Source organism: Quercus lobata, chromosome 5, assembly GCF_001633185.2.
Source record: "Quercus lobata isolate SW786 chromosome 5, ValleyOak3.0 Primary Assembly, whole genome shotgun sequence".
NCBI lineage: Eukaryota > Viridiplantae > Streptophyta > Magnoliopsida > Fagales > Fagaceae > Quercus > Quercus lobata.
Window position 1 is genome coordinate 18,205,278 of NC_044908.1, and position 72,089 is coordinate 18,277,366.

At 38.8% G+C, this 72,089-nt stretch overlaps 2 protein-coding genes across 2 annotated transcripts; both read left to right on the top strand.

The window, feature by feature from the left end:
- The first annotated feature begins 2,709 nt into the window (after nucleotides 1-2,709).
- Nucleotides 2,710-17,610, top strand: LOC115990106 (receptor-like protein kinase At3g21340). The gene is made up of 9 exons (XM_031113968.1): nucleotides 2,710-2,775; nucleotides 4,306-4,432; nucleotides 7,551-7,613; nucleotides 7,710-7,899; nucleotides 8,857-9,288; nucleotides 12,605-12,678; nucleotides 14,987-15,075; nucleotides 15,419-15,469; nucleotides 17,401-17,610. Exons 1-9 carry the CDS (start codon nucleotides 2,710-2,712, stop codon nucleotides 17,608-17,610), a joined length of 1,302 nt encoding a protein of 433 aa, XP_030969828.1.
- A 29,850-nt stretch (nucleotides 17,611-47,460) lies between these two features.
- Nucleotides 47,461-49,163, top strand: LOC115992273 (inositol oxygenase 1). Its single transcript, XM_031116424.1, has 8 exons — nucleotides 47,461-47,665; nucleotides 47,870-47,929; nucleotides 48,031-48,083; nucleotides 48,218-48,340; nucleotides 48,454-48,523; nucleotides 48,630-48,708; nucleotides 48,803-48,884; nucleotides 48,968-49,163. The coding sequence occupies exons 1-8, from the start codon at nucleotides 47,470-47,472 to the stop codon at nucleotides 48,992-48,994; spliced, it is 690 nt and encodes a 229-aa protein (XP_030972284.1). The 5' UTR covers nucleotides 47,461-47,469; the 3' UTR covers nucleotides 48,995-49,163.
- Nucleotides 49,164-72,089: the final 22,926 nt, after the last annotated feature.

Below are 72,089 nucleotides of genomic sequence, written 5' to 3' on the forward strand. Positions count from 1 at the left end.
TAATAACCTTCTCCAACTCTTCACACATCAATCCTTCACCTATGGTGTCCAAGGATTCTGCTGCCCCTGTTAATTACTACAAGGCCCTTCCTGGGATGGCCGAGGCTTCACCCTTGGATTGGTGTCTGATAGCAGCAACTAGGCATTGCCTTATCATAGCCTGACTTCCAACCAGCTCCCCAACTTGGTCTCCAAAGGGAATACTTCACCTTCAAATGTAAAGTTGAAGAAATAGCTCCCATGGCATGAAGCCGTGGCCTTGCTAAAACAGCAGTATAAGGTGAATAAGCATCCACCAAAATAAAGTTTACTTTAACCACTTTTGACCCTACTTGGACAGGCAACTTGATCAAGCCCTTTGGGATGACGGTCTCCTCGTCAAACCCCAATAAAGGAGAATCATAGATAACTAAATCCTCGGGCTTCAATTTAAGTCCACTATACAGGTCGGGATATATAATCTCTGCACTACCCTAATCCACCAAAACCCTTTTTACAATGTAGCCTCTTATTCGAAGGGTAACCACTGAGGCTTCGTTACGTGGTTGATATGTTCCAACCTTGTCTTCATTAGAAAAGTTCAAAGCTAGTCGGACTTCCAATCTCCCTCATTAAGACTCAGGGACTGAGCCTTCGGTTTATGGTCTTGCTATGGACATAACCTTGGATGGACATGCTCCAATCTGACCTGGGGCTGTAAGAATAACACTAATTGTTTCAAGGGACGGTCTCGAGGAAGACTCCCTTTGATACGTCGACCTAATCTGACCCTACTGTCTAGAAGGCTGATGCAGAAATTGTCTCAACTTCTTGATCTTGACTAGCTACTCCAAATAGTCACATAAAGTTCTACAATATTCTGTAGTGTGTCCACGGTCTTGATGATATTGGCAATAAAGACCTTGATTATGCCTCGTGGGGTCACCCCCCATTTTATTTAGCCACTTGAAGTATGGTTCAACCTTTATCTTCTCAAGAATCTAATGCACATGCTCCTTGAATACTATGTTGACCACTTGGGCAGTAGAAAGCCCAGTATGTCTAGTAAAAATCTCTTCGGCCAGGGGGAGCCACTTTTGCCTTCCCTTTCCCCTACTATTGATCATCCTCGACTCGTTTATGTTTATCAATCTGATCCATGAGCTGACACTTGCTTTGCACTGGTTTCTTTGTCAAGGACTTCCTTAAGTCATGCTCAGTAGGATGGCCAACCTTAAACGTCCTTATTGCCACGTCTTTAAGATCTCCATATTTCTCACTAAATGTCTCCTAGTACCTATCCGAGTAAGTTTTCAGTGTCTTACCCTCATTCATCACCATAGACAATAGGGAATCTTGGTGATGAGGAACCTTGCTACATGTAAAAAATCGGGCCCTGAAAGCCCTGGTGATCTCCTGCAAAGAGCTAATTGAACCTTTAACCAGCCTATCAAACCACCTCAGCCCTAAGCTAGAGGGAAATACTTTGCACATTAAAGCCTCACTCCGTGAATGAATAGCCATCCTCTTATTTAAATGACTGACGTGTTTCACTGGATCAGTCCTCCCATTGTAAATGGTGAAAGTGGGTTGCGTAAATCGATGAGGAAGTTTAGCCCTATCAATCTTGTGTGTAAATGATGATTTTGAAATTTGACACAAAGCCTTACTCATTGCATCATTCTCCAGGCTCTTATGGGTCAAACTTTTATCCCTTTGCCTATGATACCGCTCCTCTTTATACGATTGTGAAGGTGCAAAGAAGGATTCACTAGGAGGGGTTCTTGACCTTAGTCTATAACTACCATCTTCACCTGAATATATTCTAGAGCTAACAGGGGATTGTTCTCGCTGTTTACAACGTAACTTCCTGCGTAGGTGATCAATTTTCAGCTTAAGGTTATGAGTTTCTTCCCCATGTGAGAGATGGCTTCCAGTTCTAGAATGGCACTTACTAGTATGACTTGTATGCACACTTGGAGGGTGATTAACCTCACAATCTCTCCTCCTTTCAAGATTAACAAATTGATCTTCACGTTGTGATCCTACTGATTCTTCTCTATGTGGTCCCGAACCCACCATGGCTAATCAAGATTATAAGTGCTTCTCTGTTCCCACAGACGACACCGATTGTAAGGACTAGATATGGATCCTCAGCCCACCAGCAATGGATAATGGCCCAACAAGCCCAAAACAATATATTTATTAGAGAGTGGATTTTACAGGGAAAAGACTCTATAAATCGAGTGTGGGCTTTAATTGATTGGATTCGTGCTAAGAAAGTAAGAAGACACAATTTAGTAGAAATAGTGCTCCTCGGACAAATCTAAGGATGAAGTGTTCTTGTATTGATTCAAGTTTACCTAAGTACAAAATGGTCTTTTTGTTTTCTCTTTCTCTTCTCTCATTCCATGCTTCACTTTTCACGGAGGCCTTTCTCTTATATAGTCCCTCCATATTCTATTGTAGCCTTCCACTTGTTGATGATGTAGGTGATCCCCTAGATACTTGTCCTATTAGAAACCTCCTGGAAGCTTTGTGAATAGCTGTGAACTAAGATATCACTGTTCAGGTGTCACTGCCACATAAATGCAGCCAGTTGGTTAGGTGCAAAGCATTTAATGTGATGGGAGTAGTCTTCTTCCCATACATTTCTTCCTTTGCTGTTGGTTATCTTCCTTGAAACTTATCCATAAAAGGAATGATTACCTTTTGTATAGCATTCCCGGGATGGCTGGGTTCCAACCTTCCACAATGCTTTCCCGAGGAAGCTCTGCTCCTCAGGAACTACCACTAGTTTGTTGTTATACTTTATTGTCCTCGGCTCGTCGATCCCAGAACTTAGTAAACTTTATGACCATCCTCGGGTTCCTAGGTGTCCTTAGGCACGGCCCACGGCCCAACTTATTTACTCGGTCTACTTACCCTCTCACACACACACACACACATATATAGGGTTAGGTTCAAGTTACACTTGGTATAACTCTAAGTAATGTTACACCACCCAATATTTTTTAATTGGATGTGAATTTTGACAAATCGACCATTGGATTACATTTATCTTTCTATATTCTCCATGTTTACATAATTTCAAAGTGATCAATAGTCGCGTCATCTATCAATTGTATAAATTCGAGTTTATGTAGTTTAAAATAATGCACAAGAGATAAGTTTATAGATCGAATAGTAAATAACATCCGATTGGTATGAAAATTGGCATGCATGATAAGTTTTTTTTACAATTTTTTTTTTCGAGGTGAGTTAATGAGGTACAAAAAACGAAGAGTCTCATGTAAATAAATTACCAAAACCCAATAAATAAATAAAAAAGAGTAAACTCATGTGTATATCCAAAAGAAATTAAAAATAAAATAAAAAAGAGAGTATAATTTGAATCTGTATACATGTGTAATTGTAATTTTTTTTAATTGTACCATGCATATGCATGACTTATACACTAGCAACCGAAGCTGCATGTCAGGTGCAGGCAGGGGCGGAGCCAGAGGGGGGCGAGGGGGGGCACCTGCCCCCTCTGACTCCTAAAACATCCTTGCATATGTAGTCTACTCTAGTTAGTCCCTGAGACATTGAGAAAAAAGGAAAAAGAAAAAAAAAGGACACCCACTTGAAAGTGACCCAGGAAAAAGAAAGAAGAAAAAGTTATTCTCAAAGGCCAAACCATGTAACCTTTTCACCATTTCACTATTCTCATAAGCAGTTTTTGTCTGTCTTGCACCTATTTCACTACTTTTTCTTTTTTATTTAGTATCTTTATTTTCACCATTTTCACTGTGATACATTTCACAGCATTTTATTATTAAGTGATGCTAGAGATATTACAAATTTTACTACTTATGTCTTACAAATTAGCATCTCACCAATCACAAAAAATAATTTCAAACATATATTCATTATATTGTTTAAGTAACACTACTCACATTTTTACCACATCAATTTGTAAAATTTGTTGTAGCTATGACTATGAATTGGTTATTTTTGTTTATTTATTTTAATACTATGAAATATATTCATATTTTCTTACCATTGTTTTGTTATTATTATTGATTAATATATTTTAGATTAATTTTACTTTTAATATTGTTTTTTTTTTTTTAATTTTGCCCCCTCTAGACTAAAATCCTAGCTCCGCCACTGAAAGTGGTACTATGACTTTCCTAAAATGGTCAATTAACAAATACCCTAAGGGTACCCATTAACCAGACCTTTTAAAATTTTAATCTTGTATTGAAACTATGATAGTATATATGAGACATGCATATAGAAGATTTTCATTAAGCTAAACTAGATTACTGTCCATAAATGCAGGCAGAAATCTTAGTGAGAGTTCATCATAGAAACTTGGTCTCTCTCATTGGGTATTGTGATGAGGGTAAAAACAAAGCACTCATCTATGAGTACATGGCTAATGGCAACCTACACCAATATTTATCAGGTATAACCATATAAACAATAATTTATTCCATGTGTTTCATTTATGGTTCAGCCCATTGTAATCAAAATGTGAATCGTATCGTTAATCGATTTTTTATTTTTCTATATTGTGTATCGTAAGATACACAAATACTTAATAAATTTATAGAAGTTTATAGATATACATATATAAATGGTATCTTCATTATAAATTTGGAATATATTCAACTAAATAAATCAAATTAGCATGTGATAAACATTACAAATGACTAAAAGTAATAATTTTTTTTTTTTTTTTTTTTAACATTCATCATTTTGCCTAATGAACTTCATCTAAGTCAATGTTATAATCATGCTCATCATTTTACAAATTTATTTCTTCATTGATTTTTTTCATCATCATCAACATTTACTCTCTCCTTGTTCTTTTATTTTATTTTATGTTTCTTAATTCTTCTTGACATTTTAGCTTCTTAGACTTATAACAATAATGACAAAAATAAAACATCATATCTTGTTAGTTAATACCTTATTCATAGTATAGAAAAGAAAATTGTAAATATGAAAGTGAAGTGTAAGTGTGTAACCCAAATTTTATAGGATAAAGAGGAGGAAAAAAAAAATCCTTATGGACATGTTACTTTATCAGGCTAAATTAAGTAACCTAATAATTGTGTTAAAAACAAGTCTAACAACTTGTTGAATTCAAATAAAAGCACAAATTTTAACAAAAGAACTCATTTAAAAGCATATGTTTGTGTATCATGAGCACTTTTGATGTGCCCTTACAGCATGAAACTTTTTGTACACGATATGATACGTGTATCATACGGTACTGACAAATATGGTTTTGCCTTTGTTAACTTATTAAATTAAATAAAAGCATGATTATCCTAGGACAAGATTTTGATACAGTACCATAACTGCAGTCTGTTGGTATAGTGTTCACCGAGAAAGTAAATTTAGCCAATTCATGTACTCGGTGTGCACATTGTAGAAAGTAAATTTAGCCAATTCATGTACTCAGTGTGCACATTGTTTGCTCTTAACATGAAACACAACGACTGCCACCTATAAAAATGTAACCAAGTATTGCCTTTGGTGGGCAAGAGCCTTGTGGGCACCACTAGATTCTTCCATGATGAAGAATTTGTTTTCGAATGCCTCCTGTTATAAGTAATAAAAAGCCCAAAACCAAACAAAATGGTTTGATTTACCTTGAAAATCCAAGAATGGGGAGATGTTTCCATGATACACTGATTTGAGAGACTAGATAAGAGATAAAAGGAGGAAAGGGAGGGAGGTGAGATGAACAAAAGAATAAAAAAGAGGAAAGGGTGGGAGGAATAAACTAGGCAATTTAAGCCTTGGGTAAACATTTTTTGGGGGGAAATTATACTTTACTCCCCTAAATTGTACCCCTTTTTACACTTACTCCTTCAATTATAAGAATGCACAATTAACCCCTCTTTACTATTACTTGTGTAACACTTTCTCCCCTAAACTATAAAAATGCACACTTACCCCCCTTAAACTATTACTCGTATAATACTTTGCACCCCTTCTCATGGGTAATTTTTTATGGAACTGTGTCTTCTTATAATTTAGGAGAGTAGGTGTAAAAAAAATGTATAGTTTAGGGGGGGTAAATGTAAAAAAATGTATAGTTTAAGGGGATAAGTGTTCATTCGGATGGTTTTTTGGTGTAAGTGTAAAAAGAGGTTTAGTTTAGGGTGTAGGAGGTAAAGTATAATTGCTCCCCTTTTCTTGTCTATTCAAAATAAAGATAAAGATATATGTTTGTTGTGTTAGATATTTATATATCCAAGTAATGGCAGAACAAGAGTTTTGATTCAGGGGAGGATAATATTAGAATAATACTTTTTTTTTGCAAAATATTTTCCTAGAGTCCACTTCATATTTAAAACGTTTGTAATGTTTGGACATTATTTCCAACTATTTTCTAATAGTTAAAAAACTTTATTTGTGACTTTTCGTAATCTATATATTATAATTTAAACTCTCATTATTCCCTATAATGAAAAAAAAATTCAAAAATATTAGAAATCCTATTGTTATATATTCTCCAAAATCACTATTTGTAGAATCCAATATGCTTTGTTTTATCTCACACAAATTTGTAGTAAGCCTATAGCAAGTCAGGGTAATAATTGTTTAAGGAAAGTGATTTTATCGTGCCTCCAAATTGTTGCATTTTGTCTCAAATTCTTAGACATTTGATTAATTTAGGTTTTCTTAGTATGGAAAAAAAATTTCCTTATCTATCAAGAAAAGTATTCATTATCTACCAAGAAAGGTATCCCTTTATCTAGCAAGGAAGAAGTATTGTCGTTTTATAAATAAACAATAGCACAAAGTGTTTGGTGCCTTTTACCCAAAGGTCCTCTCACATAAGGAAAGACTTTAAATTAATTCGATAGTGCCCTAAAAAGATTTAATTATATGAGTAAATGGCTATTTTATTGTTTTGGGGGGGGGGGGGGGGTGATTGTTTTTATATAGTCTTGGTATTTTGAGCTTCTACTATTACGCCAAATTGGTATCAGAGGCTAGTTGGTCTCACCAAGTAGAATGTGGAGGGCTTCCATATTAGCTCCACCCATACATGGTTTAGTAAAAGGGTTTTACTAGGTGCATGTTGGAAATTCCAATGGTTGTGCAAGGAAGACTCGTGTGTTCACTCCTATGGTTGAGTAAAGGGCACTCTATTGGTGAGTGTAATGCATGATAATTGGATTGTTAAGGAAATTGCTTATGCTTAAGGGGGAGACTAATTGAAGTGCCACAATTGGCTCGGTAGTAGGTTCACACATGAAGAGGAAGATTTGTTGGAATATTTACATGTGGTAGTAGGCTCACACATTGAATTAGTAGAGTTACATATTAGATACTAATAAAAAGAATGACTGGTTAATGTTATATAAATTTGACTCAAAACCCATAGGCGTAACCTTTGGGTTGCTTGGTCATTATTTCTTCCATTCCATTGTTACCCCTTTATTTCCAACATGTTGAGCATGTCACAAGTATTATTTATTTTCTGGTCTAACTACAAAGTGAAGGTTGACTTCCATAAAAACTCCAACTAAAATAGAGAAATTAAAAAATTTTGGCTGCAGTTACCAATATGAATGTCCTGAACTGGAATCAGAGAATTCAAATTGCGGTGGATACAGCACAAGGTTTGGAAACATATTAATCACATGATTATTCCACTCCAATATCTATTTCTTTGTTTACATGACTAAATTACAAATGGCTTACTGGTGGAGTTGTAGGGTTGGAGTATCTACATAATGGTTGCAAGCCAACTATCGTTCACAGAGATTTAAAGACTACCAATATCTTATTAAATGAAAATATGGAAGGAAAGATAGCTGATTTTGGGTTGTCAAGGACTTTCGCAGCAGAAAGTGATTCTCATGTGTCAACTCGTCCTGCTGGAACACTTGGATACCTTGATCCTGAGTAAGTGTACATAATTTCAAATAGAATTATTTACCCTACCATGTTAAAATTTTGCACTACATAAATATCTCCATTTTGCACAAAAGAGAAAAAAATTTATATTGGGTACCCTTAAAATCTTATTTGAAGAGGAAATGTTAGTGATATTATGTGATTTTTACAAAAATTTCTTTATTTTATAATTCCAACTCACACCTCACTTTTTTCACTAGTTGGAGTTTTTTAAAGGCTGTCATTCCACTACATCAAAAATAAATCTATTACATCTAATTCTAACTTAATGAAATTGGTATAGTGGTATTAAAATGAAGAAATAGAGGGTTTAATACATTACTACACTAGAAAATTTTTTTGCAATAATTTAAAATGAAGAAATCATTACAATAATTTGATACCAATTATTTTTGCAATTTATTGCAATGAAAAATATTAAGATATCGTTGCAATAATCTAATATCAATTATTTTACAATCTATTACGATGACAAATATGAAATACTTATCTATTACAGCAAAAAATATCGTTGCAATAATTTGAATTGATTTATTTTTTTCGATTATTTGCAATTTATTGCAATGAAATTTATGAAGTAATAACCTATTATTACAAGATATTAGAAAAAATAAATTATTTATTGCAAGAATATATATATATATATATATATATTATTTATCAAAATTGTCATTAAAATATTTGGAGTTTATGCTACGAAACTTTTTGTTGCACAAATCTATTACTTCAAATTTTATTACAACAACTTATATCAACTATTGCAGTGAGACAAATGTTATTGCAATGGATTTTTTCGTTATAATAAGCATTTTTCTTGCAGTAATCATATAATTATATAATGTAGCTAACTAGTAGACTGGAAAAAAAAAAAAAAAAAAAAAAAGTATCCATAGTTTTGGGATTGTTAAACAAATCTAATAACATGTGTTTTACTTTTACATACAGGTTTCAAGCATCTGGAAACTTTAACAAGAAAAGTGATGTTTATAGCTATGGTATTGTCCTCTTTGAGCTAATAACAGGCCGCCCAGCAATAATAAAAGGACCTGAAGAAAACACTCACATACTTGACTGGGTTTATCCTATAATTGAAAGTGGGGATATTCAAAACATTATTGATGCAAGGTTACATGGAGAATTCCACAAAAATTCTGCCTGGAAAGCTGTGGAGATAGCCATGTCCTGTGTACCACCCGTGGCAATCCAAAGGCCGGACATGAGTCAAGTATTGGTAGAAATAAAGGAATGTTTGACTCTGGAGATGGCTCATGAAAGAGTCCAAAATAAGACAACTTCAAACAGTCAACTCGTAGCGGCCTCTTTAGAGCTTGAATCAGATATTGCTGCCCATGCAATGTGTTCTTGGCCAAATATCTAGTATTCATTACATTAGTTTTAAAAAAATTTCTTAATACTTATTTCATGTTTGGATCACTTTTTCAATTAGGTACGAGTGGGACGTACTTCTATAGCTTTTAATACACAATTTTTATTGTGAATGAATTTATTTTTGATTATGGATTGATGGGTGAGTACCATCTACCATGAAATATGTATGCAAAATGCATTAGAGTGATTATTACTTAGGCTCTATTTGTTCCAATTTTGAAATTTTGGATTTAGACCCAAACTGATTAAGCAGCGATTAAATAATGTAACAAAAAATGGATAATCCAAACATTGTTTTCAATTTTCAAATCTAAAAATAACAATAATAAAAGCTATAAATTCAACTTAGAGATTTGGGTGACGAAGTGAAAATTGAAAAATCGATGAAGCGCCTTTTGAAATTTAAAACAACTATAGATGATCCAAATTCGTTAAAAATCCACTAGAGAAGAAACAATTATAATCAATTATACATACAAAACATTTCCCGTCATAGACTCTATGTAACCTCAACAAATGCCCCACTTGTCTTACCAACGCAGTGACCTTAGAACAATCGAATTCGTGTACATGAACTTCCTCCATGAACAAACCTCATTCCAACAATCCCAGAACTTTGATACACACTGTAGACATCAAAATTTTATGATGTATTTACAGCCATTTGATTAATCGTGATCAAATACTTATGGTCAAATTGGTTTGCATTTAATGACGTGTCAACAAGGACAATCAGCAAATAAAATCAAGTCACATGTCAAGTTTTTGAGTTACTATGACTTACATATAAATGACATGTGTCTAAGCCACGTGGCAACATTAAATAAAGAAAGTCATGTGGCAACGTCAGAAGAAAAGACTCACATAGAAAGTTCTTATTAAATGAAAGAAGAAATTAAATTCAAATCTAAATTTTTAATTAACTCTCAATAAATGTTTAGAGAATATTTCAAATCAAATGCTATTGAGTTGCCTATAAATAAAGGTTTTTTGATGGTCCGTTTGGATTGAGGAGGAAGAAAGGAGAGTAGAGTAGAGTAGAGTAGAGTAGAGTAAATTTAGCCCAAAATTAGCCTATTTTCAACCAATTCTACTCTACTCTCCTCTACTCCTCTCCTTCTCCCCTCCATCCAAACTACTCTATGCCATATTTTAATCACAACTCAGCAATAATTAAAAGCAAAGAGTAATAGATAGAGAGAAGCAAACACAAAATAACACCGGCACGTGTTATCGAAGAGGAAACTAAAGAATTCGGCGAAAAACCTCTTCGCCACCCTCTAAGCGGTAAAATGATCCACTAGAAAATTAGTTAGGATACATGAATAACAATAGACCCTCCAAGCCTAATCTACCCAATGCATCTTAGCCCTCCAAGCTTCTTGCTCCAATAGGGTCAAGCCTAACCTTATCTTCTTTTGCTTACCGGATCCTACAATAAGTCCATTGCATCAACTAAAATGAATTGATTCTCTCTTGAACTGCTTCCCAAACACCAATAGCCTTCTCACTGTTCTGAATGTGGTGAGGTAAGAATTTGGCTTAAGATCCTCTCAAGGGTATGACAATGGAGAGGGTGAGAGTAGAAGGATTTGGAGAATCAAATGTATAAGATTGTGGATGAACCAATTTTGTTGTTCTCTAGGGTTTTTCTCTCAAAATTCTCTTTGGAAGCTCTCTACATTTCGTGGGTATAAGGGTATTTATAGTAGGGTATGAGAAGGAATGTGAAAAGTCATTTTCCTGCAAAACAGGGTGCACTAGCGAGTAACTCGTGAATGGGATGAGTTGCGAGTTCTAGTCACCAGATAATAGAATGCCTAGACTGTACTTTTTGTCCTGTAGTGATCCAACTGTCTTAATCCTTCAACTTCCAGCATGCTTCACACGTGTGCTAGATTCTGGCGTGTCACCACTCGCGAGTCAGTTGCGAGGTCCAGTCGCAAGAAGCCTTTTGATGCACACACTTGATCAATTCTTCACACTCTCTCATACACAACCCTTACATTATTCCCACCTAAATACAGGGTTTCTAAATGCTGAATTACAAGCAAATTTGGCATAGAATAAAACCAACACATGGTTGAATAAGTTCAACCTTACAGAGATCAAGCCAACGGCCCTCAACTTCAAATCAAAGCTCAAATACATCCAATCACACATCCAACTTAGAGACATCAAAGTACGATTCAAGATTAAGCTTCATAGCCTTTCGGGTCGTAAAGTTCTTTGGAGATCGAATTAGAGGAGTTTTATTGTATTCTTTCATTGTAAAGAGTCATACAGAGAATTGTACTTACATATATACAAATCAATATAAATTGATAATTTGTTACACTATTTCGTGATCGTGTGATTTATCTTTAACGAATTTTGTGTGTACACACACCAAATAACTCTCTAAAGGTTTTCTATCCTTGGACTTTGTAACAAAGGTTTAGAGTTTGAGTGGTTTGGATGAATACTTACATTTTTTAATATCATAGTTAAAGATCAAGGCATGAAATTCTCAACGAGGAATTCAAAAAGATATCTCACAAGGAGAAAAACTGAAAGGGGTGGAATTGAGAGATCTTTTTGGCTTAAGGAAATTTTGGCTCTTAGATCTACTCTTGTATGGCGGCCTCTTACCATCGCTCTGTAGCAAGGATTTGTATATATAGAGAAAAGTATGTCAAATAGCTAGTATTGCAAGTTGGTTTACTATTTATCTGATTTCAGTTGAGCAAATTAAGTTTTAATCGATTGAAATTTCGGAGACTACAAAGTTATGCCAACATCAAATTGACACATTTCACTCATTTCAATTAATTCCAAATTGGGTTAAATTTCTCTTTATTTTGAAAGCGCAAATATCTATTTTTCAACAAAACAAGTTCATTTAGAAATTCAATATGGTCTAGAACATATAAAAAAAAATGATTATCAACTCATTATCTTTGAGTTAGCTCATAACCTTAGCCGCTTTGAGTAGCTTTTGACCCAAACCCGGCTCTAACATAATTTTTTTTAATATAGCCCAATTTTGACATATTTTGGTACTAGGATTTTCCTATAAAACCATAACACAACCAAGGCCTTTTCAAACAAATTAACCCCTAGTTTTAATGTATCACCTCATTAAGCTATTTTTTGAATTGAAGCTAATTATTACTGGTTCCACTAGAATAATAATGTGATGATGAATGTCTGATAAATTTTCTATGGAATTCTTCTAAAAAGAAATAGCTAATTTCTTATTGAACACATTTTTTTATTATTATAAAATATACTCCTTGAGCACTTTCTTTGGTTCATTTTGCAGTTTTCGCTATAAAGATGCACCAATTGCAAAGCCCTGTACAACTGATGAGTTTGCGGGCTGGGCATTCTATACTGGTACGTGGGCATTGATGATATGCTAAAATGTTAGTGAGTTGTAGGCTCCAAATCACTCCAATGGGTACCTATAGAATAAGAATAATAGGACCAAACAGGTGGCACCGATGTGGTACCGGCCAAAAACCTTCCAAAGGTTAACTCAGTAAATGAGAAACTTCTAAGAACTCTATAGTGAGAGAGCTAGGGATTTTCTGCGTACCTTAGAAAAGAAAGGGTTTGGTGCTTATATAGTGGTGAGAAGTGAGCAAAGATCCCTTGAGAGTAGGGATTTTTCCTTATGGAGAAGATCTGGTATTAGGGTTTCTAAGATTATAGGGTGTCTTTCTATATGAGGGAGATATGAATCAATAGTGGGTTTATTTTGCGTGACATGTAAGATGTTTCCTTATATGAACATTTGTGTGGGCCAAGCAAAGCCACGCTGGACCCGTCAGCTTTTTGTTTGGCCCACTGGCTACTCACCCTGTCGGGTTTTTGGTGTGGCTTTGTCGCCTTTTATTCCATCGATGTTGTTTTTATCCTCCATTTGCTTTTGTGAAACTAACGGATCCATAGACGTCGTTAGTTTCATTCCATGGCTTACTCAGGAGTATTGAATCCTTAGTCAAAATACCCTTATCAGCTGCCCCCTACTCCATGGGTCCGTTGATTTTAACTGAAGGGCTGTGGAGTAACATGGATATTTATGATCATTAATTAGGGCTTTGTTGAAGAAGGTGTCAATAAATGGCTTAAGCAGCCTCGAGTTTAAATGCCACGTGACACGTGGCATGGGCAAGTTGGCGTTGCTTCGTATGCCATGCTCCCTTTCTCTATAAATAGTTCTCCCCTGCTCTAATTTTCTTTACTTTACTTCTTTTTTAGAGCTTTTTTGAGACCAGAGTTGTCACACTCTTGTTTGCATCATCTGTCGCTTGTGACCCCATTGCTTCTGAGGAATATGTCATCCCGATCCACCATTCGTTTCTTCTCGTAAGTTTCTTTTTTTGTCATTTTTATCTTTTACTTTTTGGGGTAGCCGTCATTTGTTTTTAGAGACTCGTCGAATAGGCTCTTAGAAAACCTTTGTCGCTTGTAGGTGAATAGATATCAGATAGAGAAGCGATAAGTGAACTGTCGTTGTCAATTTGTGAAGGTGCGGGCTACGACGAGGTTTATCCATCAGGGCGTGAGCCAGAGAAAGATGTCCCTTAGTCCCCAGAAAGGGAACCATCTGCCTATTCCCCAACTGAGGAAGAGAAGGAGGACAAGGAAGATGAGGAAGGGGAGTAGGATGAGGAAAATGATGAGGAAGGAGAAAACAAATATAATGAGGGAGATGAGGAAGACAAGGGAGAGAGGGTTGACGAGGGAGATCAGCCTAAGGTAGTTGAGGCAGTATGCCAAGTGGACGGGGGTTCCCGACCTTTTATTCTCCCTCTAATATGGACGGTTAACAATTTTAACCCAACGATGTCTGACAAAGTTTTCAACACCCTTCTAGACGATTACCAAATCCCTGAGAACATCCCCATCTGTCTGCCAAGGAAGTTTGAAAAGTGCTACTTCGAGAGGACTACAAACGTCAGCATGTACGATACCATATTTATTGCAAGGCTGAAGTTGCCATTGACAGAGCTACACCATTAGCTCGCCAACTACTTAGGCTTGTCTGTCAGTCAAATCGCTCCCATTGCGTGGAGAATATTCATTGGTGCGGAGCTGATATGGGGTTAACTTAATGGTGGCAACCGTCGTTTATCCCTCAACGAGTTCTTTTATTGTTATAAGTCTCAGGAAATCTCCTTGTCGAAGGGGATTTACCATTTCTTGGTGAGGAAGATGTCATTTAGGTTGGTGTCAGATATGCCTGACTCCAATAGAAACTGGAAGAATCATTATTTCTTCGTCCAAGTGACGGATTGGGTTTGTAGGCCCGAGGAATGGGATAGTATGCCTAATGGTTTTGATAACACTTGGGGGATTGTAAAGGAGTCAGGTGGGTCGTCGGTGTCTATTTTTGCTTTAGCTCTCTGTCTTGATGAAGCTCCTAACATATTTCTTTATTGTCTTCAACTTAAATCTGTCCGCAGATTAGCGACGAGCAAGAGAGCTTCCTTTGGTGAGTTTGGGCCATACCCTTTAAGCAAAGGAAGTGGAAGGATCTGGTTACCCTTGACACACTTCATGCATTCTGTGGTGGCCTTGAACCAACGCTTTTGGCTTAATGGTTGCACGCTTTTTCCCGTTGACGTAAGTTATAGCTTTGGTACTGTATTTGGTCCATCTGCCCTCTTTTCTCATGCTCTTCATTGCCCTTTTGCAGAGATGGATGCAAGCAAACAGAGGGCAATGGAGAGGAAGTCGGTGGCTACCTGCAAGCAGCTGATTGGGTCTTTACTGTCGGCCTCCAAGGTGGGAGCTAAAGTGGTCCTTAACAGAAAGAGCGACACCAAGGATAAGTAGTGGAAGTCTTCTTTGCCCCTTCCCCCTCCTCGTCATAGAGTAGGGAAGGGCCTGATGATGAGAAAGGGTCTCGTTGCCCCTGATCCTGTCTAGAGGCTGGTTACACACAAAGACTATACTGTCAAGATGGTCAATTCGATCATTAAGGAGACAGATCTAAATCCTTGTGGCTAGCACTCCTCGGAAGATTTGGGGGTGTCTGATCTCTATAACTTGTTCAGAGTACGTTTCCATCACTTATGGTACTTTGTAATTTTTACATTCTTGTTCTAATCGTTATTCCTTATTCCAGGCGTTGGTGCATATAAAGGCCTTGCAGGATAGGTGTGTTGCCAACGAAGGGGTGATCTGACGGTTCTGCAAGCATCAAGAGATCGAGAACAAGGAGAGGGAGCAGTACAAGGAGGTTGTCCATACCCTTAACAAGAAGCTAACGGCCATGCTGACTAAGCTGAAGGAGGAGTCCTGTCTTAAGGAGGAGGTAGAGAAGGCGAAGACCAATCTGACGATGGAACTGGCTGTTCTCCATGAGTAGATGGACAAGGCCAAGGCTGACACTGTGGCGGAGTTCCGTGTCTCTTAGCCCTTCTTTGATGCATGCGACATTTACTATGGTGACAGGTTCGACGATTGCTTGAAGCAGGTGGGAGCTGCTTACCTCGATCTGGACTTGTCCTAGATTATAATAGACAACATCATCCCGCCGACACCCGGAGGAGATGACACCATCAGTGAAGAGACCAGTGACTCCATCCACACTATTGAGCAGGGGGCGAAGGATGCCAACACTAAGACTATCATTCAATTTGCTCCAGACGGTTTGGAGACTCCAGCTGCCCAACTGGCCGTTGATCCATCTACCGCGGATGGCCCATCTCCTGTGGATCCGACCGCTTCTCAAGCTCCCTCATCTTGAATCCTTTTCTCTAGGAGTTATACTTAATTTTCTTTTATTTTATGAGTTCTTTTTGTAAGAAAATGCTATTTGCCCCTTTCGTCAGGCTTTTTGTAAAGACATCTATCTTTATATTGTGTAAAAACATTTCCCCTTCTGGGTGTTTGTCTACTACTTTATGCTTTCTTATTTCTACCATTACAATTGCATATGCCCCTATCTACATTCTATTTTATCCATCCGTTTCACAACAATTTTTTTCTTTAATCAACGATTTTCCTTAGACTAGATACTCGTTGGTATCATTGGTCGTATGTTTATCCCCTAGGTAGGACTTATCAGAATTTTTGAGAACAAATACTCGTCAGTAGCCTAGGTCATTCGCCCACCCTTTAGGTTGGACTTAGTTCAATTTTTGAGACCAGGTACCCGTCGGTATCTTTGGTCATCCGTCCACCCTGTAGCTAGGACTTAGTTCAATTTTTGAGGCTAGGTACCCGTTGGTATCCTTGGTCATCCGTCCACCCCATAGGTAGGACTTAGTAGAATTCTTGAGACCAGGTACCCATTGGTATCCTTAGTCATCCGTCCACCCATAGTTAGGACTTAGTAAAATTCTTGAGACTAAGTACCTATTAATATCCTTAGTCCTTCGTCCACCCCGTAGGTAAGACTTAGTAGAATTTAGATGTTTCATTGAAAGGTAAAAAGTAGAACAACATTTCTGATAATTTGTCCAAGTCTTATTAATAATGAAAAGCTAAAAAGAAACTTAACATCTTTCAATCTTTCTCGATACTTAATTCATAAAAACAAAAGAAAGCGATAAAATAAGCTGCATTTGTCTGCTGCTAGTAGTACTTCCTTAAGTGCTCGATGTTCCACTGGTGATGAAGCCTTTGTCCGTCGAGGGTTTCCAGGTAGTAGGTCCCCCTTCTATAGCAATCGACAATCTTGTAGGGCTTTTCCCAATTGAGGCCTAGCTTACCCTATGAAGGATCTCTAGTAGTCATTGTTACCTTCCTTAGGACCAAGTCCCCAACCTGAAAATGACGAGGCCTGACCTTGGTGTTGTAGTGTTTTGCCATCAGATCCTGATAATAAGCCATCCTCTATTTTGCCACTACTTTGACTTCGTCAAGAAGATCTAACTATAGACGCATCCCTTATTCATTCTTTTCTTCATCATGGTAGGATACTCGATAGTTGGTCAGTCCAACTTCCACTGGGATGATGACTTCGCTCCCATATGCGAGGCGAAATGGTGTCTCCCTTGTAGGTGTGCGAGTTGTCATCCTATATGCCCACAGGACGCCGGGTAGCTCATTCAGTCATATACTCTTTGCCCCCTCAAGTTGAGTCTTAATCATCTTGAGCAGGGATCGGTTTGTGACTTCAACTTGTCCGTTGGCCTGGGGGTGAGCAAGAGAGGAGTAGTGGTTCATGATTCCCAATTGTTGGTAAAAGTCCCTGAACGCATCGTTGTCGAATTGCTTTCCATTGTTAGAGACAAAGACCTGAGGGATTCCAAAGCGGCAAATAATGCTTTTCCATATGAAGTTTCGGACATTCCAATCCCTATTGGGTGAACGGCTAGGGGGCGCTCATTGGTGTAAGCTCCTTCGACGGCTGTCGAATGATGCTACTGAAGTATTGGCATTTGTCACATGCCTTCATGTAGGACTGGGCGTCCTTTTGCATAGTGGGCCAGTAGTATCCGGTCCGTATCAGCTTGTGAACCAGTGAATGTGCCCCTGAATGGTTCCCGCATACTCCTTCGTGTATCTCTCTCATGACATAGTCTGCTTCGTTGGGGGATAGGAACCTCAGATACGGACGGGAGAAACCCCTTTTTTAAAGGACATCCCCAATCATTACGAAATGTGATGACTGTACCTTCAGTCTACAGGAAGCGTTGCGGTCTTCTAGCAATGTCCCTTTATTGAGATAGGGTACGATTGGCATCATCCAATCGGTTCTTGTGGGGATGACTTGTACTTCTAGTTTGTCAATGGCAAGGGCATATTGAATAAAGGATAGTACCTGATTAGTGGCATTCGTATATTCTGCGGAAGCAGCTTTGGCCAGGTGGTCTACCCGCTCGTTCTCTTCCCTTGGGATCTACATAAACTTAGTTGAGAACCCTTTGCTCATCTTGCTTTTAACCACACTCAAGTAGTCTTTCATCCGTTCCCCTTTTGCCTTGTAGTCACCGTTGATGTGCGTGACTATAACTTGTGAATCGCAGTGTATGACTGCTGACATGGCCCCTGCTACTTTAACCAAGTCGAGGCCTAAGAGAACTACTTCATATTCTGCTTCATTGTTGGTTGTTGAGATTTGGAGATGTCTTGCACACTCTAGTGTGTCTCTTTTAGGAAATTATAACAGGACCCTAGCTCCTTCAGCTTGTTGATTAGTCGATCCGTCCGTCCATATCATCCACACCATCAGCACCACCTCCTCGTCCTCTTTTGTTGTAAACTTGGCAATGAAATCAGCCAAAGCCTGTGCCTTGATCGTAGTTCTAGGCCAATATTGGATGTTGAACTCGTCAAGTTCTATTGCCTATAGAACTAGTCGTCCTACTGCTTTCGAGTTGTCCATTGCCTTCCTTAGTGGCGTGTCTGTTTGGATCACTATGGTGTGTACTTAGAAGTATGGCCTGAGTTTTTAGGCAATTGTGATCAGTGCGAAGGCTAGGTTTTCTATTGGGGGATATCTTCCTTCAGCTCCCCAGAATGCTCAGTTGGTGTAGTAAATGGGTAACTACACCCGGTCTTCCTCCTATATGAGAGCGGAGCTGACAGCTATTAGGGATATGGCTAAGTAGAGGGAGAGCTCTTCACTTAACTTGGATGGGCTGAGCAAAAGTGGGGATGTAAGGTATGTCTTTAGTTCCTCAAAAGCCCTCTAGCACTTGTCGGTCCACTCAAAAGCCTTCCTTAGCTCTTTGAAGAAGGGTACACTTATCCGTCGCCCTAGAGACGAACTTGTTAAGGGTTGCAACCTTACCGTTCAAGCTTTGCACTTCCTTCATGCTCTTTAGTGGAGCCATCTCTATTACTGCTTGAACTTTGTTGGGATTAGCTCCCACACCACATTGTGACACCATAAAACCCAAGAATATCCTTAACGCCACACCGAACACACACTTGTTGGGGTTAAGCTTCATGTCGTAGAGGCAAAGAGTATAGAATGTTTCCCGAAGGTCATCTAAGTGGTTAACCTCCTTTGCACTTTTCACGAGCATGTCATCTACGTATACTTCCACGTTTCACCCTATCTCACGTTTTCAGCCCAAACGGCATGACTTTGTTGTAGAAAAGTCCTTGGTTCGTGACAAATGAGGTCTTCTCTTGGTCTACTTATCCAATTTGATTTGATTGTACCCAAAGAAGGTATCCATGAAATTTAGAAGTTGGTGACCTGTTGTTAAGTCCACGAGGAGGTCGATTTGTGGGAGTGGGTAGCTATCCTTGGGGCAGCTCTGTTCAGTTCGGTGAAATCTACACACATTCTCCACTTGCCATTTGCTTTTTTGACCATTATCTCATTGGCCAACCATTCGGGGTAATAGACTTCCCGAATGAAATTTGCCTACAACAGCTTGCGTACTTCTTCGGCTATGGCCCTATCCCTTTCTTGTGCAAAGACCCTTTTCTTCTGTTGGACTAGGGGAAAGGACAAGCATACGTTAAGCTTGTGGACCGTGGTACTCAAACTGATCCTTGGCATGTCTTCGTGGCTCTAAGAGAAGACGTCCCAATCGTTTTTCAGGAAGAGAGCAAGCTCTTTGTGAATTGAAAGGTTGACCTACGTGCCGATACGAGTGACTCGGCCCGGGATGTTGTTGTCCAAGGAGATTTCATCTAAGTCTTCTATTGGCTCTACTGAAACCCTTATTTCCTCAATGTTCAGAGCTTGTAAGTGATCATCCATCTTTAACATGGTGATGTAGCACTCGCGGGCGGCCATCTGGTCCTCTCGCACTTCTCCTATCCCATACTCCGTTAGGAACTTTACTAGTAGGTAGTCTGTAGATGTGACCGCCCTCTAGGCATTAAGCATAGGTCGGCCTATGATGGCGTTGTAGGCAGAGGAACAGTTAACCACCAGAAAATTGACTTCTCTAGCAAGCTGCTGAGGATACACCCTAATGATTACTAGTAGGGTGATAGCTCCCACGAGGAAGACCTTGGTGCCATCGAATCCGACTAACAGTGTGTTCGTGGGTAGGAGAAATTCTTCGTCGATCCTCATATGCTGGAAGGCAGGATAGTAGAGGATATCTGCTGAGCTTCTGTTACCTATTAATACCCGTCGGGTATTGAAATCTGCAATAGACAAGCTAATTACCAAAGTGTTGTCATGAGGGTGGTGTAGTCGTCTAGCATCTTCTTTTGTAAAGCTGATGGTAGGGTTATCAACCCTAGCTGCTTTAGGAGGTTGTACGAAAATCTGGATACTCTGCACCATACAAAAGTATGTCTTCCTTGCCTTTTTAGATGATCCTGCCATAATATTTCCTCCTATGATTACCCTTATCTCCTTGAGTGGGGCTCTTGGCCTTTCCTCTACCTGCCAATCAGGCTCGAGGTCTCGCGACGAGTTCTCCCCATCCCTAACTAACCGCTACAACTTCCCTTACTTGATGAAGGCCTTGATTTGCTATTTGTGGTCGTAGCACTTGGAAGTATCGTGCACATGGTCCTGATGGAAGCGGCAATACTTGTTCCTGGACCTCTTGTTCAGGTCACCCTTCAGTTTGTCTAGCCAAGTCAATGCCGCTGTTGATACCATATTTTGTCCGACCTTGATTTGTGTGCTAGACACTGAAAAATCCAAAAATATCATTTTCTCTCCATGGGGTCACGAGAACATATATAATGGCATGACGCAACCCGTTCGAACAACGGAGCGCTCAAAGTTCCTTTTCAGTCAAAATGTCCAAAATGCCCCTGCTCAACCCTAGGTTGACCAAAGGTCAAAATCCTCACAAAACAATATTTTTCATGGTTTATATCAAACTCAAGCTCTTTTGATATTTTTAGCAACTTTGAGACCAATGCCACTGCGAAGATAATCAAATTCTCATTCCAACGACTATTCATGAGTCGAAATCGGAGTTAAAACAGTTGAGATATTGAGAAAACCGTGAAAAGCACGTTAGCATGCTTCCCGAGGTCATAACTTTTTATCCAACTATTGGAATTTTAATTTCTTTAGTTTTATTAAAACTAGACATCTAGAGCTTTCCAAGAACACCAAGATTGCCTCAATCTGAGTCCAGGAAGACCTCTAAATGCGCGTCCGAAGTAAACACTGAAAAAGTGCATGAGGACAAAATTGCTGACATCAGTCGAGCCTTGAAAAGTGTGCCAGGGCCTATAAAAGGCTCTTGGTAGCTCAGATTGAAGGGGGGGCATTTTGGGATCTATTTGGGCATATTTCTAGGCATTTTTTCTCTATTTTCTCACCATATTTCTCTCCCAAAAAATACAAAATACATCAAAGTTTCTTGATTCTTTTCTCTTCTCCAAAAATACAAGGTAATGTTCATACCCTCTATCTTCCTGTTCTTGGTTCTATACCTTAGATTTGAGGTATAGAGTTATGGATGTAGCTTTTTGGCTACAATCCATACCCCTTTTCCTATAAAGCTTCATCAAGCTTTTTATCATTTCTTTTTGCTTTATTAACATGATTTATTGATTTCTTTAGCATGTTTCTTGCATTATTTGTGCTTCTAGCTTAAATCTCCTTACTTTTTATGCCTTATGTCATGTTTTATGATTTGGATCTACCTTTTCCATGTGGTGCTTGTGTCTAGATCTACAAGTTTCCATGCTTTCTATGTTTATGGCTTGATTTACATGTTCTATGTTAGTCTATATGCCTATCTCCATGCTTGTGCCTAGATTTATGGGTCCCTATGCTTGCTTTTATGCTTTATGCCATGCTCACATGTCTAGACCCATGTGTTTATTCCTATGTTTATGTGTCTATATGCTTAGATCATTGTCTTCACATGTTTATGTGTTTGGATTCTTTTTTCACATGCTTAGATCTACATCCTTACATGCTTATATGTTTAGATCTACATATTTTCATGCCATATGCCGTGTTTTCATGCTTAGATCTATCTTTTCCTTGTATTGTTGGTTAGATCTACATGCTTACATGCTTGATATCACATTTTTGGCCGTGCCTTGCTTAGATCTACATGTTTACATGCATGTTTCTATGCCTATATGTCTAGATCTATGTTTTCATATGCTTGCGTGCTTCTTGCCATGTTTATGTGTTTAGGCCTAGGCTTTGTTTGTCATTCCATGTGCTATTGTACCCCTTTTGTTCCTTTTATCGCATTTTCTTGTGTTTTGGCCTAATGGTTTGGACTCGATCTAGACCCTATGGCTTTGTCATCGTCCATGTACCATGGCCCATATCAAAAGGGTTTGGATCATTCCTATTTGCATCTCTATGCTTGCTTGCTTCTATGCTTTATACTTGTGTTAGCCTTTCTTGTCCTAGGCTTTGCCATGGTTGACGCCTTCCGCGGGCCTAATCTTTTTTGGTTACATCCAATGCCCATGAGGCCTTGTTTGGGTGTAACCACTTGGGATGCATCTCTGGATGCCGAGTTGCTTGTATACCCTTCCTTTTTCCGCTCCGTGCGATGATATGCTTGCCATGCTTGTTCGTGCCATCTGTTGGCTTTCTATGCATCTTTACATGCTTGCTTACATGTTCATGCATGAGTCTTGCTTGCTAGTGTGTCATCCATACTTCAACACAATGAAGATATGGACACCCGATTCAAACCTATATTTGTCCCCCATGGACACCACCTTTTGCTGGCCCTTTTGCTTGCTTACTTTCTTGCTTGTTTGCTTTCTTGTTTGCTTGCTTTCTTATTTGTCTACTTATCTTTGCTTGTCATGTCTCCCACCACATGCTATGCTTGCCATATCTATCTTACTTGTTTGCTTTGTACCCTTTGCGCATTATCTACGCATCTCTCTCTTTCCATTGCTTGTCTGTTGGTTTCTTGTTCTTGTCTTTGCATGTACACACATGGAGCGAGGACGTATGGAGCTAGAGCACGGTCTCCCAGGCCATGTCGATATAAGCCAAGCGGCCATGTTCAGTAGATTTAGGGGTCTAGCCTCTTCCATTTGGTTATGTACTATTTTAAACCCCCTTCCTTCCTCCCTCCTTTCTCTCTTAGATGGGTTGTATTAGGTATATCATGCCATGTACCATTTGTTCTCATCTCTAAAGTATGGCGACCCCTGTTTACTTTCCTGCACCTATATTTTGGGCCATGCTCTAAGGATGTAGGCATTTACTTTCCTACTCTGTGTGCTTGCATTGTGCATAATGTATGTATATATATACCTGCCCGCCCCTTCTGGTGTGATTGTCATAGTCCATGTCACCTAAGGTAAAGCGATGCCTAATTTCCGCTGCGAAAGTAAGGTGACATGTCGACGGATTTTCGCCGTGGAAATCTAGTTCTTTGCCCGAATGCCTTAGGAAAGCATAGATTGGGCCACACCCATTCAAAAGCCAAACCTCAAAGCCCCTCATGCATGCAAAGCCCTGAAAGCCAATGCCAAAATCATGTTTTTTACTGCTAATCTCCGAAAATTAAGGTTTATCAAAACAAAGGATAGTCCTTGGACAGACGTTGGGGTGCCTAACACCTTCCCCACACGTAACCAAATTTCTGAACTCAAGAATCAAGATTTTTTGCCATCCACAATAGATTAGGAAAAATGCCCTTTTTCTTAGCCTAGGATTAGTAAAAAATGAACTAGAAATAGGTGGCTAATCACACCTTAGAAAAACCCAATGATTGGTGGCAACTTCACTTACCTTTGGTAATCACTTAAAATTTGGCCAAGATTCCTACCACACCTCCAAAGGTAGACCAACCTTCCTCTCCCAAGAGAGAGAGCACTCGAAGCTCCACGCGAACCACACAATTATCGAGAGGGGCCTCCAACAGGACCCGCATGTGTGGGAGCGTCGCCACGACGAGTAGTCGAACAAAGGCTCGATAGTTTTCTAGCCGTTTATGGCCTAGGCGTCGACAAATGCATCATCCCTTATTTGCATGAGGACTTGATGTAGCGGAGTATTCAAGGGGGTGAAATTCATTGTCCTCGTTGAGGGGGGCTTTGATCTCCTGTCGTCCCTTCGGTCATTCGTTCGAGTTGACTTTCTTCCTCTGTCCAGACGATGATTGTCCTGTCATTCCCTTTTTCTCGACGTGTCCCCCTGGGCAATCATTGCAACTTCGACATTCGTGTATTTCATGGCCTTGTATAGTGCCTCGGCCATTGTCTTTAGGTCATTCTTATAAATGAAGAAGAGAATCTCCCCCCGCTTCAATCCACTAGTGAAGGCGGTGACGAGGACTTTGTTATCAGCTTTGTCAATCAAGAAAGCCTCTTTGTTGAAACGGGTCATGTACGACCTTAGGCTTTCATCTTTCCATTGCTTAATGTATAATATGGCTGCGAAAGACCTTTTGTGTCTCTGCCCTCCAATAAAGTGTGTGATAAAGTGTCCACTCAACTCTTTGAAGGTAGAAACTATGTTTGGGGTAAGCTTATTGAACCACACCTTTGCTAGCCCCTTTAGTGTGGTAGGGAATGCCCTGCACATAATTTTATCTAGAACTCCTTGTAGGTGCATGAGGGTTGTAAATGACTCTAGGTGGTCATGCGGGTCCCTAGACCCATCATACGCCTCTACCTGCGGCATTTGGTACTTTGTTGGGAGAGGGAAGGAGGTCACCTAGGTGGTGAATGGGGAGTTTGTTTGATGTACCAACTCATCCAGATTGGTAGATACTCATCCCTTCAGGGCATTTATCATCATATCAATCTTCTCCTTCATCATCTACATGCCTTGGGCCATGTGCATAGCACTGACTTCCACCTCGGATGGGTGGCTGTTATCTTTCGGTCCATCCCTCCTGCTTGGGATGTTACTCTCTTCCTGGTCTTCCCTTCCTTGTCTATCTCCCATCGATAGGTGACTTTCATTCTATTCGTCGATCTCCCGCTCGTTGCGTTGTTGCTCGTTCCTTTGGTTTAGCTATTGCTCCAACTCTTGGTTGCGATGTGTGAGTCGTTCTATCACTGCTGTTAGGGTTTGCACCTGTCTTTCCAAGGCGTTAGAGGGATTCCTTGTTTCCTGGTTGGTGGTAGCCATTGAACATGTCTGGACCATGCAACCCTTCGTCTTAGAGTCATTGATAAGGCTAATCACTCCAATGGGTACCTGTGGAATAAGAACAATAGGACCAAACAGAAGGCACCAGTGTGGTACTGGCCAAAAACCCTCCAAAGGTCAAGTCAGTAAATAAGAAACCTCTAAGAACTCTATAGTGAGAGAGCTAGGGATTTTCTGCGTACCTTAGAAAAGAAAGGGTTTGGTGCTTATATATTGGTGAGTAGTGAGCTAAGAACCCTTAAGAGTGGGGTTTTTTCCTTAAGGAGAAGATCTGGTACTAGCATTTCCAAGATTATAGGGTGTCTTTCCATATGAGAGAGATACAAATCAATAGTGGGTTTATTTTACGTGACATGCAAGATGTTTCTTTATATTAACATTTGTGTGGGTCAAGCAAAGCCATGCTAGACCCGTTGGCTTTTTGTTTAGCCCATCGGCTACTCATCCCGTCAGGTTTTTAGTGTGGCTTCGTCGTCTTTCATTCCATTGCTGTTGTTTTTATCCTCCGTTTGCTTTTGTGAAACTGACGAATCTATAGACGTCGTTAGTTTCCTTCCATGGCTTGCTTAGGAGTATTGAATCCTTAGTCAACATACCCTCATCAGGCATCAAAAGATTTTCCATCTGGTTTCTACTAGCCCACAAGGCTGAAACATAAGTCAATGCCCTCAGCCTTAACCCTACTTAGCTCAATCCGATTGTTTTATAATTTATTAATTAAAAGTGAATAAAATAAACTTTTGGCCTCACTTTTTTCTTAGTTACATTTTTCCACCACAATTTAATTTTTTTTTCTTTTTTTGAACCAAAATAAAAAAAAGAATTGGAGTTCAATTCCCGCTTACACCAAAAACTAATTATTGTCTTTGTCTGATGCTAAAGAGCTATTATTAGGAGTGAACACAATAGGTTAAAACTCTCTCAAGAAAATTTATTAATACATAATTAACAATTAAAATAGAGCCCAAAATTCAAATGGAGATCCTTAAAAAAAAATCCCAAAAGAACTATGACAAAAATAACTTGCATTTCCTTAAATTGAGATAATACAGACCGCACCTTTTCCAAGTATTACTTTACTAAACTTCAATTTTTTAAGTACAACTTTTAAACAATCACATTTTCAAAAATTTTAAAAATAAGCTGTACTAAACAAATTTTATCTTTTGGTGTGTTCAACACTTTTCAATAATGCCACTTCTACTTAAAGTCGTAGGTATACAAAATATGAAAATACAATCCAAGACAAGCCTCTTTTTCAGTTTTTATTTTTATTTTTTTGGGAAATATTTTATCTCTATTTTCACACAATTCTTTATATGTGAAGCTTAGTCATTCTGTTAATTGCTATGGAAACGAAAGGGAGATATTCGTAAAAACTCCAAATTTATTTAGTGAGTGCAGTTATAAAAAAGAATTCAAAAATTTATAATAATCTTTAATATATAGCCTATATATATAAATTTTTAAAAAAAAAACTGTTGGTGCAGTTTTATACCCTATATTCTATATATAAGTGAATCCACCACCACAAGTTATACAGCTGTGCTTCTTCTGCTAAAAATTAAGAATGGGTCTCCATGAGCCAGACTAATTAAATTTTTAATTATTTTGAAGACGGATATAGAGAAATTGTGTGAACTTTAAACTAACATCACCTTTGGACTTTAAGATGAGTTTCTATTTGGTACTTGGGCTTTTAATTTGAACAATGAACCCTGATTCTCCTGAACATATATATATATATATATATATATATATATATATAAAGGAACAATTAATGCCTATACATTAAGTTGGTAATACATGGGTTTTAATTAGTTCAACTGGTAAAATCTCTTATGGTTGGATAAGAGATCTGAAATTCAATTCCCATCTACACCAAAAAAACTGAATGTTGTCTTGGTCTAATGATAAAAAAACTATTATCAAGAACGGTTGGTAATACTGTTGACGTGATAATAATGACATTCCGAAGTTACTAATCATATGAAAAGAATTTTGTGTGAATTGCGTGATTAAATCTATGTCCTTAATGAAAAGTACGGGCTTTTTTTTTTTTTTGATTGGGAAAAAACTAAACTTTATTAATGTAATCGTGCTAAATCAGCTTGTACAATAGGAAAAAATGTGTGATGGAACATCCTCCATCCACACTAAAAATCTGGTATGCTTAGAGCATATTTAGCCAGACTATGAGCTACAGTATTGCCATCTCTTTTAGTATGAGAATATAGCAATTCATCAAAGTTTTGGGAAAACCTTCTGACATCCTCAATCAGTAAACCTGTAGGTGTTAGGGGCTATGAATTCTCTCGCAAAGCCTATATCACTTCCATTGAATCTCCCTCCAAAATAACGCGTCGAAAACCAAGATCTATTGCAAGGGATAGTGTTGTTGCTGCTGCCAAGGATTCAATCTCCACTGCCTTGTAAGGTTGGTGTTTTATCTTTACACATAAGGCTAGCACCAAGCACGAACCACTACTCCTATACCAGCCTTCTTCTTTTTTGGACATGTCGCTCCATCAAAATTTATTTTCACCACGTCCATTGGAGAAGGAAGCCACTGGTTTTGTGCTGATTGGATTGCTCATTGCCTCTGAAACTCTAGCCCCTGTCTTGTCATATGAAACTCATCCAAATTGATTCTTGTAGCAGCAGCAATCTGATGAAGGTCAATAGCAGAAGCTTGTACTCGAGCCTTGTTTCTTTGATTCCACATTGACCATGTGGTGACTGCAAAAAGATCCAGTTGCTTACCCTCTGCTATTATCCATGAAAGCGGGTCTTTAAAGTCTGCAAAACCAACAGAGTTTCGGAACTCCCATAAAGCTTGATCTGCCCAGGCCATGTCAAGCTCAGTGTAAGTCCACAAAGCATGGAGTGGGTCTTCAACTTCAGCTTGGCAATGGTCACAGATTGAATTACCAATGATAGTGCGTCTCATAGGGCTTGTTTCGTCAACATGGCGTTTTGGCAAGCTCTCCATATAAACATCTTAACCTTCTACAGTACTTGCATCGACCAAATAGCTTTCCACACATGTTTGTCTCGAATAGGAGGAACCTGGTTAGTGGCTTCCATTTTAGCTTCTTCTTTGAGGAATCGGTAACCCGATTTACATGTATAGACACCATTGTTTGTGTACGGCCAGAATATCACATCCTCTGCTTCCACAAGACTTAACGGCATTGACTTGATTAATTCAGCATCTTCCTCCACGAATAACCCATCTACCAAATCTGCCCTTCATTGCCTTGTGGTTTGATCAATTAAGCAAGACACAATAGTGTTTTCAAAGTCTTATATGGGACATGTTGGGAGGTTTGTTGGGTGTTTTCTAGGCAGCCACCGCCGTTGCCATATATTTATATTTTCTCCATTTCCAACCCTCCATCTTGCACCGCTTTGAAAAATATCCCTTCCTCTAAGAATACTCTTCCACGCATAGGATCCCATTCTTGAGTTGGCTGCTTCCATGATTGTAGAGTTTGGGAAAAAACAAGCCTTAAACACCTTATAGAATAGAGATGTTTTGTTGTGCAAAAGGCACCATGGTTGCTTTTCTAGTAGAGAGTCATTGTATAGTGCTAAATCTCTAAAACCCATTCCACCCACTGTTTTGGATTTTGTCATGTCCTCCCACTTTATCTAATGAATCTTTCTACGGTCACCATGTTGACCCCACCAAAAGTTTTTAATTAGGGCTTCAATTCCATGGCAGAATCCAATGGGTAATTTAAAACAACCCATTGTGTAGGTAGGGATAGCTTGTATAACTGACTTTAGTAACACTTCCCTACCAGCTTGAGAGAGCAATTTACCCTCCCATCCTTGTAACTTCTTCCATATTTTCTCCTTGATGTAGTTGAAACTTGTCTTTTTCCTTTTTCCGACAAAGGAAGGAAGACCCAAGTACTTTTCATACTACATGATTTCCGGAACATCAAAAGCCACCTTTATTTCATGTTTCGTTTCTCTTGGGGTGCACTTGCTAAAGAATAATGTCGTTTTGCTTCTATTGATTTTTTACCTTGATGCTTCCTTATACATATTCAAAATCTCTAGTATCTTGCCACATTCATTTATGGTTGCCTTGCAAAAGAGAAGACTATCATTTGCAAAAATCAAATGGGTTAGTTTGGGCCCTCTCCTACGTAGTGAAAAACCATGTATTTCTCCATTATTTTCAGCTCTTTTGATTAGCCCATTTAGGCCTTTAGTACATAGCAGAAAAAAGAAAAGGTGATAATGGGTCACCTTGTCTTATCTCACGGGTAGGCTGTATCATCCCACAAGGCTCTCCATTCACCAACACTGAATACGAAATAGTTTTTACACATCCCATTATCAATTGGACCCACCTTTTATTGAAACCCATTTGCCTCATCAATTTTTCCAAGAAACCCCAATCTGCCCGATCATAAGCCTTACTCATGTCCAATTTGATAGCCATAAAAGCATGAATATTTGACTTAAAATTTTGCAAACTATGAAGGGTTTCAAAAGCTACAAGGATATTGTCAGAAATTAGTCTATCCTTTGTAAAAGCTAATTGGTGTTTAGTTATAATAGAGGGCAATAATTTTTTCAACCGGTTGGCCAAAACTTTGGAGTGGATTTTGTATAGCTCATTGCAAAGACTAATTGGGTGAAATTGATGAGCATATTTTAGGAATGAGAGTAATAAAAATGTGGTCAAGGGGGGAAGGTAAGGTACCTGAGTTCAACCATGCCAAAAAGGAGGTAGTGACATCCTTCCTTACTGTGCCCCAAAAATGCTAGTAGAAGAGTGGAGGCATTCCATCAGGCTCAGGAGCTTTGAGTGGTGCCATTTGGTGTAAAGCCTCCTCCACTTCTTTTTCATCAAATTTTTTTACTTAGAGCGGCATTCATCTCATCATCAATAATAGCAGGTACACATGATAATACATCTTGGGGAATAATGTGCTCAGTTAAGGTAAATAAGTTTTTGAAATAATTTACCAGAACTGTGGATATCTCATTCGATTAGTCCCTCTACCTACCCTTCTCATCCCTAATTCCCTCAATCATATTTTTCCTATATCTCCTTGTAGCACAACTGTGAAAATATTTGGTATTTCTATCCCCTTGCCTTGCCCATAGAACCCTTGATCTTTGAGCCCACATAATAGCTTCTCTCTCCAATAACACCTCAATCTCCCTTTTTAATTGCCTAATCCAATGATTGTTACCATTAACCATGGCTTCAATTTTAGCCTTAGCTAGATTCTTCTTCAAACGATCCAATTCCTTTCTCACGCTACCAAAAACATTTTTGTTCCACCACCTTAAATCTTTCCCACACTTGTCTACTTTGGCCAGAACAGAATCAACGAACCCGAGCACCCCAACACTAGTCCATGCTGCCTGCACCACTTCCTCACACCCCGAATGTGACAGCCACATCTCTTTAAATCGAAATAATTTTTTCCGGGTAGGAGGATCAATACCCAAAAAAACAATATGAAGAGGGCTATGGTCTGATGAATCACAACGAAGATGATACACCTTTGTTCCCCGAAACTTCAAAACCAACTGTTTGTTGCCAAACATCTATCCAATCTTTCCCATATTGAATTACCATTTTCGAAGTGTCTACTCCATGTATATTTTGGACCAAGAAAGCCCAAATCCATAAAGCCGCACTCATCAATCACATCTTTGAATTGTTGCATCTGGTTATGGGATCGAGTTGCTGAGTTGCTTCTCCCAATTTTTCATCCTGTCTAACAATTTCATTGAAATCGCCACAACACAGCCATGGCCTCTCTGAATTTGAATTTAACCTCCTAAGCTTATCCTAAGCTTCAAACGGCCTTGCTGTTTCTGACTCACCATAAAAACCGGTTAAACGCCATTCACTTTCCAAACCTTTGTCAATAACAGCATCAATAAAATTTTTATTTGATCCTTCTATAGTCAAATTGATCGTAGACCTCCAATAAAGAACCAAACCACCATTGCGCCCCACTTTAGGAACCACCAAATGATGATAAAAATTAATACTATTCTGAATGAACTCTAGCCTTGCTTCATCTGTAAGAGTTTTGGCTAAAAACACCACAGATGGATCTTTTACCCATACTAAATCCACAAGCTCTCTTCCTGTATGTAGGTTCCCAAGCCCATGACAGTTCCATGCTAAGCAACTCATTGCTGTTGACAGGGCTGACTGTCAGCCTCTGCTAATAAAGAAATTGTTTGCTCATCATTATGGAGAACCTGGATGCGTTTAGAAGGCACCTCAAGTTGATAATCTGTTTCATCTACTACTCTTTTTTTTACCCGAAATATTCCGCCTTGCACCTAATACAGTTGAGCTATGCGATTTGTTTTTGCGTGTCCAGGTTTGAGGGCTGCGTGCTTTCTCAATAGTCGGTGAAGCCTTAGGAGAAACCTGATCAACACATGAGTTGATAAGTGGCTACTTAGTGTGTTTTAATTGAGCACGTGAGGTAGAGTCCCTGGTTAATTCAACTGCTGAGTCACAAAACTTTTCCTTTCTTAACCTTTCATCAATATCTTCTTCAATATTTTCGGGTGCTGTTTGAACATCATTAGGACTCTTAAATGCTGCTTCCATATCGGGATTAGCTGGATATGATTGAGGAATTTCCATTTCAGTCGAGCTATTAACTCCAACCAGACCGTTGTGCATTAATGGTGAATTTATGTGCCCCTCGTAACGTTCATCACCGTTGTTTGACTGCTCCGGCCCTGTTTCTCTCCTTTGCTGCGGTGGCTTGCCTGAAGTTTGGCCAGCTGAGGTGATAGGACTGGTTTTCTTCTTCTCGGCATAATACCCCACAACCTTAAAAACATTCCTCTTTGAAGGGGTAAACGGTGGTGCTCTCAGTTGTGGGCCGAACTCCCTCTGATCAATGTTCAAAGTCCCTTCACTCTCAATCCAGAGATCGCAATCCCTATTGTCGTGGGTTATCCTCCCACACCAGTAACAAATATTGGGCAATCTTTCATATTTGAAAGAGACCCAAATTTGTTTTCCATCATGCAGTGATATCAGGCGACCATGACACAATGGTAGAGATGTATCAATGGACACTTGAAGACGGATGAAATTACTAGCATTAAACAATCTAGTTTCCGTTGGCTGCACCACCTCACCTACTACCCCACAAATTTTGATCCCTGCTTCCATACTCATGTATTTGATTGGGAGTCCATGCACTTGCACCCCAATGTTTGTCTTCTCAAACCTAATTTCATTCAAAGGTCTATCACCTTCATATCGCTCCATAATTACTAAGTGTCTGTCAAAACTCCATGGTTTACTGTTAAGAATTCTATCCGCATCCTCCTTGTTATCAAAAGTAAATAAAATTTTATGGTCATCAAACTTTTGGATCTTGAACCCATTCCTAACTCTCCACAATGACGTGAAAGTTTTTGCTATTACCTCCACATTGAGAGCTATTCTTGTCAAAAATTTTGCAGCAATGGAAAAATCCATAACACTATCATCATGTGTGAGATTGCACCCTGGCCCTTCTCTATCGGAAAGAGTAAGGCGAGTCCAAGAGTTTGCCAAGTCGTCCATAGTCACTAACACTCCAAACCGTTCAAATCAAAAGTTTATAAACCAAACTGACACCCACGTTAAAGTTCAAAAGTGATATTTATTATAAATATATACTAAGAAAATAATTTAAAAAAAAAAACCTCAAAAGAAGACCAGAAGGTAGCTCTCTCTGTCTATAAGACTTCTCTCTCTCTCTCTTTGGTTTTGATTGGATTACATATCAACAAATCTAGCTAACAAGTAACAAGTACAAAGACCTACGGATTTCATAACTTATTTTGTTTATACTAAGATCTATAGATTTTGAAAATAATAACTTATTGTTTTCTTTCTAAAATGAAAATAAGCGATCATTATATTTACACTCAACAAATTGGATCGTTTTTCATAAATTCAAAAAAAAAAACAGAATCGTTTGTATGCTATTATAGTAAAAAACCAGCCATTGGCTACATGGTACGTAGTTACGCACTACCTTGCCTGGATAACCATACCCATCTCAAGGCCCAAAGGGTTCATTTCAAATGCATCGTTGGATTTCATAATTGGACCCCAATCTTGTTCATAAGCCTTTTCTATCTCCAAGCAAGCATTCCTTCAATTCAATCACCACATGGCTCACGCTTTGGCCTTTGGATGGAAATTAATGGCACGCATGCTATTGCTGTCTCTATTGCCTTCCAAACCGAGTTGGTGTCGAATTTTCCATGCAGTCATGGATCAACAATGTTTCTTACAAAGACCTACGGATTTCATAACTTAATTTGTTTATACTAAGATCTATAGATTTTGAAAATAATAACTTATTGTTTTCTTTCTAAAATGAAAATAAGCGATCATTATATTTACACTCAACAAATTGGATCGTTTTTCATAAATTCAAAAAAAAAAACAGAATCGTTTGTATGCTATTATAGTAAAAAACCAGCCATTGGCTACATGGTACGTAGTTACGCACTACCTTGCCTGGGTAACCATACCCATCTCAAGGCCCAAAGGGTTCATTTCAAATGCATCGTTGGATTTCATAATTGGACCCCAATCTTGTTCATAAGCCTTTTCTATCTCCAAGCAAGCATTCCTTCAATTCAATCACCACATGGCTCACGCTTTGGCCTTTGGATGGAAATTAATGGCACGCATGCTATTGCTGTCTCTATTGCCTTCCAAACCGAGTTGGTGTCGAATTTTCCATGCAGTCATGGATCAACAATGTTTCTTATATTGCCTCTTGCAAGAAGGGACAGACCCAAACAATATTAATGAGTAGTGTAAAATGGTCATCCATAAAGTGACCGTCATTACTAAGGACGATCATCATTACTAAGGACAATCATAAGCACACATTAATGCTCAGATATAAATTCCTTGCTTAAATGGCAAAAGTGTAATGGACGTTCAGCCTTTCCAGCCACCAGCCACCAGCTCACAGCTTACAACTATCTCAAGCTGACCATTACATAGCCATTACAAGACATTAAATGGGGAAGTTAAATGGCTATTAAATGAGCCATTTAACCCTCCAGCTCAACCATAATTGATGGATAGCGATAAAATGCTCGTCCATATTGCAAACCGTCCATGTTAGTGATGAGTAAAAGTATGGACGAGCGTAAGCACATTAGTTCCACACAACATTTAATGTCCAAATGATAAATGAGCACGAAGCCGTTCCTACCGTCCAATTATATGCATTTAATGGCCGTTATAGATGTTAAAGAATTGAGGATAAACGATCATTATTAGGCCATAAATCCTCCGGCTGTGGTACAACGTTAGAGAGGCTAGTAGACTGAGCATTTACTCACACAAAAGCTATATAAAGTCAAGAGAGACAAGTACATGAGGCATGTTGAACACACACACAAATTACTCTACAGATTACGGATATCTAAAAAGTTTAAGCTAATTTAAGCATAGAAGGATCCTTGGTAGGCCCCAAACCGGTGTCATTATCTACTTAGTGCTTACTTTGGTACAAGATCTCCAAGCCGTCCATAATATTGACGAGGAACATACTGACAAGCTCCAAGTCATCCATCATACTGACGAGGAACATATGGATGAGGCAAAATCGTCCCTCATCAAATATTGTTAATGTTATCATTCTCATAGCTTTTTATTATTGCCCACTTCCCTATTATTAGCTAGGTTGCATGGACACGCCATTTTTAGCGTCGTGTCGGTGTCGGACACATGTCAAACACCGGAACGGGTACGACTCGCCGAATTCTGGTGTCAGGCAAGTGACCACTTTTTTTTTTTTTTTTTTTGTTTCTCTGACACACGCCAACGCGCTTTGACACAGCTCCGACGCATCCGACACGCCAACAGTGAAGAAAAAAGAAGAAGAAAATCACAGGTTTTGAGTTTGAGAAGTCATTTTGAGAAACCCACCTCTCAAGTTCTCAACCCACCCTCCCTCTGACCTCTGCTGCTGCCCTTTGTCCCATGTCGGAGCTAGATCGAGTCAATTGGTGAGCTCCATAGACGTCGAGTGACGCTGTGCCCTGTCCCTTCCGGCGATCTCTCTCTCTCTCGGCGTGGACAACAGGTCCGACCTCCTCTCTCTGGTTTTTTTTTTTTTTTTTTTTTTTTTTTTTTTTTTTTCGGATATTAATTTTGGTGACACCGATCTCTGCCAACTTTGTTCTTCCGGCGACACTTGATCTCCACCAGCCTTCTGCCTCTCTCTCTCTATGCTGTGTTCTTTCTCCCTCTCTCTCTTCTATTTTCTCTGATGCGATAAATGTGTAACTGTGAAGTAAATGGAATAACATGTCTCAATTTTTTATTTTTTTAATAAAAAAGAACAGTTGAAGTTGAGTAATCAATTGGGTGTGAATATATAATTGTTTATTTTGAAATTTAATTTATAAGTGGATAAAGTAATTTGAAAACTAATAGGAGAGTGACTCTATTTTTTAGGCAATATTTTAGTGGGAGTTAGAGTTATATTTTTACCGGATTGTCCTTTAGTTTTGTCTCTACTTAAACATAGGAGTATAGGGGCATTTTTGAACAAAAAAATAAAGAATCCAAATAGGGAAAGCCCCTTAAATAATAGTATAGATAACGTGTTTTTTTTTTTTTTTTAATCCCACTCTTACAGTTAATGTATTTCTTTACTCAGCCTTTTGTTTTGTCTTATAAATTATAATATTTATTATGAATTTAGTGATTTTTGTTTTTGTGTGTCCTGCTATAGTTTTATTTATTTATTAAAGTTAAATGTTGTGTATTATTGTACAACGTTAGGTGTTAGTTTACTTATTTGTAGTTCTTTCATAATTTAAATTCTAGACATAAACGTATTTTATGTCTAAAAATATTAAAAAAATATGCCTAAATATAAAATATAATTAATTATTTAACCGCCATGTCTCCGCCGTGTCATGTCCTTATTTTTCAAAAATTGCCATATCTCTGTGTCTGTGTCCGTGTCGTATCCGTGTACGTGCAACATAGGTTATTAACTCCAAAAGTAATTTTCCAAAGTTGTAAACATCACTTTGCTTAGTGATGATGCAGAATATCGTCTGCTGATTCCCTTCATCCAAAGATGGTGTGGACGACTAAAATGGATCCTGCAAAGAGGTGATTTTAAGATAAGGACTCAAGACACTGGTGTGGTGCTAGCCACAAATCCTCAGAAGATCAAGTCAGTGAAGTGATTTGGAGAGAATAAAGAGTATAGAATATTACTAAGAATATTTGTTTGTGACTTTCTTCTTTTGGTCTAGCCCTTCTCTAGGCTTCTTCATGATTTTAAGATAAGGACTCAAGACACTGGTGTGGTGCTAGCCACAAATCCTCAGAAGATTAAGTCAGTGAAGTGATTTGGAGAGAATAAAGAGTATAGAATATTGCTAAGAATATTTGTTTGTGACTTTCTTCTTTTGGTCTAGCCCTTCTCTAGGCTTCTTCATCTTATATCCTTTGGAGTCATTATGGCCACGCATTTATGGTGTTTGTAACGCTTGCTTACACTGCAGTCTGCTAGCTATAGTTGACAACGATCTTATGTCCGTTTTATCTGATTGCGTGCTACTTGCTGACTCTTTAATGTAGATTGTAACTGTCGTCCAGTCATCAATGAACGAACAAAATTACGGGCGTATCACTTAGTTAACCTGTTGGAAGTGACGAATTGTAGTATCTGCATTGAAGAACAACTCTGATTAAGACCATTAATCTAAGTGCTAAATATCACATCTCTTTAATACAAACAAGGTCACACGCAAAAACTCTGTTATCTTAAAGTATGACATAACATATGCCTAAAATCAGTTTTTATATCTTATACTTTATATTGCAAATGGAATCCACAAAAATAAACAAAAGCCAATTGTCTTCAATTTATGGTGAAAAAATTAAATACAAAATACAAGGAAAAAAAAAAATGTAAATTACTTTATAGCATCATTTTGTTAAGGACTTTAAGATCATGAGCTTAATGGACCATAGTGGACCGAAATGGAAGAAAGATCGAAATGCTACATTGATGTGATTCAACAAGAGCGTATAAATGCTACATTCCAAGTTTCAGATATTATATAGATAAATTTATTCTTTTTTAAAAAAAAGAAAAGAAAAGAAGAAGAGTGTTTTTGGGAGGGAGTGGGGTGGTAATAGTCTAAACCAAGTCCAAACACTTTGCCCTTATTCATCACCATACACTATAGTCTATATTGTAAAAGTAACATACTCTATTGTTAGTCAGAATGCATTGAAGAAAACATAATTTAATCTCATAAAAATAAGGCTGTAAATGAACCAAACTATTTATGAACAGTTCAAGCTCAACTCGAGAAAAAATTTATTTATGTTTGTTTGTTTAGAAAATAAGCCAAGTTAAGTTTAAGCTTAATTATTAAACAAGTTAAGCTTAAGTATAATAATGTGTTTGTGAACAAGCCAGACTTGAAATTTTATTGTATAAATTTCTCAACATTAAATATTTTCATATGATGTAAAATTATTATTTGCAACTTACTAATAATATAAATAGTCTATTTATAGTGAAAATTCATGAAATTTTGAAGAGAGTAAATATTTTAGTAATAGTTTCACAATGTATAGAAAAAAGAGAGCTAATCGAGCATATCATGAACAAGCTTAAGCTTGCTTGACAAGAAAATGAGCCAAGCTTGAACATAAAATTTTGTTTGATGATGAGCTCAAGCTTGGCTCATCTTCGAAAAAAAAGGAAAATAAAAGCTTGAAATTTTGAAACTTGGCTCAGCTCAACTCGTTTATGACCTCACTTAGCATTAATAGACTATAATGAAGTAAAAAACCAAAAAATGAACTGTATGGAAGTATACCAAAGTAAAAATAGGAGCACGTGATTAGGGATGGAGCCAGAGCTTTGAGTTAAGGGGGACGGCTTTACTGGTGGCTATGTGCAGCGGTTTCAACCTTTGACTCTGCTACTACTTAGCTGTTGAGATTTTTTTTTTTTTTTTTTTAGTGTGTCGGTAAGAATAAAATTATTTTTGTTTAGAATTTTTTTAAATGACAGGGTTGTTTATTTTAAATAAAATTGGTTAATTGAGTTTTTTTTTTTTCTTTTTTTAAGTTTTACTATTGGTAATTTTTGTTGTTGAGCTATTTTTTTGAGACTTGTATATTTTGTTTTAGATTTTAGATCTATAAATTTTTTTTATAGTCACTAAAATGAGGAAAATACTAACACTACAAACTTTTTTATAAATTAATGATGTAATAAGTGGTTACTAGTAAGTAAAAAAATGATGTGAGTGGCGGATTCATGTGTGAACCAATAAGAATTTGCTACCAAAACAGTTTGTAAAAATGTTGTTAAAAAGTTTGTGAGTATAACATTACTCTTAAAAAAATCAATAATATTGTTTAAGATAAAAAAAATGTAATTTTATAAAACAAAATTGCTAAAATTAGTACACATATATATAATAATAATATTAAAAAAAAAAAAAAATTAGGGGGGCCATTGCCCCCCTAGTCCAAAGCTAACTACGTCCCTGCACATGATCATGGTGGCATGGAGTATATGGTGTAATTGGAACGAAGTTCGTCAAGGTAAACCGAGTCAGGAGGGTGGGGCAATTTTGCACAAGGCTAGATTTCTACTCAACGAATTCCAAATAGCCAACTTCAGCATCACTCTACCTATGGCTTAGGTCTGTGTCCAATGGGAAGCTCCACGTCCTCCTTGGTATAAGCTTAAAGTTGACGGAGCGGTCTTCTCTAGCTCTCAAACGGCTGGTGTGGGGGCTGTTATTAGAGACGCCGAGGGAAGAGTAACGACTACTTTAAGCAAACACTTGCTTCTCCCATTGGGACCGCTGGAAGCTGAAGCTAAAGCGTTAGAAGAAGGTGATCTTTTTTGCCTGGGATGTAGGTATACTTGAAGTAATTGTAGAGTGTGAATCCCAGATTGTGGCTGATGCTTTGTATGGTGTGAGTGAGTCACCAACTGTGATAAGTAATATTATTGAGGGGATTTGTCATAAACTTCTGGAGTTTAGACGGGTACAAATTTCTCATTTCAAAAGATAAGGCAGCTGGCCAACACACATTTTGGCTCAATATGCGAAGAATGTGTTTCATTATGTAACTTGGATATAGGATTTCCTAGTATGAATGAGTCAGTTTTAACTCAAGAAGTATTGTTTTTATCTTCGTCTTAATAATATTACGACATTTTTATCCATAAAAAAAAAAAACCAAAAAAAAAAAGAAAGGAAAAAAAAAAAGAACTAGTCTGGATCAAGGTAACCCAGCGTGCCAAGAATAGTAGTGGATATTTTGAGAACCCAAAATCAACTATCTTGGCCTGTAGTTTTTCATTCAATAAAATGTTGGCTGTCTTTGTTGCCTTTGGGGTATTTCCCTTTTGATTACTAGATGTGAATCTGATGTAAAGGAAGAGTCCTCTGAATTTATTGCTGGTTCTCTTTGATTTTTACTTCAATGGTTTTTTTAGTACCATTTTAAAATCTTTATAATGAGAATGAGGTCATTCATCAAAAAAATATGTAAGGGCTTTAAAATGAAATCGAAAAGGCCGGGGAACACGTTAATAAAACCAGTCAAGTCAAAGTGTTGAATATGGCTGAACACCATTGTGCAAAATTCAAGAGGATAACATTGCAAAATGTACGTAACAGATTAAGATTTCAGCCATCCAACTAACGAAAAATCAACCCTTTTCATTCAAACTATTCGACATACCATCTTAGTTAAAATATGTGACTCTAAATTCTAAAAGACTGGAACGCCCCACAAATCTTATATATATATATGGTTCACCCTACACCATATTTTGTTCATCTTAGCAAATATTTCTTTCTTATAAGCAATGGCAGCTAAGGCATTGAGTTCTAGTTTGGTGACCCTTCTCATTTGCCATCATCTTGTCCCCGATGTCAACATGTCATGCAGTTAGGTTTACTCAACGAGGTATCTATATAAATAATTCATCACCAATGTTTATATGTAATTGTTACTAATCGTGACAAGATTTTAAATTTTGATTTTGATTTTTGATTTGCATGCAGCTTCGGGACCAATATGTCCTGCTTGTGTTTGTTGCACACCTGCACCAGGCTCTTGTTGTCAGTGTTGCGCAACTCCTGTTGACACTCAATCTAAGAATGGCTCTCCATGATAGTACTATTTACATATTTCAGGACTCCATGAGAGCCAAATTTCAAGAATAAAAGTTGTTTATACAATGGTGACCAAGTTTCAATGTTTTATTATGTTGTTGTTGTAATTTGATACCAAATATATCAACGTTTTAATTATGAATTTCTGCAATTGAATATTGTTCATTTATTTTGGCTATAAGAGATGGAAACTCTGTTGTCCATGCTCATGCAATGTTTGCTGCTGTGATTAGGTCTAGTTTGTGTTGTAATAAATTCTCCCTCCGTCCTTTTTTGGAGGTGTGGTGGTTGAACATTTCCTGTGCTTCTGTATAATGAAGTTATGACTTATGACCAAAAAAATGTGTCACTATTTTATTATGGTATAATTTGCTGCCAAATATATCAATCTATGTGCGATATTTCTTATTCTATTATTCGTTTCACAGGGAGCTGAGAGCAAATTCCCAATAATAAAAGTATTGTCTGTAATTTTGACTAAGTTGCACTGTGATTTTATTTTTCCATTAAAAAAAAAAGTTGCACTGTGTAACTGTGTTTGCATGTTGTGATTCGGGCTTTCTCATATCTTGGATCTATGTTGCTTTTCACCAAATATATCAAATTTGTTTTTTGCGGTACATGTATAGACACACAATTGTTGTCTATGTATTTGTTACGTAAAATATAAATTATTATTCATTTGACAAAGAGGAGTAGTGAGCTTACTTTGGTAGCTGTGTATGATGGGCTTGGGTAGGCATATTTGGATTGTTCATTGGGCTTCAGCTGGGCTGTTTATTTAGTCCAAGGTGCCTATGGGCTGTGTATGGTATGTCTTACAGGCTAAAGATGCTTAGGTTTATGGGTCATCAATGGGTGCTTGACGTAGTTGAATGAATGAGATGACATCATAAAACCATTTTCTCACGATGGGCCACATGTGATCTTAATATTACTTGTGAGATTCACTCATATAAGAGCATTCACATCAGCTCGTGTAAATTTATCATCTATTTTACACGAAAAAAGCTACTTTTTCTATTTTACACATCTAATTTTACAAAACACCCACATCAGTTCATCTATTATACACTATATTTTATATAAATAATATTTTTATATTCTTTTTTTAATATTATTTTACCTAACGTTTCTTTCTCCAATATATCCTTTTCTTTCTTCTTTCTATCTTTTATCTCTGCCGCTTCATCTTTCCTTTCTTCCTATTCTTTCTTCATCTTTCTCTCACGGTCAAAACCCAGAGAAACCCAGAGGCACCAGAGCTTTTCTTTCTTCTTTCTTTCTTTTTCTTTTATCTCTGCCGTTTCCACTTTCTTTTCTTCCTCTTCTTTCTTTCACGGTCAAAACCGATCTCCATCAACGCCGATCTCCATCAACACCGATCTCACCGATCTCCGTCAACCCATCACCGATCTCCATCAACGCCGATCTCCATCAACACCGATCTCACCGATCTCCGTCAACCCATCACCGATCTCCATCAACGCCGATCTCCATTAAAACCGATCTCACCGATCTCCGTCAACCCATCACCGATCTCCATCAACGCCGATCTCCATTAAAACCGATCTCACCGATCTCCGTCAACCCATCACCGATCTCCATCAACGCCGATCTCCATTAAAACCGATCTCCATCAACACCAATCTCCGTCAACCCATCACCGATCTCCATCAACACTGATTCACATCACCGATCCAAATCGCCTCTCCAATCCACGATCCACAATCATCGATCACCGATCAAACAGTTTTGTTCTAGTGGTTGATTTTGTTGTTGATTTTGTGGTTGATTTTTTATGTTTGTAGTTGATTTTTAATTTTGTGTCTGTGGGAGTGTGTCTCAGAGGAAGAAAGAACATGATGAGGGATGGTTTGTTGTGCAGATGGAGAAGAGAGAGAAAAAAACGAGCGAACCAGAAATTATTAAAATATTGTATACACGAGCTACAGTAACCGTGTATATATCCACGGTTACTGTAGCTCATGGAAAAATATACATGATTATACAAGACTTTGGAAGCACTGATGTAGAGCAATTTTGCTTCAGAATGTGTAAAAATGGTAGTTTTTTCTATTATACATGAGTTTCCACCCACTGATGTGAATGCTCTAAGAGGCAAGTTATTATAAAGGTCCCTACCAAGTTTGGGCAAGGTTCATTTCGAATTGACGTGCTCCGTTGAGTCCTTCTGCAGGCCCGTGGAAAAAGCTTGGGTCCTGACCCAAAGGTCTTTTGCAAACCAGATTGGGACATGCAAGGTCAATCCCCTTTGTTAAGTTCTTTGATTGAGGCATTACTAAACCCACTCTAGTTCCAATCCGTCAATCTTTCTTCATACACAAATCGATAAATAGCCTAACTATCATTGTTCAAATAATTGGAGTACCAATTTAAAGTAGGCAAATTTCCTTATCAACCCCTCAAAAATAAAGAACCAATTTTGGTCATGGGACGTTAGTCTTTGAGGACACTACTTTTCAATTAAAGTTTTGTTTTGTAATTTTCTTTTCCAATCATGCATGCTTACCGCGATCCACGAGTCAACAAAAACAGCATGTGAACTCTTCGACAAGCAATGGATACTTATCCATTAGTTGGGTGGAAAAGGTTGAGTATGAAAAGCGTGAGATTTTTGTTTTTTGGTTTGGTGCGACGGATGTTGAATGATGGAAAAGGGAGTTAGTAAAGACTTTCCAATCTAGTAAAGACTTTCCAATCTGCCCACCAAAATCATCTTATTCTTACCATTGGGAAAAAAACATAGCATCCTCATTTATTCGTGTAAAAAAATATGTTTATTTTAATATAAAAACTATTTTTTCTATTCTATTTAACAAAACTTTCGAAATACCTACTTTTTAAGTTATTTATCCTAAACTCCATTTCAATCAAATATCATTTGTTTTTTTTTTAATTGTTTCTCTTTTTTCAAACACCAAAACTATCAATCACTCTATTTATTCATCCTTAGGAAATGCAAAAAAAGTAAACAATTGAAACAACAGTGCTTGTGTATATTTACACAAGTATTGTAGTAAAAATGCATTTTTACACAATAAATATATAAGTTGATGTAACTAATTTTTTAGACTGGTTGGGCCAATTTTGGCCCAAAAGTCACTAAGCATGAGCTTACATGAATGCTCTATTTTATTTGTGTTAATTACAGATTATAATGATGTATGACACTACTTTGGGTGACATATCTTGTCTTTGATAAACTACTTGGATTCTTTACTTATAATATTCATTTAGGAAAAATTTATCTATATTTTGTTTAGGAACGTAAGTTCTTCACGTGGCAAACAAGTCATAGAAAGATTTTAGAGCTACCGTGCATCTAAGAACGTGTTACATTGAAATTTGGTCATTATTATGTGATTAACTTATTATTAATAGTTGGAGAATAGAAAATGTTGGGTATAGTTGTGTTTCTACAAGATGTGTTTGATAGAAAGTATAAAAATGTTAAATGAAAGAGAATAAATTGCTATTATGTATTTGTGGGGGCTATGGCCCAAAACAACGAGTTGGGCCTTGGGCCCGTCTGAGGACGCCAGCCCGTCCGAGGAGGCAACATGGCTTAAGCGATCCACGCTAAATCTATCTTGGGAAATAAATAAAATGGTCCGAGGAGGAATTCCTCCTCGGACACCGAAAATCCGGAGCAAAAGGGCATCCAAGCCACTAAAGCCCATCCCCTAAATACGTGAAAAGGAAGGAAATACAAAATATCTAAGCAAAAGCTGCCACCACCACATTGAATACACTACAACTACTTTCCTGGCCGCATTAACGTGGAGAAGACCCTTGAACAGTGTTGTCTTGGCTACCGCAACTCACAAAGAACTGAAAGAGGTGTCTGATGGGACAGATGCTTAAGTGGAGGTTTGGATGATCGACAAGTGTAAAGCTCAGATGATAAGAAAAGACCTATATAATGTGTAGAAGTCCCCATAAGAAGGGGACGGAAAAAAGAAGGGAGAGTACTGTAGCATGCAAACGAATCCTACTGCACTGACCTATATCCATAAATTAAGTTTTTAGCCCTATTAGTCCGGGTGATCTTTCAATGCCATGGCTTTTGTTCTTGTTCATGTGTTCCCTTATCCCATGCAATATTCCGTTTAACTTATTTAAACCTAGTTATTTGACCCATACTATACAAAAATTCATTGTGTTGCACTTTTTGGACTAAGACTTACAAAATAGGGGTTTGGCAACCAAACTGTGGCCCTACAGTATTTATTATATTAAAAAACAAAAAGAAGAAAAAGTATGAGTGATTTAGGCGCTGTTTGGAGTAGCCCTGTTTTGAGTCATAAGACTTAGTTCTCATCACTCAAACTGAGAATTGCATGGGACCCACTGAGAATTGAGTGTTTGGCTTGATTTCCTCTCCCTGTTTTCATCACTCAAACTCAGTTTGGGTTGAGTGAGAGTGATGAAAACCGGAAACACCAAATTGGTGTTTTCAGTTTCTGAGTTACATAACTCAGTGGCAAGATTGTAAAATTTTTGACCTCATGGAGCCCACAGCTTCTGTGTTATCTTGTCCGTTCAGAGCTATTGGGTATTACCGTTGCAAACACCACCACAGCCCCACCCAGTGCCGCCATAACACCACCACAACACCACCAAAACATAAACCCAGCCCCACCTAGCGCCGCCACAGCAACCCACCACCACAACACCACCGAAACACAAACCCAACCCCACCCAGCGTCGCCACAGCAACCTACCACCACAACACCACCAAAACATAAACCCAGCCCCACCCAGCATCGCCACAGCAACCCACCGCAACAAATCACCACCAAAACACCAACTAAAACCCAAAACCCAATCAAACCTGATCTCCACCATGACCTATAACTCGATCTCCACCACTGAAACAACCCACCACTTTAAACCCAATAACCACCAATTCAAACCAACCAAAAATAGCTAAGAATGAAACAGAGAAGAGAAAAAAAAAATCAAAAACAGATTGAAGATGGGAGATACAGAGAAACCACCACGAGCCACCGTGAGATCAGTTCAAGCTCAGCCAAGATCGGTTCATCTCTGTGTCTAATTTCGTGATTTGGGTCTCTAATCTAAGGATTTTGAGTTTAGGTTTGCTATATTTGTGGTTTGGGTTTGCTATGCTTTCTTTTGGATTTTTTTTTTTTTTTTTTTTTGGTGGCATCAGAGAGAGAGCAAGACTAGATCGTCACCATTAGAGAGAGAGCAAGTCCAGTTTGGGTTTGCTATGTTGTGCTTCTGTGTTGATGTGGGAGGCGAGGGAAGAAAAGAAATAAAAGGGGTTTTTTGATGGGATGAAATGAAGGAGAAGAAAAAAAGAAAAGAATAAAAGAATCTGGATGCGCGGTTAGGAAACGACTTCACAACTGTGTATAGTTAGTGGGTGGGGTCCACAACTTTAGCAAAAAGTTGACTTAAAAAGATGAGTTATGTGATTGGGATTTTAAACCAAACAAGAGTTTTGGGATTTTTTAGTGAAAGTAGAGTTTGAGTTATGAGTTATGGGTTTTGGATTTGAGTTATGAAAACTGAGTACTGAGTTATGAAAACTGAGACACCTTAAAACCAAACAGGCCCTTACTGATTTTGTATTTTTCTTCTTAGTGTCATTTACTTCTCTCTTTCTTCTCCATTTGGGGGAAAAATGGACCCAATAGAAAATTCCACTTCATTTTATTTTCTCTCATATACAAAATAAATAAATAAATCTTATTTTACTTTATTCATTTTATATCATCTCTTTTCCGGATTCCAATCATCTATATTTCTTAAGAAACTCTATTAAATAGATTTCCTTAAATCTTAACCAATATTTAATGATTTAAGGATTTAGATTTTACTACGTCAGCATTTCATTAACAATGATCTTAATTGTTTTGTTTACAATATTATTTTAAGAGTATTATTAGTGGAATACTAATATGGTAGAACCTAAACTCTTAAATCATAAAAGAATGGTTACAATTTAAAGAAATCTATTTGTAAAATACTCTATAAAATCTAAAAGATTTGAATTCTTCTTTTTCACCCGAACCAAACTTTGTAGGAAACAGCTATAACTATCAAGTGATTGCCTAATAAGAGGATCCTAATTAAGAAGGTCATTAATAGTGATTGCCTAATAAGAGGATCCTAATTAAGAAGGTCATTTATTAATGACCCAATTAAGGGCTCCACTTCAGGAAAACAATTGCAAATTGAATAACGTGCATGCCGGATTGAGCCCCAATTTGGGGGTAATCGCCAAGTCAATTCAAGAGCTGACGTTTCCTTCCTTCATGTAACTTGTCTGCAATTTTTCTTTTCAAGAAAACAATAAAATATAAAATAAACTTATGGATTGAGCCCCAGTTTGGGGGCAACTGCCAAAGTTAATTTAAGAGACGACATTTTCTTCCTTCATGTGACTTGCTACAACTTTTCTTTCCAGAAAATCAATAAAATATAAAATAAACTTATCCTCAACAAAGTATGGCTACAAATTTCTAAAAAAATAAAAATAAAAATTAGCCACAAATTTGATTGCACTTTAATTTTGTGTCAAGTGTACTTTTAATTAATAATTTTAAATGAACAAGTTTTTTTATTTTTATTTTTATTTTTTAAGGAAATTGAGTGAATGAGCTAGTTATATAATTATAATCACCCTTTTGCCTATTAACAGTAGTCTTTATCTTAGAATTTTCATTATTTTTGGTTAATGATTAATGTAGTTCTAATCTTGTACACAAATGCAATATAGGGACTATGATGCTGAAAGTGAGAGACGGCAGGGCGTGGAGAACTTCTATCATACCAATCACATTCACCAGACTTATGACTTTGTATGCAACTTACCCTTGCATTACATTTACTTCATGCCCATGTCACAACTTTCTTAGGAATTGAAATTTGTATAAACATTGTGTTTATAAGTAATCATGTAACTACAGGTTAAGAAGATGAGAGAACAGTATGGAAAATTGAACAGGGTGGAGATGAGCATATGGGAATGTTGTGAACTTCTTAATGAAGTTGTTGACGAGAGTGACCCAGACTTGGACGAGCCCCAAATTGAGCATTTGTTGCAAACCGCTGAAGCCATTAGAAGGGACTATCCTGATGAAGATTGGCTACACCTCACTGGCCTTATCCATGGTATTTATCCTGCTATGATTAGACATTTCGGTTTGTGTTACGTTTATAGCTAGGACCACATATGATACATCGTTATTTATCCTCAAAATAAATAAATAATTAAATATTCAAATCACCAAAAAAAAAAAAAAAAAAAAAAAAGCAGAAATAATTGGAGTGAATAATAGGAGCTATCATCTAATTTGGTTCCTGCTTGTGTTCTAGATCTTGGAAAGGTGCTTCTTCTTCCTAGCTTTGGGGAACTTCCACAATGGGCTGTTGTTGGTGAGTATTGCGTTTGACTATAGCAATTTATGATACTAAGAAAATAGAATACCATACCAATTTGCCAATCTTAGTTACACAATCTCAAATCCGTTATGCAGGGGACACATTCCCAGTCGGCTGTGCTTATGATGAATCAATTGTCCATCACAAGGTAGCTTTTTCCACAAACTTTACCCTTCAAGAGATACATGGTTGCAAAGCGTTTGACTAAAAATTTACGAAACATTCTAGTCTTTGGTGGATCAAAGTTCAAACATCTGACCTAATGTTACATTCTGACCACAGTATTTCAAGGAAAATCCAGACCACTACAATCCTGCTTACAATACTAAATATGGAGTTTACTTTGAGGGATGTGGACTCAACAATGTAATGATGTCATGGGGACACGATGACTACATGTATTTGGTACATCTTTGAACTCTAAAAAATTAGTTTAAATTTCATTGTATACATGAAAATCAATGTACTATTCATAAACTAGAATGAAAGAATCTGTAACTTTGGTATGTTATTGTCAGGTGGCCAAGGAAAATAAGACCACTCTACCTTCAGCAGGTCTTTTCGTCATCAGATACCACTCATTCTATGGTAAGTAGGAAATATGGACAAATGCTATAAGTATAAGCTTCCCATTTACATGAAATATGCCCTATTTTCTTATTAAATGATCTAATGGAAATATTTGATATTGCAGCCTTACATAGATCGGGGGCATATAAGCACTTAATGAATGAGGAGGATGTTGAGAATCTGAAATGGCTTCAAATATTCAAGTAAGACTCTATTTGGATGATGAATGATTGTCACTTTCTCCTTAAACTATAAATACTAAATGTCAATTTCTCTTTTCTTGTTCTTTTAATGTAGCAAATATGACCTCTATAGCAAAAGCAAAGTTCGAATTGATGTTGAGAAGGTCAAGCCATACTATATCTCTCTGATTGAAAAGGTGAGTACCATTTGAAGATTACAAGTTTCTTTATCACCTCAATTACTGGTTTCTTATTTGTTCTATGGGTTAACTTGTTACAGTACTTCCCTGCAAAGCTAAAATGGTGAAAAGTTGAGAGCTTTGAAGTTTGATGAGTCGATGCATGAGAGTGATTAGCTTCTAGCTAGCGATTGAAGAAGAGATCATCTTACTTTTCGAGATGATGTATATTTCCTATGTTTGGTAATTAATATGTTGTATTAATAAAAGGCAATAGTTGTGCTCTGTGCAGTTCTACTTTTTTGCCTTATAATAATCTTTTTTTGATAATATTGTGCAGTTCTACTTTTATTGCCCTTTAATAATCTCTGTTGACAATATTGTATTAATAAATGCGCATAAAAATTATCTTGTCTGGATCAAAAATGTCTGGGATATTGATGTGAAATGTGTTCCCATGCTTAAGCTATACAACAAGCTAAAAGCTCTTAAAGGGACTTTAAAGGAGAAAAATAAAAGAATTTCTTTGATCATCTTTCTCAAAAGATGATGAATGCTAATATGTAACTCGAGTTAGTTTAGATTTTTATTTTCCAAAAAATCCTGACTATTGGGGAGGGAAATGGATCGTCTGCACTTGTGTTAGTCCCTTGTCCAAGTTGAGGAAGTTTCTATAAGCATAGTCGAATGTCTAGTTGACAGTAATTAATGGCAACAAGATTACTGATCTTGAATTTTTGCTAAGTATGATTGTAGAGTTCTATAAGCAGTTGCTTTTGAGCATCAAACATCAAGCTTAATGAGGAGGGAATAGTTCATGAGTTGTTTCCAATCCAAATAATAGAGGAGTTGAAATTTTCCGTTCTACCCTTCAATATATAAGAAATGCTATTTTTTGTATGGATGATGCTAAAGCATGTGGTCCAGCTGAAGTCGTAGCACAGTTTTTCAAAATGGCTTAGTCTATTATTCATAAGGATGTCTATAATTAAAGATATACAGTCATTTTGTAAATCTAGCAAGTTCATGTGGGGAAGTCAATGCTATTGTTGTGGCCTTGATCCCTATCCTTCCAAAATATCTGAGTTCAATCTTATATGTCACTGTAAATTCAGTAATATCATTTATACGTGCATTACTACTATCTCAGCCAACAAATTGAAACCTTCTTTGAATGAAGTGATTGGCAAAATCTCAACCTGCCTTTATCCGGGAAGAAACATAACAGAAAAAAGTGTTACTAATGCAGGAAATAGTGAAGAACTATCATAAGAAAAGAGGCAGCCTAGGTGTACCTTGAAAATTGATATAATGAAAGCATGCGATTCTGCTGAATTGCACTTTATACTTCACTGCTTGTTAACTATTGGTGTTCCCACAAATTTGCTAATATCTAGTCTGTAGTAGAGGTGAAAAAGGCCTTGGAAGATTTTATAAGTCTTTTGGCTTATAAGCCAATGCTTCCATGTTCCAAGAGTGAGTTGTTTAGCAATAGATTCTTGACATGCTCCAAATCAAAGAAGGAAAATTTCCAGTTAGCTAGCTTAGAGTGCCTCTCATATCTAGCAAGCTCATTGAAAAAGAATGTAGTCCTCTTATAAATAAGAATATTGCAATAGTAAATTCATGGTCTTCTAAGTCTCTGCCCTATGTTGGAAGGTTGCAATTGATTAAGTAAATCTTTTTTAGCCTTTTAAGTGTACTAAACCATAATCTTCATCCTTCCAAAAATGGTTGTTAAGATTGCGGAACAAAAGCTCAGGAGGGTTTTTGTGGAAGAGAAATGATATGTCTACAACAATTTTACAACATTTTTACAACAAATCCTAAGTGACAGGTTGTTACTGGTTGTTATTGTTGGGTTAAAAAAGTAATCTCAGTACTAAATTCAAATTTGAACCAATATTAACTAACCACCCATAATTTATTGTAAAAATGTTGTAGACGTAGCACCTCTCTTTGTGGAATGGATTTGACCATTCAGCATTTGGGGCAAATTAAATGGGATCTAATATGAAAACCAAAATATAAGGGTGGTTTAAGAGAAGATTAACAGATATGGAATCTACAACAAAGTCAACATCAGCAGATTTGGAAAGGTACTGTATGGAAGCTACTGTAGAATCTGCTCCAACAAATTTGGAAAGCTTCTAAATCAACTCCTTCATAATTCTCTGCATCATATCTTCCACAATTCCAGCCTCTGACAACGGAATATAACAGCTACTGTGTATTAAATTCTCACTGATTCAGCATGTATTTCACCCACTGATTCAACATGTATTTCACCTATATATGTAAATACAAAATCTCTCTCTAACTTATCTTGAGATTGAGTTTCGCAATTTGTCTTTATGGTATCAGAGCTAAAGGTGAGATAGAGAGATTTTTTTTTTCTTTGCTTTGTTCACAGCTATAACATGTCTTCCACCACAAACTCCTCTTTGTCTTCAACCCAATCTGAAGAATACCCTTACCATGTGACACAGAATGTCGCTAATTTTGTGTCACTCAAACTTTCATCCACAAACTTTCTTCTTTGGAAGTCACAGATGTTAAACATCCTTGAAAGCTATGATCTTCGGGGCTTCATCACAGGTGAGGCAAAGCAACCACTGCAGTTTGTTACTATTGAGGAATCTGACTCACAGTCAAAGATTCTCAATCCCAGCTTTATAAAATGGCGAGAGATTGATCTTCTAGTAAAGGGATGGCTAACAGCCACCCTCTCAAAAGAAGTACTTGGCATTGTAGTAGGTCTCAATACTGCTGTCAAGGTCTGGAATGCATAAGTCCATACCTTTGCCTGTGTTTCTTTAGATCAAAGCCTTGCACTCAAGCAGCGGCTCACCTGTACGAATCGAGGTACAGACATCTTGGTAGAATATCTACGTAGATTTAAGGCTGTTTGTGACAACCTTGCTACCATAGGAAAACCTGTACCAGACCATAAGAAGTCATGGTGGCTCCTTAATGGTCTTGGCAAAGGTTTCGAGATGTTCACCACCACGATGCTTCGGCCACCAATCCCACCTTACACAGAGATTGTTACTCTATTGGAGAGTCACTACGAGAGGCATCAGCTGGACACAACCTACACCTGAAATGGCCTTCTATGGCCAACGTACAAACAAAAACAAGAAAAACAATGAGGCGGTGGTGGGGGGGAACTCCTTCAGTTCAAAAGGACGTGTTTTTTCTCGAGGACACTCATCTCGTTCAAGGAAACCAAATCAACAAGATGCACGAGTTCAAAGTGCAAATAATCCTTTTAGATCCAACAATAAGGATGAAGTTCCTATATGTCAAATATGCAACAAACGAAATCACACAGCCCTCAAATGCTTCAATCGTTTCAATCATTCCTTCACACCAAAAAACATACCACAAGCACTTGCTGCCATTACCATTGCTGACAGCCAAGACTCTGAGTGGTTCTCGAACACCAGTGCTACTAATCACATCACAAGAAACTCAAGTAATCTCCATTCTTTGTCACCTTATACTAGTTTAGAAGGAGTAATGGTTGGAAATGGAGATGTCTTACAGATCACTCATATTGGACAAGCAAACATTGAGTCTGGTAAAAATTCTCTAAAACTCAATGATGTGCTATTAGTTCCTGATATAAAGAAGATTTAATATCCGTAAGTAAACTTAGATCTGACCTTCCACTTAAATTTGAATTTGATGGAGATGGTTTTGTGATCAAGGACAGGTTAACCAATAGAATAGTAGCAAGGGGAACTAAGAAGGATGGGTTGTATGCACTTGCTGGAGATTCAAAGGATGGTTTCAATACTGTAAAATTCTTTTCTTCTCGATTCAGACGTGTTGACAATGAATGTCGGCATTAACACTTGGGTCATCCTCATCAAAGGGTTGTAGATCATCTTCGTATGAAGAAATTTATCTCTCTTGATCTTAAAAATAAGTTCTCTACCATATGTACTAGTTGTCAAATGGGAAAGTCATGTAGACTTCCTTTCTTATTTGTTGAACATGACATAAAAACCCCATTCCATAAGATTCATTGTGATCTATGGGGACTAGCCCTAGTGAGGTCTCGAGAACAATTTCGATTTTGTGCAATTTTCATTGATGACTATAGACATTTCACTTGGTTCTATCCTATGCGCAAGAAATCTAATTTAACTAATTGCTTTGATCATTTTCATAAGTATATAAGTTGTCATTTCAATGCCAATATTCATATTTTCCAAAGTGATGAGGGAGAAGAATTTGCAAGTAGCGAGTTTAGTAGAAAATTAGCTACTCTTGGTATTCATCATCAATTTGCTTGTCCAAAAACACCTGAGCAAAATGGTATTGCTGAACGTAAGCATCAAAACATCATAGAATTAAGCCTCACAATGATGTTCCATGCACACTTACCACCAGGTTTTGGATTGAGTGTTTTTCCACTGCAGTATACTTGATCAATCATCTACCTTCACCAACACTTGGTATGGACTCTCCTTTCTCGAAGCTTTATGGAAAACAGCCTGACTATTCATCACTTCATGTGTTAGGTTGTAAATGCTTCCCATATCTTGGAGATTATAGGAGCAACAAATTGGAACCCAAGTCTCTCCCTTGTGTATTCATTGGATGTAACACCAAGCACAAAGGATACAAATGCTTTTATCCACCCACTGGCTGAATTTACATCTCTCGCCATGTTGTGTTTGATGAGAAGATCTTACCATTCTCCACCCCAACACAACTACATGAAGGTAATCCAATTGAAGGGGAACTTAGTACCTTTCCAAATTGGGAGGCATCTTCATTACCAACAGAATTGACTAATGCTCTTCCGATTTCAGGTTTTGCACCACCAACCGTTTCTCACATGGACCGTCACCAAGACCCAATTGAAACACCTCATGTTCAGCCACCTACAACTGAAGCTGAATCAAATCAACAAAGCTTGGTTCCACCCTCTACCAGCACTCCATCTAGCTTTGTTCCTCCTATAGAACAAAGCGACCTCCAGCCAGAACTATTTGTTCCAGTTCCAAATGGCCATTCCATGGTGACTCACTCCAAACGAGGGATTCAATGTCCCAATCCCAAGTATCTTGGCCTTAACACAGTACGAGTTCCACTAATCATACCTACTGAACCAAGGTTAATTACATCTGCCAAGAAACACCCTGGATGGTCTGCTGTTATGGATGAAGAACTTGCTGCCTTGCACCTCATTGCCCGAATATGAATGTCATTGGGTGTAAATGGGTATACAAAGCTAAATTGATAGTAGATGGCTCCCTTGAATGTCTCAAAGCAAGGCTGGTGGCTAAGGGGTTTAACCAAGTTGATGGTATTGATTTCTCAGAAACATTCTCTCCTGTGATCGAACTTGCTAGCATATGCCTTGTTCTCACAGTGGCAATTGTCAAAGGTTGGAATTTTAGGCAACTTGATGTAAAAAACACATTTCTTCATGGTTCTCTTTCCACACTAGTTTATATGCAACAACCTCCAGGATATATTGATCCTAAATATACAACTCATGTTTGCCAACTCAGCCGTGCTTTGTATGGACTTAAACAAGCTCCTTGAGCTTGGTTTGATTGACTCGGTACATTTCTCCTTAACCTTGGATTTTATTCCAGCATCCCTGATCCCAGAATGTTTATTTGTCACTCACAACATGACTTCCTGATATTACTCCTCTATGTTGATGATATGGTGATCAGTAGTAATGATGCCAATCGCATCAATTGGCTCATTACCAAACGTGGTCAGGAATTCTCCATTAAAGACCTGGGGTTCCTTCACCATCTCCTTGGTATTGAAGTTCACCGTCATCAGCATGTCCTCTTTCTTTGCCAACAACAATGTTAGTGTATAGCTTAGACTAGTTTAGCCCATTGGGCTTAGCCCAGTATACTGTACTTGTAATTTACTCCTTTTACTTGTACTGCACACATATTTAGCCTATATAAGGCTCTCTATTGTACATTATTTTACACACATCAATATATAGACTATTCAATCTTTCTCACACTTTATATTCTTAACATGGTATCAGAGCCATTCCTCTGACTTTCTGGTTCCTGTGGACATCTCTGGCATTCTTCCACTGCCCTCACCTTCATCCAGTAGCCACTATCAGAAGCGAGTCACCATCGTCACGCCCACAGTCCCAGCAACTCTCAGATCTCATTGTTCTGCTCATCCAATTGTCAAAGCAAAGGCATTAAGTGACAGAACAGACAATCCCGAGCAAAACCCAACCAAAAACGGCCAGAAACCACTCCACACGCGCCTCCACGCGCTACCTGAAGTTTTTGCCTCACGAGCACGCGCCGCCACGAGCCGTCACTCTCACTCACGCGCCCCACGCGCCAAACCAGACGTCTTCCACGCACCACACTCGCTCACACGCGCCCCACGCGCTAGCTTCGTTTCACGGACTGCCACGTCAGCCCTAGTGTGATGTCACACTGCCACGTCAGCACACGTCATCCGTTGACTTGACAGACCTAACCGCTGACCATTGACTTTGACTTGACTGTTGATTTTGACCGTTGACCGTTGACCAAGTCAAAATTTTTCAACAGGACCTATCTTGCTCAGTTTTTCACGTAGATTCTGATTTTGGGCTCCGTTTCTGCATTTGAGGTATCTAAATCTCACTTTTTGGTCATTTTCTTCATTATGTCTTAACAAAGTGAACGAGATATCATACGTCCTATCACCATCATGTTGGATGGTTCTAGTGACTGGTTCAATTCCTAAGCCAGTACCAGACCCTAAGTCCAAAGCCACAGCTGCTGAAAAGTCTTTCAAGACTGCTATTACAACAGATGATTATGAAGAACGTCTAGAGGAATGGGAGAGTATTCAGAGTAAGATCTTATCTTGGTTTATCAATACCTCTATTCCCTCCATTCATAATCTTCTTCCTCGTCTTGAAACTGCTGAGGCTGCTTGGAAATTTTTGGCCGATCGTTATAACTGCACTAATGATTCAAGCTTGGAGTTTCACATTGAATCAAAGTTTTATCAAATGCACCAAGAGACAGGTCAGTCTATTTCTGATTTTTATTCTCAGACTTCTACTATGTGGGAACAACTCTTTGCTGTAGATCCTCTACTGGTGTGTTCTAAGGACATTGAGCTTTTTGTCAAATATCGGGATCGCCATAGATTTATGCACTTCATGATGGGTTTACGTGAGTATTTTGAGCCTACTAGGGCTTCTCTACTTAACCGGTCTCCTACTCCTTTTCTTGATGCTGCAGTAAAGGAGCTCATTTCTGAGGAGAATCGTCGGCCTACTTATCACATGACATCATCTGATCATGTATTGGCTACACCCTCACCACAGCCTCCCATTGTTGCATTCACTGCTCCACCGCGAATAAACTCCGGGCGTCCCACCTCTCAGTCTTCCAAAGGTACTCACTGCAAGTTTTGCCATGCCAAAGGCCATGACATCTCTGTTTGTCGTAAGCTACAAAAATTTGTGCAAGAGTAGAATAAAGCTTCTCTTCCTCAGGCAGCTGCTGTATGTCCTTCAGATTCCATCGGTTCCTACAGGTCCATCTTTGGCTTCTTCACTTACTACGATTGATATTGAGGCAGTTGTTCAATAGGTTTTATCCCGCACTTCCACTGCCCTTTCTGTCACCTCAGGTAAACAATCTTGGTCTTTTGATACTGCATGTTGTAACCATATGACTCCTGATGAATCCCAATTTTCTGATAAGGCACCCTTAGAACATCCAATCACTATTTACACTGCTGATGGAACTCCTATGCCTGTTAGTCATAAAGGAACAATCTCTTCTCCTTGTTTATCCCTTAGTGACACTTTTCATATTCCAAAGTTATCCCTCAATTTGCTTTCTGTTGGTTAACTTTGCGAATTAGGCGTATATCTTCTATTTACTAATCATGGTGTGGATGTGCAGGATCCCCGGACGGGTCAAGTGCTTGGGACAGGCCGTAAGGTTGGTCGCATGTTTGAGGTTCATGACTTGAAGATTCCTTCACAAGTTGTTTCTGCAGCTGCTACCACAACCACCTCCTCACCTGATCTATGGCATGCTCGTCTTGGCCATCCATCCTTATCTCGTCTTCAATTATTAGCTTCTCAAGGTCATTTAGGTTCAGTTTAGTTTCAAAAATTTGATTGTACTTCCTGTCATTTTGGCAAACAAACAAAATTGCCCTTTAATAAAAGTGACTCCTTTTCTTCTGCACCTTTTGATCTTATACATTCTGATATTTGGGGTCCTGCACCTGTTCCCACTAAGGGGAGATCTAAATATTTTGTCATATTTGTGGATGATTTTTCTCGATATACTCTGAACTTGTGTCTATTTACCAAACATTTCATAAAATGATTAAAACACAGTTCAATTGCACCGTTAAAGTCTTTCAATCAGATAATGCTCAAGAATATAATGATAAATCTTTCTTATCCTTTTTAGACAGACATGGTACTCTCCCTCAGCGGTCTTGTCCTTACACCTCTCAACAAAATGGTCGTGCAGAACGAAAACATCATCACATTCTTGATGTTGTCCGCACCCTTCTCATTTCTGCCTCTCTTCCTGAGCGCTTTTGGGGTGAGGCCGCACTCACTGCTGTGCACACCATTAATCGTATTTCTTCACCAACTACACACAACAAATCACCATTTGAGCTTCTCTATGGTCAAACTCCTGACTACTCCTCTCTTTGGGTTTTTGGTTGTGCTTGCTTTGTCTCTCTTCCTCCTCATGAACAAACAAAGCTCCAACCTCGTACTAGTCTATGTTGTTTCCTTGGTTATGGTGTGTCTCAAAAAGGGTTTCGCTGCTATGATCCCATTTCTCATCGCCTTCGTGTCTCCCATCATGTTGAGTTTTGGGAACATCATCCTTTCACGAGTCTTCAGCAGTTTCCTACATCTTCTTCCTCAGAGTCTCCCATTTTTACTGATCTTTTCCTCCCTCTCTATCCTGAACTTGTGGAGGATTCTTCAGCATCAACTACCTCTCCAGACGACTCATCTCCGGTTCTGTCTCTGGCATATGACCCGCCTGTCTTGGATCCTATGGCACCACCCTCTCCTGAGTCTCCTATTGGTCCTGAACTTCGTCGTTCCACTCGAGTAAGCATTCCTCCCCCTTATCTCACTGATTATCATTGTTCTTTTGCTCTTGCCACTCTCTATGAACCTCACACCTATAGTGAGGCTCATACTGACCCTCTTTGGCGGCAAGTTATGAATGAAGAACTAGATGCCCTTCATAAGAACCACACTTGGGATATGGTTGATTTGCCTCCTGGTCAGTCTGTAGTAGGTTGTAGGTGGGTTTACAAGATCAAGACCAAGGCTGATGGATCTGTTGAACGATACAAGGCTCGCCTAGTTGCCAAGGGCTTTACTCAGGAGTATGGTATTGACTATGAGGAAACATTTGCTCCTGTTGCTCGTCTTACATCTGTTAGATGTCTCATTGCTGTGGTTGCTGTTCGCCGTTGGCCTCTTTATCAAATGGATGTGAAAAATGCTTTCCTCAATGGAGACCTCTATGAAGAAGTGTACATGCAATCACCCCTTAGCTATCCACACTCAGGCAATCAAGTTTGCCGCCTTCGCCGTGCTCTTTATGGCCTCAAGCAGGCTCCTCGAGCTTGGTTTGAAAAGTTTAGCTTAGTTGTTACTCAGCAGGGTTTCACTTCGAGTTCTCATGACACTGCTTTCTTTGTTCGAAGATCCTCTACTGGTATCACTCTTATTCTTCTTTATGTTGATGATATGATTATTACTGGAGATGATTTTGCAGGTATCCGCTCTCTTCAAAACTTCCTTAGTCAGCATTTTGAGATGAAAGATCTGGGCACTCTCAGCTATTTTCTTGGGCTTGAGGTTACCTCATCCTCTGATGGATACTATCTTTCCCAGGCTAAATATGCTTCCGATCTTCTCTCCAAAGCCGGTGTCACTGATAACAAGACTGTTTCCACTCCTTTGGAATACAATGCAAAACTCACACCCTTGGACGATGAACCTATATCCGATGCTACTCGCTATCGTCAGTTGGTTGGCAATTTGACCTATCTCACTGTTACTCGTCCGGATATTTCACATGCCGTGGGTATGGTTAGTAAGTTCATGGATGCACCTCGTTCTGTCCACTATGCTGCTATTATTCGAATTCTCCGATATGTCAAAGGCACACTTTATCATGGTCTGCATTACTCCTCTCGGTCTTCTCTCGAGCTTCATGCTTATTCAAATGCTGACTGGGCAGGTGATCCGACTAATCGATGCTCTATCACAGGTTTTTGTTTCCTGTTAGGTACTTCTCTGGTCTCGTGGCACAGCAAGAAGTAGGATGTGGTTTCCCGTTCTAGTACTGAGGCTGAGTATCGTGCCCTTGCCGACACCACTTGTGAGCTTGTTTGGCTTCGCTGGCTCTTGGCTGACATGGATGCTCCACAGCCCACTGCCACTCCTCTTTATTGTGACAATCGTAGTGCTATCTACATTGCTCATAATGATGTCTTCCATGAACGCACTAAGCATATTGAGATCGACTGCCACATCACTCGCCAGCATCTTAAGAAAGGAAATCTCAAGTTATTCTCCATCTCCTCTACTGACCAGCCTGCTGATATCTTTACCAAGACTCACCCGCTTAGTTGTCTTCGAGATCTTATATCCAAACTCCAGTTGGCTTCCTCCTTGCCACCTCGAGTTTGAGGGGGGATGTTAGTGTATAGCTTAGACTAGTTTAGCCCATTGGGCTTAGCCCAGTATACTGTACTTGTAATTTACTCCTTTTACTTGTACTGCACACATATCTAGCCTATATAAGACTCTCTATTGTACATTATTTTACACACATCAATATACAAACTATTCAGTCTTTCTCACACTTTATATTCTTAACAAACGATATGCTGAGGATATTCTTAGTCATGCCTCTATGAAGTCATGCAAACCAATCTCTACTCTCATGCCTGAAAAAGGACGACACTTATCAGTTACAATGAAGCTATATCCTGATCTATCTCACTATAGAAGCATGGTGGGAGCTCTTCAGTACTTAACATTTACCAAACCAGACCTTTCCTATAGTGTCAACTTTGCCTACCAATTCATGCATGCTCCTACTATAGGTCATTACAAGATGGTCAAACGCATTCTTTGCTATGTTTGTGGCACCACTACCCTTGGGATAAACATTCATAAATCAAGCACCTTTGACTTGTATGGATTCTCTGATGCAGATTGGGCTGGCTGCCTAATCACTAGGCGATACATAACTGATTTTTGTACCTTTCTAGGTGGCAATTGCATTTCTTGGAGTGCCAAGAAACAATCCACAGTAGCCCGCTCGAGTGCTGAAGCTGAATATCAAGCTATGGCCTCCATTGCAGCATAATTAACTTGGCTATGCTTCATTCTTCTAGATCTTGGTATCCCATTGCCATGCCCTCCTATCTTACATTGTGATAATCTCAGTGCATTATACATGACTATGAATCCTGTCTTCCATGGTTGAACAAAGCACATTGAATTAGATTATCACAACGTACGTGAAAGAGTGGCTCTTGGTGCTCTTGAAACTTATTTTGTTCCTTCCAAACACCAACTGGCAAACATTTTCACCAAGCCCCTATCCAAGGTATTATTCCTTGATTTAAGACTTAAACTAGGCCTTGTGTTTGACCCTCGTCATAGTTTGCGGGGGGAGTGAAAACATAACAGATATGGAATTTACAACAAAGTCAACATCAGCAGATTTGGAAAGGTACTGATATGGAAGCTACTGCAGAATCTGCTGCAACAGATTTGGAAAGCTTCTGAATCAACTCTTCTCTGCATCATATCTTCCACAATTCCAGCCGCTAACAATGTAATATAACAGCTACTGTGTATTAAATTCTCACTGATTCAGCATGTATTCCACCTATATATGTAAATACAAAATCTCTCTCTAACGCATCTTGAGATAGAGTTTCTCAATTTGTCTTTAGATTAGAGGAGTAGAATAAGGCTGCTATTATGGGATTTGTTTTGGAATTTATTTACTCATGCAAGGTCAATATGACATGAGTTCACTTGAATCTTCTTAAAGGAAAGAGTCATTGGGGTAGGCACTATTCCCTCAGATTTCTCTTGGTCTTTGAGGAAGATTTTGAAATCAAGATAAATAACAAGGCCAGTCATCAAGTTCATGGCACGTTTAGGTGGAACTGTCTCCCTTGGCATGACTATTGGCATCTAAATGACACTGTTGAGTTTGTTCCTTCGATATGGCTATCAGGTAGTGTATGATGCGTCTTTCATGGAAAATTTAGGTGGAACTGTCTCCCTTGGAAAATTTATTATTATTTTCCTTTAAGAATGTGTTTTTCTTGTTAACTTTACTCACATATGACATAATTTTTTTCATTAATATTTCTTTACTTATAGTTGAACAGTTGACATGTTATATATTTATATTATGTAATGAAGATATTAAGAATGTGCATTACTTGATTTTGATATATATATATATATATATATATAAATAAGTATAATTTGTTTTAATAGTTATATCGAAATGGTATATTGAAATAGGCTGTTATCAAAATATTTTGTTCCTATGGACAAACCGAAATGGAGGAAGGATTAATCTATGAAGGTCATACTTAGGAAAATTAGACCGGAGATCAAAACTAGAATAGAAAGTGGTGGTCAATTTTGTAACTCTATACAAAACAAGGCTCTTCCTTGCTTATGATTTGGGTAGAGTCCTCTGAGATTATTATTATTATTATTATTATTATGTCTTTTATAGACTTTTATTGCTGGTTCTCTGTGGATTCTCTACTTCAATAATTTTTCTTTTAGTATTATTTTAATATATTTATAATGAGGTGCTCGATCATTCAACAAAAAAATATTCAAGAACTATAAAACGAAATCGAATAGGGGGGACACATTTATAAAACCTGTTTTCTCAAGACTTTTATTTTGATTCTTCATAATTCAATTCATGATGTAAATTTTATAATAGCAGCTGGTAAGGGTACTTATCAATTCTTCAAGTCTTGAGTTTGACTTTAATTTAAAATATGAAAACAACCAAAGCTTAAGCTTATCGACAGCTCAAATGCCCTTGAAAGTTGAAAAGTTTAAACTATAAAATAGAAATCATAACTTCAGTCAAGTCAAAAGAAGAAAATATTGAATATGGCGAAGTCCATTAATTCACTCCATTAATTGTATAAAATTCAAGAAGATGACATTGCAAAATGTTACAAAGATTTCATCCATTCATCCCACGAATAATCAAACATTACATTCAAACTATGCGGCATTTCCCATACCAATCTAGTTAAAATATGTGTTTCTAAAAAACTAAAACCCCCCACAAATCTTTTATATATAGGGTTCACCCTACACCATATTTTGTTCATCTTAGCAAATATATCTTTCTTATAAGCAATGGCAGCTAAGGCTTTGAGTTCTAGTTTGGTGACCCTTCTCATATTTGCCATCATCTTGTCCCCGATATCAACATGTGATGCAGTTAGGTTTACTCAACGAGGTATATATATAAATAATTCATCATCAATGTTTATATATATATGTGTGTTACTCTTACTAATCGGGACAAGATTTTAAGTTTGATTTTCATTTTTGTTTTGCTTGCAGCTTCGGGACCAATATGTCCTGCTTGTGTTTGTTGCACACCTGCACCACCTGGCTCTTGTTGTCAGTGTTGCGCAACTCCTGTTGAAACTCAGTCTGAGAATAGCTCTCCATGATACTATTTACATATTTCAGGACTCCTGAAAGCCAAATTTCAAGAAAAAAAGTTGTTTGTACAATGGTGACGTAGTTTCAATGTTTTATTATGTTGTAATAATTTGCTACCAAATATATCAACGTTTTAATTATGAATTTCTGCAATTGAATATTGTTCATTTATTTTGGCTTTAAGAGATGGAAACTCTGTTGTCCATGCTCATGCAAAGTTTGCTACTGTGATTAGGTCTAGTATGTGTTGTAATAAATTCTCCTTCCTTCCTTTTTTGGAGGTGTATGTGTGTGGTGGTTGAATGTTTCCTGTGCTTCTGTATAATGAAGTTATGACTTATATCCAAAAAAAAAAGTGTCACTGTATTGTAATTTGCTGCCAAATATATCAATCTTTGTGTGATATTCTAATTCTATTATTCGTTTCAAAAGGAGCTGATAGCAGATTTTCAATAATAAAAGTAGTATCTGTAATTTGTTACTAAGTTACACTATGTTAGTATGTTGTGATTCGGACTTTCTCATGATCGATCTATGTTGCTTTTTACCAAATATATCAATTTTCTTTTGCGATATATGTATAAACTTACAATTATTGTTTATGCATTTGTTACGTATACATTACTATTCATTTGACAAAGGGGACTAGTGAACTTAATTATTTTGGTAGCTGTGTGTGATGGGCTTGGATATGCAAATTTGGATTTTTTATTGGGCTTTAGTTGGGGGTGTTCATTAAGTCAAAGGTGTGTGTGGGTTGTGTAGGTTTATCTTACATGTGAAAGATGCTTAGGTTATGTCAAAGGGAATGAACAAGACCACCCCCTTACAACATGTGATCTGCACATGTAACAGGCAAGTCTATGATACTTTTTTGTTTAACCAAAAAGTTATTCCAAAGGTCCCTACCATGTTTGAGAGAAGTTCATTTCGAATTGATTTGCTTAGTTGGGTCCATCCGCAAGCCTGTGGATAGTGCTTGGGTCCTGACCCAAAGGTTCTTTGTGATCCAGGTTGGGATACACTAGGCCCAATCCCCTTCGCTAAATTTCTTTGATTAAGACATTACTAAAACTACTATAGTTCAATTCCACCAATCTTTCTTCATTTACAAATTGAGAAATAGGTTGACTATCTTTCTCAAAAAGAGAAAAAAGAAAAAAAAAAAAAAAAAAAAAAAAAAAGGTTGACTATCATTAACGCTCGGAGCACTAAGTTTTGACTTGTGATTAGACATTGGCACTGATTTCTTACAATTTTGTAATGGAAATTGTAGTGTAACAAAGTGTAAGGACACAATTCTCTGGCGGCCCAATAAGGATGTTGGGCTCGCGCATGAAAGATCCCTCACAATATGATTTGTAGAGAGTGGGCTTGAAAAGCTAGCCGTTGGTCACGGGGCGGTGCCCGGTCCTGGTCTTAGAGGAATTCGTGTAGAAAAAGGATTTGGGCTTGAACGTTTAAGCCCTACGGCATCGCATCCTATGGGATGGGCCTCCTCGGACTTGATCCGAGGACCATTAGGGTCTTACCCCGGTTACCCGGCGATGGTTTTTTTTCTGTAATCTCAGGTGTTGTTGAGATGTTCTCACCCAGATCATCTCCCTCTTTTTTGAGGTGGAATGGGAGTCCCCCTTTGATTTACTTTCTTCCTTCTTTTATACTCGTCTACGTTAACTGTCCTTCGTCCACGTGTAGGGTCAGTCTTTACAAGACTGATATTTGTCCCATCAGTCTAATCCCAGAATTGTTGGGGATGGTTGATAAGGCTGCAGAGTACGGCTCTGTCAGGTGCAGAGTCTTATCCGGAAGGGTAGTAAGGATAACTTCCCCCAAGCTATTTTGGATCTCCTTACAAATTCGTTCCTATACCAGTTTTACCCCTTTATTCCGGTGGGATTCTGGATCTGCCGAGGACTGAACTGTCCTCGGCTGCCTCCCAAAACTGTTTTGTGCTCTGTATTGTAGAGCTTGGGCCACAACTCTCCTCGGCTTGGGCCTTCGGCAAGAGCAACTGGGCCTGGCCCTTAAGTTATTGGGCCCCACAATAGCCCCTCAAAACCCTGCTACCCGACTTCTTGGTTGGAAAGGAGGGTTTTGGTAAACCCGGGCCTTCAGTATGGCTTTATTTAATTCAGCCCTGCATTTAATGTGGGCGGTTTTCCACCTGTCCAGGAAACTCGCCGGTTTACCAGGTATTCCCTTTAATCCGTTCGTAATCTACTCCTGCCGTTTGGCTGTCCAAGATGCGCCTTTAATGACTTCCCTTTATAAGGCTAATTTGCGTTCGGCGACTCATCTGATGAGGTGGGGAAGTGGAACGGACACACCTATATTCTTCAGATTCCTTTTGGAAACCTGAATGAATATAATTCCCTTCGTTTTGCCCTTCCTATAAGAAGGCAAGCAGGAGGCCATCACTTTCGTGCAGACTCCCTCTCATCCTTCTGAAATCTGAAACCCCTAGCCTCCCTTAGCGTTCACTTAACCCCATTGTCATACACCCAATCAGAATGCGTTTACCATAACGGGTGATGAAGGAATCATACCCCTCCTCAAAGCACCGTGTTCTAATAAAACTCGAAATGGCTCGGTCAGGGCAAGGCTGGCGGAGACTTAAGATTCGTCTCACCTTCCCTTCAGCCAAAATCCAAAGCAGAGACTCATCACGTCCAACTTTCGGCGTGATTGAGTCGAGAACTCCTATCATCATAACCAACCGCTCTCTTATGAGCTCACCTAGTATGGCCCTAGCGTGTTAGGAGTCAGGACCGAGGCAGGGACTAAGTGTCTCTGCTTCTTCCTTTCTTCGTTCACTGGTGGCCCTCTCCGCCTTCCTTTCCTAGTCTTCCCAGCACCAGATCCATTCTGGTGCTTTCTCTTCTCCCTCTTTTGCTCCCTTTCTTTCTTTTCATCTCTTCTCTCTTCTTCTCCTCCTTCTTTACTCATGTCCTCCATCTTCCTCATTCATCTCCTCCATCTTCTTCATTGATTTCTTCCTTACTATTTCCTTCTCTTTCATCTTCTTCCAAAGAAGGTTCTTATCATAACATGAGCAGCATTGAGGCAGAGATTGGAGAGACTTTTGAAGACGAGTTTAAAAAACGCCTGACTGTTTACATATCTGTACTACGGATGTTATTGTTGCTTAGGCAGTTCATATTTTGTATAGGCTTGTTTGAGCCCCTCTTTGTACGTTGTAATGATTTTTCGTATTAATAAAAAATTGTTGTCATTTCATTTCGCATATTCTGTCTCTTCGTTTTCATAAATTTGCAAGTACTGCTCGGCTCAATAATATCGCATCTAAATCAATGACGACTAAGACCAAGATACTTAATAATAAAAAGATGTTGCCATAACCCCATAACTTTAATAGAAGTGCTTGGCACAATACGGCCGACCAGTGAAAAGTAATACTTACCCACGCTAGCCGAGGAGAGAACCGAAGGCTTGATGCCGTGTGAGAAATAACCAACGGAAGACATATCACCCGCCAGATGAACAGCCCTCTTCGGCTACTGAATATTGGGGCGTCCCACCACCGTCCTTACACCTTTGTTGGCCTTAACCTTTTATGGTGTTTAAGCCGTGGACGGAGTAACCAGACATTTTTTTATCAAGTAGCCCATCTTACGGAATTCAAATCTCTTCTTATCCAAGTAGTTGGTTTCTCCCATTGGCTTGGGTCCGAGGACCATGCAAGGCCTTGGTTCTGTCCAAAACTTGTAAGGTTTATTCTTTGTACTTGGTTTCCCCATAGGCTTGAGTCCGAGGACCATGCAAGGCCTTGGTTCTGTCCAAAACTTGTAAGGTTTATTTTTTGTACTTGGTTTCCCCATAGGCTTGAGTCCGAGGACCATGCAAGGCCTTGGTTCTGTCCAAAACTTGTAAGGTTTATTTTTTGTACTTGGTTTCCCCATAGGCTTGAGTCCGAGGACCATGCAAGGCCTTGGTTCTGTCCAAAACTTGTAAGGTTTATTCTTTGTACTTGGTTTCCCCATAGGCTTGAGTCCGAGGACCATGCAAGGCCTTGGTTCTGTCCAAAACTTGTAAGGTTTATTCTTTGTACTTGGTTTCCCCATAGGCTTGAGTCCGAGGACCATGCAAGGCCTTGGTTCTGTCCAAAACTTGTAAGGTTTATTTTTTGTACTTGGTTTCCCCATAGGCTTGAGTCCGAGGACCATGCAAGGCCTTGGTTCTGTCCAAAACTTGTAAGGTTTATTTTTTGTACTTGGTTTCCCCATAGGCTTGAGTCCGAGGACCATGCAAGGCCTTGGTTCTGTCCAAAACTTGGTTTCCCCAAAGGACCATTTGGTAAAACTTGTAAGGTTTATTCTTTGTACTTGGTTTCCCCATAGGCTTGAGTCCGAGGACCATGCAAGGCCTTGGTTCTGTCCAAAACTTGTAAGGTTTATTCTTTGTACTTGGTTTCCCCATAGGCTTGAGTCCGAGGACCATGCAAGGCCTTGGTTCTGTCCAAAACTTGTAAGGTTTATTTTTTGTACTTGGTTTCCCCATAGGCTTGAGTCCGAGGACCATGCAAGGCCTTGGTTCTGTCCAAAACTTGTAAGGTTTATTCTTTTGTACTTGGTTTCCCCATAGGCTTGAGTCCGAGGACCATGCAAGGCCTTGGTTCTGTCCAAAACTTGTAAGGTTTATTCTTTGTACTTGGTTTCCCCATAGGCTTGAGTCCGAGGACCATGCAAGGCCTTGGTTCTGTCCAAAACTTGTAAGGTTTATTCTTTGTACTTGGTTTCCCCATAGGCTTGAGTCCGAGGACCATGCAAGGCCTTGGTTCTGTCCAAAACTTGTAAGGTTTATTCTTTGTACTTGGTTTCCCCATAGGCTTGAGTCCGAGGACCATGCAAGGCCTTGGTTCTGTCCAAAACTTGTAAGGTTTATTCTTTGTACTTGGTTTCCCCATAGGCTTGAGTCCGAGGACCATGCAAGGCCTTGGTTCTGTCCAAAACTTGTAAGGTTTATTCTTTGTACTTGGTTTCCCCATAGGCTTGAGTCCGAGGACCATGCAAGGCCTTGGTTCTGTCCAAAACTTGTAAGGTTTATTTTTTGTACTTGGTTTCCCCATAGGCTTGAGTCCGAGGACCATGCAAGGCCTTGGTTCTGTCCAAAACTTGTAAGGTTTATTTTTTGTACTTGGTTTCCCCATAGGCTTGAGTCCGAGGACCATGCAAGGCCCTTGGTTCTGTCCAAAACTTATGAGCTTTCTTTTTTGTACTTGGTTTCCCCATAGGCTTGAGTCCGAGGACCATGCAAGGCCTTGGTTCTGTCCACAACTAGTAATATTTCTCTTTTCTACTTGGTTTCCCCATAGGCTTGAGTCCGAGGACCATGCAAGGCCTTGGTTCTGTCCAAAACTTATGAGCTTTCTTTTTTCTACTTGGTTTCCCCATAGGCTTGAGTCCGAGGACCATGCAAGGCCTTGGTTCTGTCCAAAACTTATGAGCTTTCTTTTTTGTACTTGGTTTCCCCATAGGCTTGAGTCCGAGGACCATGCAAGGCCTTGTTTCTGTCCAAAACTTGTAAGATTTCTCTTTTGTACTTGGTTTCCCCATAGGCTTGAGTCCGAGGACATGCAAAGGCCTTGGTTCTGTCCAAAACTTGTAAGGTTTTATTTCTTTGTACTTGGTTTCCCCATAGTGCTTGGGAGTTCCGAGGACCATGCAAGGCTTGGTTTGTCCAATAACTTGTAAGGTTTTATGTTTTGGTACTTGGTTTCCCCATAGGCCTTTGAGTCCGAGGACATCAAGGCCTTGGTTCTGTCCCAAAACTTGTAAGGTTTATTCTTTGTACTTGGTTTCCCCATGGGCTTGAGTCCGAGGACCATGCAAGGCCTTGGTTCTGTCCAAATCTTTTGAGTTTTTCTTCTGTACCTGGTTTCCCCATAGGCTTGAGTCCGAGGACCATGCAAGACCTTGGTTCTGTCCAAAACTTGTATTTTTTCTTTTCTGTATTTGTTTCCCCATAGGCTTGAGTCCGAGGACCATGCAAGGCCTTGGTTCTGTCCAAAACCTGTAGTTTTTTCTTTTCTGTACTTGGTTTAAGGGCTTGAGTCCGTAGAACCATGCATAGGCCTGTGGTTCTGTCCAAAACTTGTAATATTTCTCTTTTGTACTTGGTTTCCTCATAGGCTTGAGTCCGAGGACCATGCAAGGCCTTGGTTCTGTCCAAAACTTATGAGCTTTCTTTTTTGTACTTGGTTTCCCCATAGGCTTGAGTCCGAGGACCATGCAAGGTCTTGGTTCTGTCCAAAACTTGTAAGATTTCTCTTTTGTTCTTGGTTTCCCCATAGGCTTGAGTCCGAGGACCATGCAAGGCCTTGGTTCTGTCCAAAACTTGTAAGGTTTATTTTTTGTACTTGGTTTCCCCATAGGCTTGAGTCCGAGGACCATGCAAGGCCTTGGTTTTGTCCAAAACTTGTAAGGTTTATTCTTTGTACTTGGTTTCCCCATAGGCGTGAGTCCGAGGACCATGCAAGGCCTTGGTTCTGTCCAAAACTTGTAAGGTTTATTTTTTGTACTTGGTACTTGGTTTCCCCATAGGCTTGAGTCCGAGGACCATGCAAGGCCTTGGTTCTGTCCAAAACTTGTAAGGTTTATTCTTTGTACTTGGTTTCCCCATAGGCTTGAGTCCGAGGACCATGCAAGGCCTTGGTTCTGTCCAAAACTTGTAAGGTTTATTCTTTGTACTTGGTTTCCCCATAGGCTTGAGTCCGAGGACCATGCAAGGCCTTGGTTCTGTCCAAAACTTGTAAGGTTTATTCTTTGTACTTGGTTTCCCCATAGGCTTGAGTCCGAGGACCATGCAAGGCCTTGGTTCTGTCCAAAACTTGTAAGGTTTATTTTTTGTACTTGGTTTCCCCATAGGCTTGAGTCCGAGGACCATGCAAGGCCTTGGTTCTGTCCAAAACTTGTAAGGTTTATTTTTTGTACTTGGTTTCCCCATAGGCTTGAGTCCGAGGACCATGCAAGGCCTTGGTTCTGTCCAAAACTTGTAAGGTTTATTCTTTGTACTTGGTTTCCCCATAGGCTTGAGTCCGAGGACCATGCAAGGCCTTGGTTCTGTCCAAAACTTGTAAGGTTTATTTTTTGTACTTGGTTTCCCCATAGGCTTGAGTCCGAGGACCATGCAAGGCCTTGGTTCTGTCCAAAACTTGTAAGGTTTATTCTTTGTACTTGGTTTCCCCATAGGCTTGAGTCCGAGGACCATGCAAGGCCTTGGTTCTGTCCAAAACTTGTAAGGTTTCTTTTTTGTACTTGGTTTCCCCATAGGCTTGAGTCCGAGGACCATGCAAGGCCTTGGTTCTGTCCAAAACTTGTAAGTTTCTTTTTTGTACTTGGTTTCCCCATAGGCTTGAGTCCGAGGACCATGCAAGGCCTTGGTTCTGTCCAAAACTTGTAAGGTTTATTTTTGTACTTGGTTTCCCCATAGGCTTGAGTCCGAGGACCATGCAAGGCCTTGGTTCTGTCCAAAACTTGTAAGGTTTATTTTTTTGTACTTGGTTTCCCCATAGGCTTGAGTCCGAGGACCATGCAAGGCCTTGGTTCTGTCCCTGGGCCCATATGCTGAATGGGCCTGGGCTGTGAATTTACTGGGCCCACAAATTAAGAGGTATTTCCGTAGTCTTTGATCACGCGGTACTTTTTGGCGTCCCAGTGTTCGAGGTGCGCCTTCTCGAGGCTCCTTTAGCCTCAGGGTGGCAGACGACGTTGGAAATCGAGCCAGAGACATTTTGTCTGTAGCGTTCCTTTGGACGCTGCGTAAATTAAATGCCACCACCTCATCTTTTTAAATAAATAAGAGAGAAAGTTGCTTTACCTACGCACAAATCCTTCAGTTTCCTCCCTGAGCACATCATGTTTGAGGCGAGGGTTGGGGAAAAGGAACTTTCTCCGCCACAGAGGCGCCATGTCCTCCTGAGGCTCAAAAGAGTGATGTACGGGCAAATGAGGCATAAATTCAAGAGAATACTCCAGTTCGACAGAGGGGAAAGGGTGTTTCTCCCTCTTTTAGTCAAAATCCGAAGCAGGTTCTGGTCATGCCAGATTTTTGGTATGTCAGAAGAAGGAATTTCCGCCATCAGCGCCGTCTGCCTTGTAGCAGGCAAATTTTTGCGGGGGCTCCCCAACTTCCGGTTCCCTGCACCTTTGCTGTAGATGGTGTTAGCCTGAGGTCAGGTTCTTTGGCTGCCTGAGTTATGGGCATGTAGAAGCGTCGAGGAATAGTTTCCTTAGACGACATCTTGGAACAGTAGCCAACCTCTCCTCTGTGCTACCTCCTCGGCTTTTCTTCATTCTATTGTATCTTTTTTCTTTTCACTTGCATAGTTAGTTGTGATGTAGGCTTGTTTTAGCTTTTCACTGTACACTGTACTGTTCCTTTGTCTTAGTAAAAGATAAGTTCGTTTCTTTACACATGCTTTTCTTCTCTGTAACAACTACTTTGCGCGTGAATAATAAATGTAAGCTTGCCCTTAATAATATTCCGGGCAGAAAAATGTCTTAACGCAGATTCCTACCAGTTTAAACTCACAAATATTATCAAGTATAACAAGGGTAAGCCTTAATAAATTAAACTCTTGGAACTAACCAGGATAACCGCTGAGTGCTGCGCGATGCAGGCTAGACCAATGTCCGAGAGGGTGGCCGAGTAGCGAGGGACTTTGATTGTGTTTTTCGGTAATATATTGCGCTATATCACATCGATCCCTTTGGTGTTAGGGATCCGAGGGTAGACTGGGGGATCCGTGCAGTTTTAGGGATCAACCCTACTGTTAACGGGGAGTTCTCCTCGGATGGATTTTAATGTTCAAGTAACAGTTTTTCTTTTATGTACTTGGTTTCCCCATAGGCTTGAGTCTGAGGACCATGCAAGGCCTTGGTTCTGTCCAAAACTTGTAAAATTTCTTTTATGTACTTGGTTTCCCCATAGGCTTGAGTCCGAGGACCATGCAAGTCCTTGGTTCTGTTCAAAACTTGTGATTTTTTCTTTTTTTGTACTTGGTTTCCCCATAGGCTTGAGTCCGAGGACCATGCAAGGCCTTGGTTCTGTCCAAAACTTGTGATTTTTTCTTTTTTGTAATTGGTTTCCCCATAGGCTTGAGTCCGAGGACCATGCAAGTCCTTGGTTCTGTCCAAAACTTGTGATCTTTTCTTTTTTGTACTTGGTTTCCCCATAGGCTTGAGTCCGAGGACCATGCAAGGCCTTGGTTCTGTCCAAAACTTGTGATGTTTTCTTTTTTGTACTTGGTTTCCCCATAGGCTTGAGTCCGAGGACCATGCAAGGCCTTGGTTCTGTCCAAAACTTGTGATCTTTTCTTTTTTGTACTTGGTTTCCCCATAGGCTTGAGTCCGAGGACCATGCAAGGCCTTGGTTCTGTCCAAAACTTGTAAGGTTTATTTTTTGTACTTGGTTTCCCCATAGGCTTGAGTCCGAGGACC

Excerpts from the sequence above, each read along its gene's own strand:
- LOC115990106 (XM_031113968.1), top strand. The coding sequence starts at position 2,710 with ATGGCTGGGTTCCAACCTTCCACAATGCTTTCCCGAGGAAGCTCTGCT. Across the intron at positions 2,776-4,305 it reads CTCCTCAGGAACTACCACTA|GCAGAAATCTTAGTGAGAGT; the intron begins GTTTGTTGTTAT and ends CCATAAATGCAG. Across the intron at positions 15,470-17,400 it reads GGTGTGTTGCCAACGAAGGG|GGATCGGTTTGTGACTTCAA; the intron begins GTGATCTGACGG and ends CATCTTGAGCAG.
- LOC115992273 (XM_031116424.1), top strand. The coding sequence starts at position 47,470 with ATGAGAGAACAGTATGGAAAATTGAACAGGGTGGAGATGAGCATATGG. Across the intron at positions 47,666-47,869 it reads CCTCACTGGCCTTATCCATG|ATCTTGGAAAGGTGCTTCTT; the intron begins GTATTTATCCTG and ends CTTGTGTTCTAG. Across the intron at positions 48,524-48,629 it reads CAGATACCACTCATTCTATG|CCTTACATAGATCGGGGGCA; the intron begins GTAAGTAGGAAA and ends TTGATATTGCAG.